General features: G+C 37.4%; 2 protein-coding genes across 3 annotated transcripts in view; one reads left to right on the forward strand and one right to left on the reverse strand.

Annotated features, from left to right (window-relative positions):
* Nucleotides 1-7,033, reverse strand: part of LOC113273010 — a 16,454-nt gene extending 9,421 nt beyond the window's left edge. The window contains exon 1 of the mRNA XM_026522786.1: nt 6,887-7,033. Within this exon, the coding sequence (XP_026378571.1) occupies nt 6,887-7,033 (147 nt within the window). The remainder of the gene's footprint in view (nt 1-6,886) is intronic.
* Nucleotides 7,034-20,948: 13,915 nt separating this feature from the next.
* On the forward strand, nt 20,949-24,614 carry LOC113274192 (mitochondrial inner membrane protease subunit 2-like). Of its 2 annotated transcripts, none has more exons than XM_026523658.1 (6): nt 20,949-21,063; nt 21,264-21,376; nt 23,197-23,411; nt 23,543-23,615; nt 23,827-23,992; nt 24,294-24,614. In XM_026523658.1, exons 3-6 carry the CDS (start codon nt 23,246-23,248, stop codon nt 24,399-24,401), a joined length of 513 nt encoding a protein of 170 aa, XP_026379443.1. In that variant the 5' UTR covers nt 20,949-21,063; nt 21,264-21,376; nt 23,197-23,245; the 3' UTR covers nt 24,402-24,614. The 2 variants fall into 2 exon arrangements, with proteins under 2 accessions (XP_026379443.1, XP_026379444.1); XM_026523659.1 differs by lacking the exon at nt 20,949-21,063 and adding an exon at nt 21,067-21,115.
* The last annotated feature ends 47,475 nt before the right edge of the window (nt 24,615-72,089 follow it).

Raw genomic sequence — 72,089 nt, forward strand, 5'->3', positions numbered from 1 at the left:
ATCTCTAATAAAATCCTCATCCTTTTGAATAGGTGAATAATTATTAAAATTATTTGGATTTGTACTAGAAACAACACTATCATTATAAAGCTCAACCGGAGTAACAAATTCCTGATCACTATGCCTACATATTTCATGTTCTTCATCAATACTATCCTCATCATAATCATCACTATAATAACATGAAAATGATCGAACCTTATCAAAACAAGTAGTGTTACCAATTCTAACCTCGTCATCTTGATTATGTGAATAAAAACTATCCTTATTTTCGAGGGTGGTATTGGGAAAACTACACTGGAAATTAAGACTATCTTGAGCAAGTTTTTCCACAATCCTATTTGTATTCTCAGTAAATTGCTTGAGGGTCTCTTTTAGAGATATCTTAGTTGACCGCTCTATGGACTCTTCTATCTTAGTTGACCGCTCTATGGACTCTTCTGGGAGAAGAATATTATAAGTATCTTTCATAAATAACTTCAGTGCTGACTCATTGAAACTCTTGAGAGACTCTTCTAGAGAAATAGAAGGATTGTTTTGCTCGTATGACCTGTGGGTATGTGGATAGTAATTGGGCTCAAAATGGTATGGACCATAACCTTCAAAGGTTCCGCGTTCCCAATCACTATTCACACTATGGTCATAAAAAGGATAATGTCTAAGCTGCTCAGTCGGATACTCATTGTATTGGCTTTTATAATACCAGTTCGACATCCTAACTGCAAGGAAATTCTAAACAAACACAAAGAAGGCTGACTCGACCACAACAAGCCTATTTTATCTAGCAAACAAAAAGCATGATGGCTCCACTTAGATTGTTTTCTAGACCAGCTTCTATTCCTTCGAAAAGGAATTCGTTACAATTTGAGCACACCCTTCTGGAATCAATCCGAGCTAATGTAAGTTGAATCGAGGCGAGGGAAGCTCAGTGGAGCTTTGATACCCAAAGCCTTACCGCTATCACAAGGCGGCGCAGTCACGCATTCAACTCACAGAAACCATCATGAACTTCGAAGTATGCTAAAAGAGTAACCAATATTTTTCGAACGACTTTCCTACTAAGCTCGTTACCCTATCAGTCTCGTTCTAGTAAAAATTTTAAGCTTAGGTTCGCGTTTGGTTTCGTTTTCCTAAAGCGGGCAAGAAGGGAGCGGTGATGAAATCTGAACCCTTATCTTGTAATGGTCAGGCCTTGCCCTTTACTAGGAATTTAAAAACAGTCCAAATTCGTCCGCAATCAATGAATCACCTTAAGGAATACAGTAACTCGCTTACAGGAGATTCGCGAGTGTTTCGATGGACTTACCTCCCGTACCAGACGGGGGATGAACCGTTGAAGTCGACTCGGGCCACGACTCCTATGTCATGTACGAACCCGAGGGTCCGAGACGATATTGTAATCGTCGTCCTTCCCTGCAAATAGTTTATATTTAATTTTTTTTATATAACACTTCCGTAGGGTTTAAAATAAATTGTCCAAAGTCCAGTCCAATGAAAAGAAATACAAAAAATAATAATAATAATTACAAAAAAAGAATGGAAAGTCTCTTAAAAAAATAAAAAAAAATAATTCTCTCTTTTTTCTTTATTTTATTGCTTTGTCTTTTTTCCTTCTCTTTTAGCTTTAAGCTTTGATTCCAAGGTCTTTAGTATCCAACTTCAAACCTGTAATACAAAGACACAACCAAAGAGACGTAAAAAGAACAAATGGAATAATAAAAAATAATAAAAACCTAAAAATTCTACCTAAGCACAAATCCGCGCCGGCGGCGCCAAAATTTGATTAATGATTTTTTGATTGTGACTGGAGTAAATAGGATTCGTTTCAGACTTGTGAAGGAAATGAAATTTTTAGATTTAATAAAAATATATATACAAAAATATTAACAATGGGCGAGAGGTACCGGGACTAAGAATTTGGCCGAATTCACTACACAGGGTTCATTCATATATTCTTTGACAATTTAAAACTCAATAAAATTAACATGGACTCTGATTTTGCCAAGATAGATTCTCAAAACATTGATTGTAAGTCCTAAGCATGATGTATCAAAACACCTAAGCTAAGCATACATCATCAAATTAAATAACAACCAATTAATTCAAATCACATTTCAATTTTAGATTAATGCAAAAGTCATAAAAAAGAATAAAATAAATTACCCCAAGGATGAAATTCAGCCTCCTCCGTCGTCCCAGTGTTGGGTTTTAGCTCCTCATGATGAAAACACGCCCCAAATAAATTTTTATAGCTCAAATGGTGTTTACAACGGAGAGAAAAGGAGAAAATGGTGTAAAACTGTAATCTGCGACGCACAAAAAGCATCACAGAATGAACGATAAAACACAAGTGTTGTTGTTGTTTAGACTGCACTGCGACCCACGTCTGTGGGTCTTAGACACTGTTGATAAGCGACTGTCCTTGCGAGTTTGTTCTTCGTGTTCTTGGTGTTCTTCATCATCAGCAGCAGCAGAAACAGAGTTTCATCAATTCTTGATTTATGCTTCTCTGGACCTCCTCTCGACCCCAAACTCTCGACACCCATTCTCTGTGATACCAGAAATCTATTTATACTCCTCAGCCTCATTTAATCACGCCATAACTCAAGATAATTCTCTCTTTACTCGGCTTAAATAGAAAATATTTTTTGGATATTTTCTTCCTTTAATTAGCTCTCCATGCGCTGAAATGATGTATAAACACTCCAAACATGATCTTACACATTGTAGAATTGATTCAACACTCTCCAAACACATGAGTACACGTCTAAATTTGATGTGATCGTGTGATATTCATTTCTTGAACGTGCTTCCTGATTTCTTGATTGCGATGATTCCAGCCAATTATGATCGATCCTAACACCCAAAATGTCTTCCTCTATCCATATCACAAATACCCATTGAAAATCAGAGGTTTAATCGAACTCTAACCCCTCCAAAAATCGATCGACCCAACTACCAGTGAGAAGAAAAAATTTTCTCGCCTTTTTCCAAAATTTGAATTATGAGAAGAAACGTGTCCTCCCCCTAATCCTGTACGGGTGTCCCTTTAGCAATTGGGGTGGAAATAGTAATTTTGGGGTGAAAATAGTAATTTTTCTGGGTTCCTCCGGTACATTTCTGAGACGCTTCCGGTGCATTTATGAGGTGCCTCCGATACATTATCCTGGGGTGTAAAACACTACTTTTCGAGCTCATTTCGCCGCAAAGGCTTATTTCTCTAAAAACATCTACAAAAACACAAAATAACACAATAAGTACTTAATCGAGTCTAACAATACAGAATATTGAGAACAGAATAGACACATAAATGCGTCTATCACTCTCTCTGATCTTGGAAGAATGTTTCAGAGGAACAATGAACATCCCAATGACTACGTGAAAATATTCATAGTCCAGGCCCTGGACTTTCATGATCCAAACGTCACGGAGCAACAACTTGTAGACTTGTGTATCAACGTCATGATCCCGGTCTACAGAGCTTTGTTGGAAAATCTTCGTTTCCATACCTTCTCAGAGCTTCATGAAGCGGCGAAGAGATCGACAACTACTGCCCCCGCTTTACTGGAAAGAACAAAAGCTACAAAGGCTGAAGAACCTCGAGACGCTCGAGGTAGTAGACGTATGATCAAAAAGCAGTACAACCTACAGTCTTCCACAAACGTTCTCGCAGAAGGGAGAAAACGAAAAGCCGAACCACCGCGTAAGCATACCTCAGCTCCTTCAAAAGCACAAAGAAAGGATAAGCAAGATGCACAAGACCCTGACCCGCGCATAGTGGCTCCTGATCAAGATGCACATAACTTTCCCCTTTCCATTGAAGAGGTGATCGAACTCCTGTATGCTTGGATCCAAGATGGTGCTATCAAGTTGGCATATGTTAAGAAAGAACCAACTGAAGAAGACATGGAAAGTCCTCGTTATTGCCGCTTCCACATGTTCGTCAATCATCCCACAAGTGACTGCAGAGTCTTAAAGCGCATATTAGAGAAAAGGTTGAATCGGGAGAGATTAATTTGGGGACTGAAGGAGTACACATAGATCCTCTCCCAGTTAGGAGTTTCTCTATGTCTGATCAACCAGTCAAAGAAGCAGTTCAGTCGTTGATCGAACATGTCTGCGAATTGCTCTATCTGTCGAAGGCGCAGAGGGGAGACATGTTCATGGCTCTGAACCACATAGTGTCTGGGAAACGTCTACCGATTCCAGAACTACCTTCTGAACCCCTAGCCACTGACAAGGAAATGTATGACTGGGGACTGCTCACCACAGTGCATATTAAAGGAAATGAATTCAAGAGAACATTTGTTGATGTTGGCACTGCCATCAACATCATTCCTTTGAAAACTCTCAGAGCCGCTGGCATTACTCGACAAGAAGCTACACATGCTCCCATATCAATCAGAGATCACGAAGGGACACTCAGAGATGCATACGGCCACATCACTCTCAAGGTCAGAGAAAATTCGGTCTGCACTGAGGCCAAGTTTTATATAATCGGGAATATCCCGGATATGACATGATTCTTGGGCGACCTTGGATTCACACCGGAAAAGTGACTCTAATGCCTTCGATTGAAGAAAGCTCCGACTCAGAAGAAATGGAAGATACTCCATCATTCGAGCATCTGGAGGAAGTTAAAGCCTTGGTGGAATTAGCACAGAAACCTGGAGAAAGTGCACACTCTTTCATCAAAAGGTTCCATACTCAGGAAAGTCTCATTCCTCTTCATGCGCCTATGATACCAATGTTTAATTATGTTGCTCTGGTTTGAGGACTTCTTCCCACTAACAACTTAGCCGTCGCAAAGAGATACGAGTGGATAGCTTCACCACGGAAATATTATACCAAATGGTTGAATACAGAGTTTTTTCAAGCTGAGCATTCTCTCAAACTAAGCATGACATACAGTACGCTGGATACTCCCCTCTGCGCGAGTGTCCATATGTGGCACAACCATGGAATTCCTCACACGAGGAATTTCGAATAAGCAGAAGATATTCAAGGCGCGTACGACCAAGCCTAACAAATTCAAGGAAGGAGATTTAGTTCTTAAGGAAACTAAGCGTGATCTCCATTCTGCAAGGAGCTCCAATTGGGAAGGACCTTTCATGGTTGCAAGATCCATGACTGGAGGCTACTACAAACTAATCAACACATATGGCAGGACCATGTCGGCGATCCATGAGAATTGGCTTGAGGAATTTGACGCCTGAAATCATTGGGTATCTGAGGTATTGGGCGTTTGAGCATTCATGACGTCTGAGATTTGGAATTTAGGATTTTCTTTCATTGTATTTCAATATCTCCAAAACGTTTGCAATACTTGCATTCAGTATTTGAATTCAACAAGTTATCAAAGTTCAATTCATTTTGCTTAAAGAAAATCTCTATCAAATCCAAAAGAAAATCCTCAATCATCTACCAATCCAAAACCAATCAATGTCAAAACCAAAATAAAATCTCACATCTCTCAGAAGTTCAAGAGGTTATGAAAAAGAAATCAAAGAAAATCAGCAAAGAAATATTTGCGCTCCTCTGCATCCTTCAAGATTTGCAAGGCCGCCTTCTCCATGTTCAGCTCCCCAGTCAGCTTAGCAATCTTGTCTTATTTTTCCATCACAACATCATTGGTAAAGGGTATGTTATTCTCACACGATTTCTTGATAGTATCTATTTTCTTACGAAGCCACTTCACGTTGAAACCAAGTCTTTCAGAATTCTCCAAGTTGAACTCCCAATCAAAGAGTACATCTGGAGTCATAGTATTTCTGGCCCTAGCGCATATATCACTTACAACACGCAAGATGACACTTACTTGCATTGTTAAAACATAAGCGCGTCCAGGGTCTCTGGTAACAATGATGTGACCAAACTTCCTTCATATCTTCTCGTATAGGAACGCTGAATCCACCAACTAGTTCATGATATGGGAGTGATGCATAAAATGGAGGATCAAAAGAAACTCCGGCATTTGGATATTCATGGACCACTATACGGTTCTCAATTACTGGAGCAACTTCTACGGTCATGGAAACAGTTTCTTCAGTCTCCTCTACTTGTGGCTCGGTTTCCTCTACTACTGGAGTAGCAACAATCGAGGTTTCCATAACTTCAATGACAACCGTATCATGGCATGGAAGTTCAGGGATGGTTATCTCTTCATCAATAACTCCAGGGCTGCTCGCGTTATCATTATTGATTTCAGTATCCTCAACTTCGGTATTTGGTACCTAATACGAAGATTACATGAGGTTAGAGCAATCTAGACATGGAAACAAAATAGGATCATAAACTACATCATATAAGCAGTCCAACATCATCAAGGTTCATCATTATGCACTCAAGAAGCGAGCAAATAGCGTGAAAGTCATAAAAACACGTTTTGCGGCAAGCTCATCTGAAGAGATTTCACTCTTCCCTGTATAAGATGACGAACTGGGAGCAATATACAAGGAATCTGAGGATGTTATATTCCATTCTCTTTGCATGGGTGTTCTCTACAACATATCAAAATTTCATAGCAATCCAATAAACGATCAAGGAGATATGGTCAAAACATTGGACAACGTACAGTCTGAAAAAGTTCTGAAAGTCTCCTGGAAGTTTAATGTTTCGCCTTTTTCAGGCCCTAAACATGCTCAAAACTTAAAAATATTCTTTGAAAAAGCTTGGAAATTCTCCGGGCTTGAAGATACATATGCAGACAGTGAAAATCCGACTTCAGATGAAGATTTTATGGCGTTTTTGCTAAAAGACGGAGTTCTAAATTTTCTGGCAACGTATTTCAGCAAAGTTTTTCGTATATGCACATGGATTCTCGTTCACTCATTCATAAATCAACAATTTCATGTTTCTATGGATAAAATGCAATGGAAATACTTACTTGGGTGGTCTTTGAAACGTTCAAAGGATCGGAATTGCCCGTGTCAACATCAAGAGTTTCATTACTTCCATTCGGTTTTGAACCTTGGGGATTTTCTTTATCTCTATCCTCAGAGGATGAACGAGCATCAACACTCTCCACTTCCATGGAAACATCCTCCTGGACATGTTCTCAAACAATTAGCATTTTATCTACGAAGCATCATATTTGGCTATGTGGAAGAGTACTCACGTCATTCTCTTCTTCAACACTCAAGTCAGAAACCGTCTGCCCAGCAGCAGAGAATTGAAGACCATCAATAGTTGATGGAGAAAAGTTCTGTAACCAAATAACGAATGTTGGTTTACGATCCTAGTAATACGGATAGGAAAAAGTCACGGCCGAAAAGTATTGACAACTAACCAAGGAAACAACTGGGGATTTTATGGTGTTAGGCAACAGCTTACAATTCTTGTTCCCGCCTTCTCCACCGTGAATGAATGTTTCTGCTTCTGAGAAGTTTACTTTGATTCGAGGTCTCATGGAACGACCGTCCTGCAAAAAGCAAATTGATGCGACAATCAAAAGCAATTATTTTAATCTTATGAAGAATATGCAAAAGATACATACTGGTGAACATCCTGGAGATGCCTTTCGCTTATCACTGCCAGAGATATGTTTCAATCTTGGTCGAGAAGCAATCATATCAGCAGAAGGAGGCACTTTCACTAAAGGTTGGCCACCCTTTACAAAATCGTGTAAACGCTCAAGATGCTGATCCCAGAAATCTATGTAACCTGGAGTTACATATGTAATTCGTTCAGAACAAGGAAACCAGTAAGAACCTCCTTCCACACGTGTGCGATCTAAACTGAAAAAGCGGGGGTCTAACAACACCACCCAATATTTCGCTTAGCAATCTGTATGGACAAACTCAAATATACTTTTAAGAGAATCAACAAGACCCAATCAATTAAAAGTACATCAACGAGTTTATATCTCTCTCTCTTGATTTAATTTCCTCAAACAGAAACTGCGAGTACTAATCAAATACAAGGAATAACTTGGATGGTACCAAAGACCAATATCCAAGGATCAATCAATGATAATCAACAACCAAAGGTTGGATTACTCTAATTGATGATCTAACACACAACCTGTATTATTTTAATTATAAAGATAAAACAATATAATGCGGAAACTGAAATAACACAGACACCAAAAATTTTATTAACGGGGAAACCGCAAATGCAGAAAAACCCCGGGACCTAGTCCAGATTGAACACACACTGTATTAATCCGCTACAGACACTAGCCTACTCCAAGTTAACTTCAGACTGAACTGTAGTTGAACCCCAATCAGTCTCCCATTGATCCAAGGTACAATTGTACTCCCTACGCCTCTGATCCCAGCAGGATACTGCGCACTTGATTCCCTTAGTTGATCTCACCCACAACTAAGAGTTGCTACGACCCAAAATCGCAGGCTTTGACAATAAACAAATCCATCTCACACAGACAAGTCTATCAAAGGATCAATCTGTCTCCCACATAAAAACCCTAAAGTTTTTGTTCCTTCTTTTGATAATAATCAAGGTGAACAAGAACCAATTGATAATTTGGTCTTATATTACCGAAGAACAACCTAGATAAATTAATCACCTCACAACAATCTTAATCGTATGGTAGCAAAAAAATATGTTATGGAATCACAAACAATGAGACGAAGATGTTTGTGACTACTTTTTATATCTTGCATATCGGAGATATTAATCTCAAGCCAATCAATCTGATTGTACTCGTACGATAGAAGATGCAAGATCAGATCACACAACTACGATAAAATTAGTATCAGTCTGGATTCACAATCCCAATGAAGTCTTTAAGTCGTTAACCTGGTTTTAGAAGAAGAAAACAAAGGTTAAAGGATAAACGACTCTAGCACGCAGACTAGTATCACATGTAAAGTGTGGGATTAGTTTTGCAGAGTTGTTAGGTGTCCCATCATATAGTCTTTCAAATCAGGGTTTCGTCTTGGTCACAGAGCAAACAAGATCCACCGTTAGATGAAAACCTGATTTAGATTAAAGTTATATTTCTCAACCGTTAGATCGAAAACATAGCTTGTTATACACAAATGAAATGCACGCTTCTAGGTTTGTTAACCGTACCCAAACGTGTACATTTTTGGTTCAACAATAGTTAACCAAAAGGTTAGCCATATGAGCATTTCATACCAACCATATTCTTCTTCACCATAACTAGTTCAAATGACTCAAATGAATTAGTTAGATAGTTGTTAAATTGCAAGGAAATCTTATGTACTACACAAGACACAATTGAAGCAAAGATGATTTGATTCACTCGAATCGGTTCATGAACTTTATAACCACGATTTGCAAATTACATTCTTTAGTCTTTATAAGTTTAAGTTCAGAAATCATCTTCAGATATATAACCTTCTTAAGTTCGCACACTTGGTTCGCGGATTTAAGCAACCGGGCAGAGTTTACAAACTCCACCAGAAAATCTCGGCAAAGACTTTCCGCCGGTTCGCGGACTGAGTTCGTGGACTAGTACTCACGTAACAAGTTTCTCAACTCCAGCATAATTTCTCGGGATGAGAAGTTCGGAAGTTCGCGCACTGAGTTCGGGGACTTGGCAACAAGCAATTCTTCCGGTTTCTCTTGATCAACAAAGTTCGCAAACTTTGGTTCAAGGGATAGGACTTATGCACATATGTGTTTCCACAACAATACTTATGTCCATCATTGGTTATGTAATCTAAACTCTCATTCCAACCGTTGAAACATTCTTAGAGGACGTTATATAGTTGTTACACCATTTTTCGTCAAAGCAATTTTCAAAGTGATTGAAACATATCATAACTTTCGTCACTAGGTAAAGATAAACATGTTCGAAGCGAAACGCTTAGTCGCTTACCAACACATATTTCGAGATATAGATAGGCGAGGTATAGTCGGCTCGAAATACCAAATGTGTATAATCTAAGTCTATATATATCATATGAATTTTTGTCTCAAGAAGTAGGAGATAGAGTAGATAGACTTTTGAGTGACAGATAAGTTCAAGTCTTCCCATACCTTTTTGTCGAGAAGTTCCACCGGTTCCTTGAGTAGTTCTTCTTCTTGTATGATGAATCGCCATGAAGTCCTTGAGATCAACTACACTTTCTATCCTAGTCCGAGACTTAGCTATAGTAGACTAGAAATCAAGACTTATAGTTTTGATCACTAACATTGACAAACATGCTTGAGATAGCAACGCATGCGAGTTCCACTGAGCAATGCTCTAACAATCTCCCCCTTTGTCAATTTTAGTGACAAAACTATCAATACATATGGAATACAAAAAAGGTAAAGAAAATTTAGTAGCTCCTATTCCACATGTCTAATCTTCAACATTCCTCGAAATCTTCGTCACTTCCAAGTACTCCAATGATCCCCAAGGTTGTAAGTTTATCATCACCGTTATTGAAGATCCGTAGCTATAACAATGAGAAAGCATCGGTCTCGATCATTGTTATACAATGTCATATTATTATTACACAGTGTCAAAGTCCAATTGTATCACAACTTCAACAATAATACTATGGTTATATGTATCACTACCCCTTAGTCAATACTCCATCTCACATGGAAACCACTCCCCCTTACATAATGATCCGAAAACCATATGTATTTTTAGTGTGAACTACATATTAATTCTCCCCTTTTTGTCAATAAAATTGGCAAAGTTACAAGAACGGGATCATAATGAAATTTCCGTAAGAGACATTTCATGACTAAAATAAAATATATACCACCTAATTTAGATGCAATCATATAGCCGAAGCTAATAGCATTCATCAAGGAGTTTAAAGATTCCACAACTGCACACCCCTCAAGATATGACCATTAAGCACAAGTTCAAAAGAACTCTCCCCCATTTGATGTCATTCCCAAGGGAACAACAAGAGCGACCTTAATTTCAAAAGAAAAGAAGGATTTTGATTGGACACCAAAAACCATGAGAAAGATTTTCTATATCCAAAAAATCAATCAAATTAATCACAAGTAAACCCATGATTAATTTAATCGGAATACACAATCAAATTAAACACAAAAATGATCAACTTAATTGATTATGCTCGACATAAGAGAACTTACGGAGCATACGAGTAACATAACCATTAGAAAATGAATAGGATAGTCGTTCATATACTCAACATAAGAGGATTCTTATGGAGTATGAAAATATTCAACTAGATTAATTACAAGAGAACCCATAATTAATCTAATTGGAATACACAACCAAACTAATTATAAAAGGAATCAATTTAATTGTCATTTGTTTTGCTCGACATAAAAAGACTTATGGAGCAATAACTAAATAACCAAACAAGATGATTAATTTAGTTCAAGAATGCTCAGCATAAAGTACCTTGCGGAACAACCAACAAAGCTAATCAAAAATTAATCAACTTGGTTGTATCGTGATCAATATAAGACACATTACGTAGCCTCACAGTATTACATAAAATATGGATCAGTGAAGATCAATACTGTGGAATACACAAGGATTCATTCTATCTTCCATCACTATTTGCATAACAATTTTTAATAGACATAATCCTTGAACACAAAATATTTTAACCTATCTTCCATTAAAGAATTGACAATATAGGCTTAATTTTTGTATATGTCAAACGTATATTCATCCTTAAAACAATACATGAATACCGATCATGAATGACTTTACTTTTGACAAAATATGGGACAACATAGTTCACGGACGTAAACACCAATATCCCATAACAAATTGCAATATAACAAATCATAAAGATTAAATACTACTGTTGATGGTGTTTTTTTAGCTTAGGGTTAAAATCATAAAACCTTACATCTGACATGACGTCACTACGACCACCACTAGCGCATGTGTCATGTTCCACGGCAGAACCCTTAGTATTGACCGACATCATCTTCGTACATACCAAACCCTAATTCTCACACCACCGTGCCAATGGCATACCATGCGAGCCACGTCTCCGCGCCAAGGCATGCCGACCATGCCAGCCGCACCACCGTGCCAATGGAAAACCATGCGAGCCACGTCTCCGCGCCAAGGCATGCCAACCATGCCAGCCGCACCACCGTGCCTATGGCAAACCATGCAAGCCACGTCTCCGCGCCAAGGCATGCCAACCATGCCATCCGCACCACCGTGCCAGCCACGTCTCCGCGCCAAGGCATGCCAACCATGCCATCCGCACCACCGTGCCATCCACGTCTCCGCGGCAAAGCATGCAAACCATGCCAGCCGCACCACCGTGCCAATGGCAAACCATGCCAGCCACGTCTCCGCGCCAAGGCATGCCAACCATGCCAGCCGCACCACCGTGCCAATGGAAAACCATGCCAGTCACGTCTCCGCGCCAAGGTATGCCAACCATGCCAGCCGCACCACCGTGCCAATGACATACCATTCCAGACACATCTCCGCACCAAGGCATGCCAACCATGCCAGCCGCACCACCGTGCCGATGGCATACCATGCCATCCACGTCTCCGCGCCAAGGCATGCCAAACATGCCGCATGTGCCAATGGCATGCCAGCCGCATCTCCACGCCGAGTCATGCGATGCCAGCCGTCCCAACATACCATGACGCTGGATGCCAAAAACGAAGGGTTGCAATAATCAACGGCTACCCTTCCATCTAAGGTGCAGATCTCAACCGTCCAAATTTGCCACCTAATGCATGAAAACTTCCGGCCCAAGGCCAAACATCACGGTTTGTACCAAACCCTAATTTTGGTCGCGCCTAAACTATGCCAAAGCCATGCCGGCCCTACAACATGCCGCTGCTGCCAAAACGGAGGGTTACAACAATCAACGGCTACCCTTCCATCTGAGATGCAGATCTCAACCGTCTAAGTTTGCCACCTAACGCATGGCAACTTCAGGCCCAACTCCAAACATCACGGTTTGTACCAAACCTAATTTTGGCCGTGCCTAAACTATGCCAAAGCCATGCCGGCCGTACCACATGTCGCTGGCTGCACGGAGGGTTGCAACAATCAACGGCTACCCTTCCATCTGAGATGCAGATCTCAACCGTCCAATTCTGCCACCTAACACATGGAAACTTGCGACCTAAATCCAAACATCACAGTTTATGCAAACCCTAATTTTTGTCGCTCTTAACACATGCCAAAGCCATGCCGACCCTACCACATTCCGCTGGCTTCCAAAACGGAGGGTTGCAACAATCAACGGCTACCCTTCCATCTGAGTTGCAGATCTCAACCGTCCAAGTTTGCCACCTAACGCATGGAAATTTGCGGCCCAAAGCCAAACATCACGGTTTATGCAAACCCTAATTTTGGTCGCGCCCAACACATGCTAAAGCCATGCCGGCCCTACCACATATCGCTGGCTGCCAAAACGGAGGGTTGCAACAATCAACGACTACCCTTCCATTTGAGATGCAGATCTCAACCTTCCAAGTTTGCCACCTGACGCATGGCAACTTGCGGCCCAAAGCCAAACATAACGGTTTATGCAAACCCTAATTTTGGTCGCGCCTAATACATGCCAAAGCCATGCCGGCTCTACCACATGACGCTGGCTGCCAAAACGGAGGGTTGCAACAATCAACGGCTACCCTTCCATCTGAGATGCAGATCTCAACCGTCCAAGTTTTCCACCTAACGCATGGCAACTTTCGGCCCAAAGCCAAACATCACGGTTTATGCAAACCCTAATTTTGGTCGCGCCTAACACATGCCAAAGCCTTGCCGGGCCTACCACATGACGCTGGCTGCCAAAACTAAGGGTGCACACGGTACGGTTCGGCTCGGTTCTTGCCGAGGCCGAGTACCTGTACCTCTCACCTGACGGTTCCAAAATTTTGGACCGGTCCCGGTACCGAGCACTTCGGTTCCGGTTCCATTCGACACAGGTCGGTACCGGTCGTTACCGGTTCCGGTTCCGGTTCCATTTCAGACAGAAATCAAAGCACCTGTTGTTTACCTGTTTTTCAATATCTCAAATTCTCATTCAAAGCAACAACTACTAAGTAGCAATATTACTAGCAAACCAAGCAAACAATGTCTTGAAAATCTTAAAAAAGATGTAGTAACGTGTGACTGAAAGAAAATAGAAACCAAAACATAAGATAAGTAGAACTGTAGAACCCTCCAAACTCCCTTATTCTTTCTTAATCTTGGATTCTTTCAAAAACTTCAGTCTACTGGAAATATCAGGATATTGTTGTCAATGGAGTATAAGATATGAACTGGTTAGTGGTAGTGGATAGCATACCTGTGTAGAAAATGAAACGAGAAAATTCGTGTAAACGAAATATCTAAATCCCACCAACAAATCTCAAGAACGTACTATTAGAGATAAAGGCTCAAGTATAAACTAAATTAGACTCGTGTATACCGAAAGAAATTCAGGCAACCAAAGTACTACAGTAGTAAGTAATATTTGCATAAAGAAACCCATGTACTGAAACAGTTCAACCTACCTAAGGGAAGCACTTATGAATCACAACTTGGTGGCATAAATCGATGTGTGCACTGGTATCCTCACAGTGGAAATTGGATTTCCTGAAAAGAAAACTACTAAAATTACAAGCCATTTGGAAACATTACAATTCTCATTCAATCTAGGGCTATTAAGAGTTCAGAAACAACCAATCTATGGCAATTAAGAGTTCAGATACCTCAATCGAGTACTCTAGTACTAATTAGATAGTCAGATGAGCTTCTGCTTCCAAAATCACACACTAACTGGTCGTTTTCTATCAAGATCGATAATTTTGTCAACATAAAACCAAAATTGAGTTGGTTAACAACAAAATTGTCAAAATTCCATAACCGATTTTGTAATTAAACTCGTAAATAAAACATAAAATCAACTAGTAAATAGGTAGAAATCGCAATTACCTTCGTGGTAGACCTGGTGGTGGTGATTAGAGATGAAATTGACTAGGGTTGAAATCCCTAAAACACAAATCAAACAAAAACACTATTATCCATCAACTGAAAATTTGTGTAATAGTGTCCCTGGGTTTACTTATGAAACCTATTATCCATCATAGCTAATAGTGTCCTATTTTTCAGTTTCATCTTCTCATACACAAATCAAACAAAAACACTATTATCCATCAAGATTCATGTGAAACAACAGCCACATAAGGTTTGGAAAAAAAAACAAGCAGCAACCAAATCAAAGTTTATGTTGTTGATAACATTTTAAACAGAAGTTACAGAATAGAAAATCCCTTCTGAAACCCTAATTAGTGAATGCAATCAACCCTAATGATTTTATTTTCTTTAAAGTTAAATCCAAAATTTAAATTTCAGAATAGTTCTTATTTTATCAGTTAAGATCCGTCTCTTCTTTTGAATCTATAAAGAAGAAGATGGGACAGAGAGAAGAAGAGATGTGGAAGACGAATATGAGGGAGAAAGGAGATGTTATACCTGAAGATAAATCCACTTGAAGGTATTCTACTGTTCTACAACCTTGAATCCTTGATGAAGAAAGCAACAACCTTGGTCCTTGATGAAGAAACGAAGGGTTAGGGTTAGTTAACAGAGAGTTCTCCTTCTCAGAGAGAGGAGACGAGAAAAAAAAAAAAGGAAGGGAAGTAGGAACTGAAACCCTAAGCCTAATACTTAGTTTATATAACCCTTTAATCTAACGGCTAATACTGATCCTTATCTCCCAAATCTAACGGTATATATTTTTCGGGACTTTCGGTCCGGTACGGCACGGTACCTGTATTGGACCGTGTACCTGTACCTCCAAGACCTCGGTTCCTATTTTTTGGACCGGTACCTGTACCTTGTACCTCGGTTCGGTCCAAAACCAGGTACGGTTCCACCGGTTCCGGTTCCGGTTCGGTCCGTCGGTCCGGCTCGGTTCCTGTGCACCCTTAGCCAAAACGGAGGATTGCAACAATCAACGACTACATTTCCATCTGAGATGCAGATCTCAACCGTCCAAGTTTGCCACCCAAGGCATGCCAACCATGCCAGCCGCACCACATGTGACAATGGAATGCCGAGCAACCTTTCCACGCCAAGGCATGCCAACCATGCCGCATATGCCAATGGCATGCCGTTCCAGCCACATCTCCGCGCCAAGACATGCCAACCATGCCGCATGTGCCAATGGCATGCCATGCCACATCTCCGCGCAAGGCATGCCAACCATGCCAGCCGCACCGCTGTGCATAAACCATGCCAGCCTTTCCTTCATGACGTTGGCTGCCAAAACGAAGGGTTGCAACAATCAACGGCCGCCCTTCCATCTAAGATGAAGATCTTAGCCGTACAAGGTCACCAGCTAACGCGTGGCAACTTTTGGCCCAGCACCAAGCCCTAATTTTGGCCGCGCCCAAACTATGCTAAAACCCTAGTTCTTGGCCGCGCCAAATCCTAGCTTGGCCACGCCTAACTATGTCAAAGCCATGCCGGCCATGCTTTCATGCCGCTGGCTACCAAACGAAGGGTTGCAATAATCAACGGCTACCCTTCTCCTCAAGATGCAAAATCTCGACCGTCGAGGGTCACCACCGAGCTGGCAAGTCTCCCGAGCTCAACTTGCCAAACAACAGCAACATGCTACGTGTTTTCCGCGAAAACACTCGAGACATCAACACATGTCACAAACTGGGGGATGCTCATTAGGGTATTGATTTGGCGGTTTACAGTGTGCGGCGTACATTACGCCCGTTACAAGAAAGTGTCATAAGGATGAGGCGGTTAGTAAATACAAGGAGTAACGGTGAAATGTTTCCTTCATTGTGGAAGCATCAATTCCAGGCATTACCCATTACCGTTTCCTTCCATTTACTCAAACCGTTTCCAATTCTTACGAGACCAGGGTACGTTTCGTTGCGACTTAGGTTTCACCTATTTCCACCAAACAACAAGTTTTGGTCAGGAGCATACAACACTCAGAAATCACTTGTTAGCTTTCCCATCTATTAGCTTTCACTTTCTGATACAAGTCAAACAACTACTCTTCTAGAATCAACTATTCTGGTCTCAACACTCTCTTCGCTTCCCTCCCCAAAACCAACCCTTCTCCTTCACTTTGTGACCGAAGCAAGTCTGGAACGGCCATTTCTTGGTTTAGGCCAGATTTGTACAGATTGATATCTCGAATCTAAAGTACTCCCTTGTAGTACATTGTTTAGGGTTTAGACTCGTTTCTCACCCACAACACACGAAATTACCGAAACCAGCAGAAACTATTTTCACCCTCAAACAATTGGCGACCACAGTGGGAGATTAATCTCTCGGTTACAATATGAACTTTCAATTTGTGATTTCATCTTTCAAACGCCGATCTTAAGATGGTGGAGCAAAAAAAATCCGCTCGGGAATCAATGGCTCAATTATCAACTATCACACGATAAGGAGTGACTGGGGACTTCTCGCGATCATGGCGGCGCTTCCTACAAAACTAGGACTTGCACCCGGGAGATCCAGTTCCGTTAGGAGATCCAAAAAACCAAGTAAGTCTTGTTAGGAAAAATACATGGTCTACTACTTCAAATCTTCACAGAGATGATAAAAACCGATAGCCATATTGTTCCCATGTTTCATTTCATGCTTTCTACTGTCGCATAACATTCACAATTCCATAGCTTTCCAAGGGTACTTATACTACTTACAGTCATAACCAAAACAACATTATTCTAAAACAATTCATTCCAAAAGAATAATCCAAAACCCTCTTAGATAACAGTTATCTACCAATTCAAATAAAACCATAAACCAGGCGCTTTGTTTTCCTTTCAAAAAAAAGGAGAGCCAACCCCTTTTATAGGCATAACACTTTTGGAATTTGAATAAGGAAAGGATTTACTATTTGAGCTACACACGGAAAGAGACAACTGGGGCCGCAAGAACAAGCCTCACGATGCCCAACAGTCCGCGCCGTGCCAAGCCAACACCGTGTCAAGCCAATAATCCACGCCACGCCAAGCCAGCGCCGTGCCAAGCCAACAGTACGCACCATGCGCAGCTAACAGTCCGCACCATGCGCAGCCAACAGTCCGCACCATACCAAATCCAAGCCAGCGCCCATTCCAAGCCGATCTAGTGCCAGCAGCTTGCATCCTTCCAGCGCTAACAGATTGCATCTTTCCAGCGCCAGCAGCTTGCATCCTTTCCAGCGCTAACAGCTTGCACTCTTCTAGCGCCATCTTCTCCGCTCCATAACCAGCCAAAGCAGCTCCATCCTCACCCTTCGAAACAACACAATGACTCCAGCACTCCGTGATCAAAACCGCGCCATCTCTGCACGATACACCTACGATCACCAGAACCAGAGCCGCTTCCGCCACCCCAACGTTTCTTCAAGTATGACAGCTTCAACCGTCACCAAAGACGCTGCTACTCCACCATCAGGGCAAGATACTGGAAGAGCCGGAAGAATCCTACCTCCTTTTACCACTGTTGATTTGAGAGAAAGACAAAAGGTTCTCGTAAGGCTCAAACATACGTGTTTATAACTCGAAAAGAGATATTTATTTCCTCAAGACACTGACGGAGCGGCCATCATAAGAGTCACGTCAACCCAAGAGGGAACTGACAAGGAATACTTTTAACATCCGGCACAGGCAATTCAGTAGGACGTGCGTTTATAGATGAAGGGGCTCGCGTTGCTCTTGAAAGCCCAATAGAAGGGAATCATCAATCCAATTTCATCACACGTAAAGATCAAGAACGACTTCTCCAAAATCGAGGCAAAGGAAATCGACAACCTTCCTGAATTCACAGAGACCCCCTTCCCGTCAGGAGATGCATGATTTCTGGGACTTCGCCCACAAAATCATGCAGTCTATGATGAAACAGTTATGTGGGATTCTATATTTCTCCAAGGCGTAGCGTCAAGACATATTTGCATCCCTCAACCGCACTGCATCAGGAAAGCAGCTGTTTCCAGCCAGGGAAGCCGTTCTCAAACCCAAACCTCTCTTGGAAAGCATGATCGATAGATGGAACTGGGGACTCCTAACCACTGTTCACTTGAGGAATGTCGAGTTTGAGAGAACGCTGAGTGACGCAGTCTCCGGCTTCAACATTGTAACCGTCAAGGCTCTGAGAGTTTCAAGGCATCGTTTTGACGTTCTCTCCAGAAGTGGCTCCGCTTCAACGTTCTCCAGCAGCGGCTCCGCTTCAGCGTTCGCTTCAGCAGCCGCTCCGCTTCAGCGTTATCTCCATAAGATGCTCCAGGATCTGAAGCAACATTTGGCTCCTTAAGTTTCATACGTCCTCTCCAAGATCCGAAGCCGCTTCAACACCACTCCTTCCTGCAAAGGGTCGTACCACCACACTCCCCATGTCAAGGATCATGATCGCAGCCAGCCAATCTTCGTAGTCATGGCCACCTTTTGATCCATCCCGCCAAAACTCGTGACTATGGACAGTTTGTTCGCTTATGCATCCAGCCAATCCTTTTACTTCCATGGATGCCCATACAATTCTAGCCAACCTACTTTGTTCCCACGACAATGTAGTCTCTTCTGATTACATCTGCTACCAAGAACTGTTGTCGCTCATTTTTTGATACCATCCAAAGCTTCACCGCAACAACAATCACTACAAAGGTAACCCGTACTCCTCCACATTTTAGTTTCACGTGGAAGAAGTAACAAAATCACCAGTATGAACGCACGATGGTGATGTCTTTATCATGGTCAACCCACTAGCCATACAAGATGGAAACATGTAGACCATACTTGGTGACTGAGGATCTACAAGGAATCCTTTCACTTTCAAAGCTCAGAAGACACACCATAACCACAACAAGGTCATCTACTCTTCAAGGGTGTAGCGCAAGAATATCATCACCTCTCTGTCTAGAAGACGCCTTCAACACTTTACGAGGCCGCGGCGGATCCCAAGCCTTCTAAAAGGAAAAACAACTTCATAAACTAAAGAAAAATGCGACTGGGGACTGCTCATCGCAGTCCATCCCGACGACCATCAAAGACTCATGAGATAACTCCAGAGACGCGGCTGAAACATTTTCTTGAAGAAACAAAGGGAGCCACGATAAACAACATAACTCTCTCATTCCTTCCTCTTCCCTATCCAGAATATTTCGTCTATGTGCATTCCAGCGTCACATCCAAAAGAGTACAATAAGCTTGTATCAAATCCCGTGGACATGGATTCAAGGCGATGCGATGAAAGTAGGCTACACATGGGGACTACCAGCATGAGAAGCTTTCACTCCCCTAAAGCCAAATATGCAATTCCTATCCTTTAAGAAAGCATAAAGCAAACAACTTCCGTATAACCAACTTGTAACCGTCAAGGCCATGTGCCTGGCACATGTCATCCAGCCCTGCTGCATGATAGCTCGGCCAACCAAATCCCTGCCATCATTGTTGAGCATCATTCCCTAAATGATGCAAGTGTGCTAATGCAAGTCTTGCTTGCATGCCTGCACGCCACATGCATACAGGTTTTATGACAAACTCATTTGGCATCTCTTGATGCTAATCTCGCATCATTGGTCATGTCCAAATCTCGTTTGGTATATGCCTTTGCCTAGCTGCAACTTTGAATGCACCACCGCATTTTTGGCCTATGCCATGTTGCCAATAATGCATAACTATGGCGCATTATTACTAGACCGCTTGACCAGCCGGTCATACCTAGTTACTTGAGCCTAGACTTTTTCTTGTAGGGCAAGTCTTATGGTGGAATCCAACCTATTCCAAGTGTGGAAAAACCATGGAATGTCAAGTCTAGTAGCTTCCAAGTTGGAGTCTTTCACAGAAAATCCAAGCAAGGTTTCATGGTTTCATAGAAGGGTTCGTGGAATCCATTTGAACGCCAATAAGAATAGCGTATTTTTTTTATCCGTAGATTTAAAATGAGTTGTTGAAATCTAACGGCTGAGGAAAAAACGCTATTAAGAATAGCGTTTTTTTAGGGCTATTAAGAATACGTTTTCACTATTCCACCACTACACTTGCACTTTCATTCACAATTCCAAATGCTGAGATGGCGTAGAAGACTTGCTCTAAAAGAGGTTTATAACCTTTTGGGTTTTAAGCCTTTTGAAAAAATATAAAGGCTGTATAATACAGCTCCTTCTGTAGATTTCCAAGGACATTTCTTCTCCTTCTTTACAAATTTCTAATTTTAATCAGGTATGGTCGTCTAAATTCGTCAGGGGAATCTTCTCCTCTCTTTTCCCCTTTCGTATGTATCCCAACAAAAATAAAACCATATATAGTTATGGTTATTTATAGAGATTGTTAGATTGTTAATGAACTCATATACAGGATTTTATATCTACATCATTGAATTTTTCAGTCCCTTTTTCTCATAATGTCTCTTTTTTATCTAGATTGTGTGGGAATCACAACCCCAAGTTGGAAGCTCAAAGAATTCCCTGCTCAATTGACAATTTATCTGGGTGAACTCAAGGTGGAAGCTCAAAGAATCCCCTGCTTAATCTCAGTAAGCATTCTGTTTTAATGAATCTCAGTTTGATAAATTGTCCAGTGAACCCAAAGTTGCTTCTTTCAACTTTCATTAATTTTAGTAGGTTAACTGTTTGATGAATTCTCTCGTTGAATTAGCAAAGAGCCTTATTTAATCTCTCTTGTACTTTCTTTCTTTTTGTTAATGATATTAAGCAAACGGATTCCCTCTTCAACAACAATGTTGATGGATAGTGATCTTTATTTTAAGTACCGTCACTGTTGCCTTGTTGATGTGATAAGTCATGTTGCCTTGTTAGTTGATCACAATATTGAAGGGGAGGAGAGCATGTTAGTCTGAGTTTATAAATCACAAAATAGCTTTCAACTTGAAGTCTTGAATGCATATTTGGTGAAGAAATCTCAGATTTGGTCCCTTAAGTATAGCTATTGCTGTTGGGTTCTCCAGCTTGTGAAATATCACAGAAAACCTTTATTCTTATAGTACTCAGTCTCTCCTTGCTTCTATTTCTTCTTGGCTGTAACTTTAAATGTAGACACACTGGTGCAGGTTCTAACATCCTAAGATGAGTTCACTTTGTATATGTGTTTCTCCTCTTTCTGTTGGGTTCTCCAGCTTGTGAAATATTGTTGGTTTGGCACACTTCTTTACTGTATATCTTTTGGTGCTGGTTCTGGTGCTGTCTAGCTCGCAGATCTTAGTTTGATGAGTTTTATCCACAAAGGAATGTAACGGTCTATGCTGATGCTTTTAAGAGTAAAGAAGTAAAAAATCAAATGACCGTAATGTTAAGTTTTTTCTATCTCAAAATGGTCAATGTAGGAAAACTGCTCTAGGTGTCAGTTTATTGTCACATGATGTTCCAGATTTGGTCACTAAGTAGCTATTTCTGTTTGGTTCTCAAACTTGTGAAATATCACAGAATACCTTGCTACAATATATTCTCATAGTACTCAGTTAAGGTTCTTCACTTCTCTTTGTTTCTTTAGGGAATAATTCGTGCACCATCATGATTCAAAGTTTAACATATTGACCCGATTCAGATTCGCGATAGATTCTGCTACTTATATATGAATTGCGATATATAGATGAATATGTTGAATAAAACTTTTGGATGATCCTTTCGGTCCCCACAAGTTTTTGAATCATCAACGAGTGTAGCTATTGTCGTTGGGTTCTCAAACTTGTGAACAAGTGCTTTAACATAGATATAAAGTTAGGCTCCAAATTTACCGTTCGATATCCTCTTAATATCTCTTTTTAGAAGCTTAATATTTGAGAACCCATTGTTAATATCTCTTAATATCACCCATTGTTACAGATGGTTATTTTCTTTTTTTGATTGACCAGGTCGAAGTAAGGATGGAGGGAGGTTTTGAAATGTTTGAGTTTCTTAGGGACAGAGTAGACATATCTTATCAATGCACATGCACCTTATAAAAATTGCTCGCTGACTTCTTTTAGCTTCTTCGTCGGTCCCACCACTGTGCGTGGTCATCTAGTTTATCCTTTGTTTCAACTTTAGATTGAACATTGAAGTAAGGCACACATTTTGTGATGCACAGCTAGTTTTTTTCTCCGTCTGAGTAGGATCGATAGGAAATACCTACATTAAACTTACTTATAGTCTTGATCGTCACACTAAACTAAAAAAAAAAAAACATCTGTATGGGTATTGCGATATTGCGTCAAAAATCGAAACTACAGGTTGTGGTTGACCACGTGCTCAAGCTGGAGAATTTCTTTTAATTTCGATGTTGAAAACTTGTGCATAACTTATGTGAGCAAAACTTGTAACATTTCTTTTTTTCTATTGTATCCGATGGTTTGTGCAGATGGTGTAATGTCCAATGCAAAGCTTTTGAGTTTGGGTAAAATTTGAATATGGGAGCTCTGAATTTTTTATGGGACACTGCGAAGAAGTCTTTTACTGCTGGATTGATTACGCTCACTGTTTCAGACCGATATGCTAGTATTGCCCCTATACGAGGTCTTTCAATGCATCCTACGTTCAACCCTAACAAGAGTACTTTTATGGGATCACCAGTGGGTGAGTTTCTACTGTTCCGAAGTCATTATCGTGCATCACTATATTCTTTTTTTTTTATCTTTTTCTTTTTCTGAAGCTTAGTTTTGAGGTGACATATGAATTAGTTTTTTAATTAGGGATTTTCATTGCAGATGATCGTGTGCTGATCGAAAAATTTTGTCTAGAGAAGTACAAAGTTTCACATGGTGATGTGATTGTTTTTCGGTAATCTATCCCCTCTTTTAACCTCAGCAGACCTTTAGAAACAAACAAACACAATGGCACGGAAAATTTCTCAAAATTTCCGATGTTTCATTGTGCACTTTATATGTTACCGGTATGAGTTACATCTGTAGTGGAAAGTAATTTTATTGGGTTTTGGCTTTCAAACATATGCAATGTTGAGTTCCATCAATATACGAAATATAATTTGCAGGTCTCCAATCAACTACAAGGAGAAACACATAAAAAGAGTAATTGCTTTGCCTGGTGATTGGATACAAATCCTCAATTCATACGATACAATAAGGATTCCTGATGGACATTGTTGGGTTGAGGGGGATAATTCTGCCTCAACTTTGGACTCGAGATCATTTGGCCCGGTAACATACTCTACCATCAAAAATGCTCACAAACTAACCTGCTAAACTTGTTATTTCAAAAATCCAACAGAATTTGTCTTTTTTTCTTGAAAACTAATTTGTCTATTTAACCTCCTCAAATGCTTATTGGTTACACTTTGAAGAATTCATTGTAGAGGCTTGCAGTATGATCTGTCAAATTAGTTTTGGTCACATCACAATATGTTTTTCAATATGAGATTATGAGTAATATAATAGAAGTGTTGGTTTTTATGTGAGTAAATTTGCTCCTAACTCAATGTCTGCTTGCTTTTTGCCGCAGATTCCATTAGGTTTAGTTCAAGGAAGGGCGACGCATATTGTTTGGCCTCCTCAAAGAGTTGGTAAAGTGGAGCAGAAAATGCCGGAAGGGAGACTACGACCATACTGATTCTTTTCATTTTTGTTCAAATTCTTGTCCGACCTAATTTGTAAAGAGTTGGTAAAATAGACCAGCTTGAGTGCCAAGATGCACAAAAACCTACCTTTGACATACTGTCAGATATAACCAGAGATGACTATGGCTATGGGAGTAAAATTTTTGAATAGCTAACTTGTTTTATTTTTTTCTTGTAAGAGAGCAAGTCAAAGAAATACTTTATGACGTTCCATGAACAGTGAAGTCCACGTTCTGCGGCACCCTGGGTGAAGAAAGTCTTCCTCCGGCAGTTTGTAAGCAGATCACTGAATCAGACAAGGAGTGTGTCTCTCTCGGTGAGGATCGAGGAGGTCCAAGTGCATGGCTGTCATCTGGATAATGTGGGAGCCTTAGTTGAAATTCTTTAGACTGAAAAAATAAAGTTAATAAAGCTCATACGTTGAACGGTAAGGAAATCCTCGATATCTATTGGCCGAAATAAGTCTTTTTTGAGTTTTGTGAAACGAGTACTTTAGTGAGGACACTAAAGAACGTGACTTAGTGCAATAAATGGTTGGTTAAAATTAATTAAGAGAACGTGACTTACACTGTTTAGAATTCTACGGAAATCCAAATCGCAAAAAAATCAATTTCAGAATCTACTAAAGGAAACCCAAAATAAAAATAGGAAACCAAATTTTTTTATGGGGGAACACATGTAGGCCGTGTCCGAGAGAAACATGGTAACAGCCTCAAAATTTTAATATATGGCTAAGCGAAGTACTCTTTCAATGTGAAGCAAAACAATCCAAAAAACATAAAAGGTCGTAAACCGGCACACTTCGCAACAATTTTCAATTTGTCATCAATATAGTACGAGGATATGTAGAGCCATCGAAGAGACATGGAGCTACAAATCAATACTGGCACAAAAGTAACATAATCGACACCAGTGATGAAAAAAGAGGAAAACTTAATCGTGCGTTGAAACTCACGCATAATCTGAAAACAATAACACCATCAAGTAGATTAAGTAGGCAGAAAATAATATATGATTTCTATATGTAGTAACTTAGCCTAACCGTTAATTATTTGACGAGAAGGTCTTTTGATTTAAGATTAATCATCCTTTTTTCTTTGTGAGGATTTATTTGAACTAAGGCTTGAATTGTATAAAAAGAGAAAAGGTGAATTTTATTTTCTGGGATGTCTGTTTGTGATTACTCATGAGCTACTTGCAAATTTTTGATCTCATGACGTTGATATATTTGGGAGATCTCACATCTTTCCGCAATGAACAGTTTAAGGGAAGACCATTCTGCTTATGGAGATTAAATTCCATTGTGAACGATTTCATGATCATACGTTTCCAAGTCTTTAGGGTGTTCAGATTGTGCGCAGTTTTGTCCATTCAAGTGCCGTGAAAGATAGGTTTCTGCTTCGACAACTTTAAGTTGTTCTTTTTGACCCACCAGTATGTATCAAGATTTGCACTTAACGCATTTTATTTTGTAACTTGGATATGGTTTGATTATGGTAGAACTTCTTGGTAAATTTTTTGGACTTCCACTTCTTTGCACCACGCTCATGGAAAACAAAATCGTTAGATCCTCGTAGCGTTATATACTCTAAGAACATTGACATTTCATGTGGGTCATATCGATTCTCTTCTTTAGTTCATTTGCCAGAAGATATATAGAGTATTTTTTAGAGTAGCGCTAGGGTGACCGTGGGAAATACGAGAAGAAATCCCGTGGCACTAATAGGGGGTGGGTCCCACCATTTCATTGGGCCCCACCCTCTATTAGTATCACGGAATTTTTTCCAGTATTTCCCACGGTCAATAATTCATTTTCGGTATTTTTATTTTTTTTTGGTGAGAATTTGTCAAGCTTACGGTCAATAAGATATTTCCTTAAGCTTATTTGCAAGGCGCACAAAATAGTATACCGTGCATAAACTAATTTGTCAAGCAGAGTGCATAAATGCGCACGATAGAGATAGAGATCATGAAAACCCTTTCCCGCATTGAACAGCGAGGAAATTCTTGCTTTTTATTGACCGAAATAGGTTTTTTTTTTAGTTTTGTGAAACGAGCGTTTTGGTGAAGACACTTGGCAACGTATGATTAGTTTAAAAAGAATAAGAAAATATAAAATAAAGGAAACCAATTTGGAATTCGCGAAGACACTTGGCAACATATGATTGGTTTAAAAATTAAAAACTCAAAAAGAAAATCTAACATGCCGTGTTTGGAATTTTATGGAAGTCCAAATTCAATTTGGAAATCGAGTATCTACCGTATAAGGACTCTTTTTTCCAAATTAATATATAAAGGGAAAAAAAATCTACATATTTTCTGCGAAAATAAAATGAAAAAATAAACATAGTCTCCACATATTTAATGTGTTTGCCCGCCGCACCAAATCAAAAATACATCGCCACGGGCCGGGGCGAAACCCCGCGCGCATCAAATCAAAAATGCATCTCCACGGGGCGGGGCAAAGCCCCGCACACATCAAATCAAAAATGCATCTCCATGGGACAAGACGAAACCTTGCTCACACCAAATAAAAAATGCATCCCCACGGGGCTGGGCGAGTCCCGTTCCCCCTAAGCTAGCAGCTGACTAATCCAAGAAATAAAGAGGCACTACGAATCTAATTCAAATACTTAAACATTCAATTAAGAAATTTGTATCAAAACTTATCCCAAAACTAACCCCGCTCAGAATATATATACATGAACTTCTCTCAAATGATACATATACAATAATCAATTGGTTTACAGATACAATAAACAACATAATAAACATAACAGAAGTTAACTAACTAACAGAGTCAACACTTGTGGCTTTCGCTTCGCAACTCTGATCTGTCTCTGAAAACTGAAAGTGGGAATAATTAAAATTTAACTTCTAAGTAATCATAAACAAGATTAAGAAAACAATAATGTTTTCCCCGACATTAAATAGTGACCAAGTCACTGAGATACATAAACACGAATATGGACAAGCTCTTTCTTCAAACAATGTATACTATGGTTGTGCAATTCCGAACTCGCAAATCCACACCTAATCGTAAATATGGATGTCGACAATTCCGAACTCGCAAACTGTCGACCAATATATCATAAAAGCTCTAGGTATAAATGTGAAAGAGCGTATCCTATATACCACACGTGGAAATTCTTATTTCCCATAACAATTCATATTGACCACAACACATTACAGGTCCTTTCCAAACCATGGAAAGATTAACAGAATCAACAGAATTATCGTAAAACAAGTTAAACATTGCATAGAACGCACAAACAGAAATACATGAGTTTGTTAAACATAAACTGTTGTAAAGGAAAACAATAATGGTTACATGTATTCCCACCTCTTTTGATGACAAGCCTCGCCTACCTCGAGATCCACGATCCACTGGTTCATCCTTGAATCGATCGTTGTTAATATAGACTAACTGTTAATCACACAAGAAGTCTAAGAAACTAAGAAAAATGGCTCACACAAAAATTACACAAGTCTTTCCAATGATTCTAGGCCCATTTAAGGTTCTCCATATTTTATTTATCTATCTTTAGCATAGCTAAGGTTTACTAATTGAATTGGGTTGGTTCTATAGTCTATTAGATAAGTCTTGTGAATATCTATAAGAACCCTGATTTTGGGCATACCAAAATCTTCTTAGGCATACAAAGCAATAGTCCTAACTTGGGTGACCTTATAAGGGGTACCCTATGGGGTGGTTCAATTACCTATATGCCCTTAAATCCTTTAAATTACTACTAATCTATCCCTAACCCTAATACAAAACCTATAATCAACTACACCTAAAATCAGTTTCATTCACCTTCTTCTTCTTCCTCTCCACAGCCGAACTCATTCACCCTTCCCTTTCTTTTTTTTTCATCGCGGAAATTTAATTGTCGATTCGTGAAACTTTAATCGACGATTAAACTCATCTATATAATGGGTCGTCGTAAGGCAGTATCTCGTTCAAATCGATCGATTGAACAACCTATTGATGAAGAAGAAGATTTAGAGAGTGAAGAACAAACTCAAAATCAACCACAAAATCAACCGGAAGAAGAGATTGAAGAAGAACCAACTCCGGAAATGAGAATAAGAAGGTTAGTTCTACAAACCCATCTCATATTTGATGTTTTTGATTGTTTTGGTCGATTTAATTCGTCAAAATCATGTGTTCTGCGGCGGTTACAGGGTATGGTTCGACGTAAAACAAATGTTAGATGTGCGTCGAGCTGTTCTTGGAACTGAACCCTGAAAGTGCATATGAACGGCTCGGCGTAGATCTGAAATCCGTTTTGAGCCGAACTTAGTGACACATAGACTTATATTTAGAATCGGCTTATTCGATGGTGTTAGTTTTGTGCCGAATATGTTTTGTGAATTTCAGAAATTTTGCATGTGCGTAGGATCGGCTTGTATGGTAGTATTAGTTTTGTGCCGAATAAATGTTGTTTGAATTTCAGAATTTTTGCATGTGCTTAGGATCGGCTTGTATGGTTGTATTAGTTTTGTGCCGAATAAATGTTGTTTGAATTTCAGAATTTTTGCATGTGCTTAGGATCGGCTTGTATGGTTGTATTAGTTTTGCGCCGAATAAACGTTTCAATTCATAAGTCTAGATTCGGCTTATTCGATAGTATTAGGGTTGCGCCGAATATCATTGTTAAAATTTCATAAATTTTACAAGTGTGTAGGATCGGCTTATTTATATGATATCATGTTGCGCCGAATACATGTTTGAGTTCATAATCATAGATTCGGCTTATTCGACGGTATCGGTTGTGAGCCGAATATATAGGATCGGCTTATAATTGTTTTGTGGTATGATCCGATCCACTCTCTGTGTAAGCTAATAAAAATTTCAAGACATGATTCATACTTGCGCCGAACTAGTCTTATAACTTTCATACTTGTGTCAGGACCAATGCCGCGGGTAGGGAGATGTTGAAAAAAATGAAGGCCAAACTTGGTTGCAAAACACCAATGACCGTGGAAGAACAAAAATACCTCATCAACAAGTGGGATGCAATCATCAACAAAGGACAAGGACCCGAGGAACCCGAACAAAGGCCTACCACTAAGAAGAGGGGTCGTGGTTAAATGCCCTTTTATGTTTCCAACTTCCTTTTAATGTTTTTCTTAAGTTTTAAGTACACTTTTATGGTGTTGCAAACACCTTTGCTTTTAGGTGCTCAACTTTGTTTTTAATGGTGCTGGGATTGGGTTATGGACACCTTCAATTTCATGTTTTAATGAATAGCTTAACAGTTATGCGCCGAATGTATAGAGTTCGGCTTATCCTCTAATGTTAGTTACGCGCCGAATCATTTGTCATTCAGGTTCGGCTTTTTCTATAATTTGAGTTATAAGCCGAGCCTTAAAAATCATTATTGGTTTAATCCAGTATATAGTTCGACTTAAATCTCACCAATATGGTGAGCCGAATCTGTAAAAAATTTCAAATTTTTTTAAAAATAGCCGTTACTTATCTCTTTTGGGTCCTCTCATCCTACCAATTTCATGTACGGTCCTTTTCTCCTTTATCTTAGTTTGTGAAGGATACATCTTAGCCTTCCCCTTGACATCCTCTTTACTATCCTTAGCTTGTGACGGACAATCATTATCAGTCACCTCTTTGTTACTTGTTTCCGATTTTTGAATACTCGGGCGACCTCGTTTTTTTGGAACTTTGACTTCTTCCTCCTTCATCAACTTCTCAATTTCTTTCTTTGCCTTTTCAAACCTTGCATCATGGTACTCAACGCCGGATGGATTCCTTTTATTAGCCAATAGTTCCTTGTTGGCTTGTCTAGTTTGAAAATTATTCATTTTCTTACTCTTCCTACCTTTCGGGTCACTCTTCTCCGGTTCCAAAATATTTTCTTGGGTGAAAGGATACATGACCGGCATCATGTTGTCTCATAGGAATTTCTTTTGAGGTCGGGACATATTCCTATACATCTCCGCCAATTTTTTCCCATTTGTCGTGTCCCATATCTCTAGATCATCCTCATCGTCTTCGGTTAGGAGAGGATCGAAGCTTAATTGTTTCCAAATCATTTCAAACCGATCTCATCGGCTTTGTTGTCCTTTAACTAGTACACAATTTATCTTCATCGCGTGTTCCTCAAGCCAATCCAGAACTTCTGGTTTAGTTTTCCATATCTACGTTCATTCCAAAACAAGTAATTTGTAAGAAAAACTTTGGAATATTCCGACAACATTAAGGTAAACAAAAGGTTCTTACATACCAAATCATTTTGGAAGTGATCCTTGGTATCCTCGTGAATTATGTCTACTGGATCAGGTTGATTTTCCATGGGTCCAAGCACGATCTACAAAGAATATCACAAGGTTAAACACTAGAAATGGAATATAATAACAAGGTTCGGCGCATTCGATAATCACATTATGTGCCGAACTATAAACATTTACAGGTTTCGGCTTATACAATATCCTCAATATGTGTCGAACCACGAACACTATTTTAACCCAAAAATCAACAAATTCATGTTCGGCTCAGACGATAATCATATTATGTGCCGAACCTTGAACATAAGAGGTTTCGGCTGATACGATATTCTCCATATGTGCCGAACCAGTAACAATATTTCAACCCAGAAATTAAAAAATTATGTTCGGCACATACGATTTTGGATATATAATCCGAATTAGTAATGATTCTATTCCGGGCTATTCAGGATGTTGTTCGGCTTACTATGAAACTTTCATATAAGCCGAACTAGTGTTTAGCAAAAGGGTTGGAATTGGAAATTATAGGCTCGGCGCATGCAGTAAACAGATTCAGTAAGCCGAACCGTTCATCAATTGGTAGATTCGGCTCATAGATGTGAGCCGAACCTCAACCTGTTTCGCCGAACCATGATTCAAAAAACCTAACTTTTGATAATTGAGAGCTATAGAAGTGAGATTAAGTATAGGATATAAGTGTACCTGTGTATTAGAAGCATTGGGTGCCTCATCAATGTCTTCATCATCAGGATTTGGCTCATAAAAATTATCATCTTGAGTTTGTGTTTGAGTTTGGGCTTGAGTTTGAGTTTGGGCTTAAAATCATTCTCATAATCTAAGAAATCAGCCATTGCTGGATCATTGTTGTAGTTGATATGTATTTTCCTAGTTTTTTTAGATGAATGATGACCCTCCTCATCCTCCATTGAATCAAGAATTAGAATTTTCTCACTTTCTCCTTCTCTTTCTCTCCTTCTTAACCAAACAAAAACTTTGATTTTTTTTTCCTCAAATTTTTCATCTAAACAACTCTTATAATTCTGAAAATTATTTTAATCACTAAACAAAATATTTAATCACTAATCAAGATTATTAACACTAATACGTAAAGAGCAGATTTGCCATTAAAAAAATTTGGGTTAAGGGGTTATCTGATTTTGCTATTTCACAACCTTTTTGTCTTCATTCAGTATGCCTTGGAAGATTTTGGTATGCCCAAAATTATAGTTCATCTATAACTTTCTAAAAGAACCCAAACACTAATTCAGACCACAAAGGTCCAATTCATCAACATAGGATAACTAGTCTTAAGCCCAAGTCCACTAGACCATCCCATTAACCTAAGGTCAATTCCATCTGAGTCAACCAACATTCACTAACGGTCAAAGGTCAACTAACGGTCAACTAACAGTCAACGTAAGTCATGGTTAAAGTCCATGGTCAATGTTCAAAGAAACCAACTCAGTCAAGGTTCACTGAGTCAGTACCGGGTCAACTCAGTCACTAAGACTGATTCAAATGAGTCAGCTAGACTGACTGGGATGTCTAATAGGCCACAAGCCTAAGCTAAACTTCTATTACAAATTTCATTTCAATAACAATCTATTCATTCTTTCTAAATGAACTTCAAAATCAATTACAAATACAAGTTACAACTATAAAATACCTGCAATTGCAGGTCCAAGCTTTCACTCTTTCTATCAAACTACTAGCTCAACTTCACCACATTCATCTAACTCTCATACAACACAGTCAACACTTTAACTTCTCTCTGGTAACACCTCTACATACTCTCTTTTATTTCACTTACCAGCACCAACGCTCAGTTCAACCCAGTCCAGAATAACACCACTTAATCACCATTATATCAGTTGAGTCTGTGTCAGTTCTATAACTTCAACTCTTCGTCTCGAGCAACATTCATTCAGTGACATCATCACTAGTCTTATAACTGTAACACTAGAACCATCACCATATTCAGTCAACTCTACCAGCACAACTGAATCTGCTGCTCCACCAGAAACAACTAATACCACCATCCATACACCATACTCTCAGTATTTCTTGTCCCTGAGATTTCAACTTCATCTCATCCATGCTCAATCTCAATCTCAACACTTCTGCAAATCCTAACTCATTTCCCACTTGAACCTGTACAATTCATACAACCTCCTAGCTCAATCATTCATTTAAACCTCAACTCAAAACACCCACACCAACACCAAATTGTCATCTTAAGAGCATTCCTAACATCATTCATCACTACCTGTATCTTCTCAGCTCATTTCCAACAATAACAACATCACCATCTACAACTGCAACATACAAAATCCCCATACCACCTGCATCATCACCCACACCAATTCATAACACCCACAATCAATATAAAAACAGACACCACCACCACTTCTAGCCATCATTCTTCATCTGATATTCCCTACTTTAACCTTATTCAACAACCCATAAACTCAAAACTAAAATGAACAACTAAACTAGATTTACTGAGATCGAACAATTACCTCAAAATAACCTTCCTCAAGTAACTGAATTCTAATTGTTCTTCACTTTAACTCGATTCAGCGACACATCACCAATCATCAACTCCTCAGCAACCCATAATCTTCATCAGCATCATCATCTCTGAGAAAAACTCTAGAATAATTCATAACTCCAAATTCGAGCTCAAAACATCAATTCCACTCCTCAATGAATCAAACCCATCCTTTAAATCAATCCCCTAACCAACAACTTCATCTGCTGGTTCTTATTTGAACTTCTTATAAAACCCTAACTCTTGATTCTATCACCAGAACGACCCTGCCGCTTCAATTAATCATCAACCCAGTTATTCTTCATCCACCAACAACTCAATTTACTTATCAATTCCATACAAATTTATATTTCAAACTCAAAACCCTAATTCTATATCTTTTCTGATTTAGTACTTCATCTTCTCTCCTCGTCCAGCCAAGAACCAAACCACCACCAACAAACAATCCCTAATGTTTTTCCTAAATCACCTGACCTCACAGCCTCAGAAGCCTCACATGAATTCACCAGAGGTGAAGAACAGAGAAAGAATAGCAGAAGAAGAAGAAGAAGAAGAAAAGAAACGGGAGAGAGAAGAAGAAGAAAGGGAATGAATAAGACTTTCTCGATCTGATTTGGGAGATAAGACCAAGAATTACGGACAGCCAGGTCGGTCAGAATGCAAAATGACTATTTTTCCCTTTTAACTAATCTTATAAAATCTTCTCCGTCGGATATCCGAATGACGCATTTGAGTAGTCCATCTGGCATAATTTTTCGAGACCTAACCGATGATATTAGTTTCGTATCTAGATCGTTGTTAGATTAGTTCCTAATAATTAACGTTCGTCTTAAACTAATCGAGTTATTATCGGCTAAATCGTCACTTGACCACTGCTAGACCAGTCAAATAGCGTTTATGAGCCTGAGGGTCCTTACATCCACGGGGCGGGGCGGGGCGGGGCGGGCCGAAGCCTTGCTCACACCAAATCAAAAATGCATCCCCACGGGGATGGGCGAGTCCAATGCCACGCAAACCAAATTAAAAGAAATAAAATGCCTGGTGCGTAGCACGGGCAGAAATCTAGTAAACCTGGAACCTGATACTTGATTGACAAAATAGATGCATCTAACAATCTATACTTGGACATGTTTCGACACCTAGAATATAATGTGTGTTTTCTGTTCACTAATGTTCGCGTTGAAACCTACAGTAGAAACTTTATAAATTAATGCTATCGGGACCATTAAAATTTATTAATTAAACGAGATATTAATTAACCGATAAATTAATAATTATTAATTTATATATTTATTAATATTTTATTAACTTATAGATAAATTTCATATTACAAGTTTAGAAAAAATTGATGCTTTCGTCATTGTAAATTTCGATCAACATATAACACAAGTTTAGACAATTTGGATGAACATACAGACAGTGGAATCATTCAAGACTTGCAAAATTTGATCGAGAAGTTGGGGTATCACAATTCAATGAATGTCGCAGATGTCCTAAATTATTCGAAAGAAAATGAAGTTACATAGTTGTTGACTGATGAAGTAATAATCAAGAGCGTTATGGGAATTGATAAAGATGTGGAAGAAGATGATGAAAGTTCTACAATAGATCCCCTTTAGGAAACGAGGCTATTAAAGCGGCAATCACATTGAATAATTTCTTGTTGAGCTATGAGAAAACAACACCAAACATTCTTACAATGATAAGAAAAATTAGAAATGAAATTCAATGCGATATTGATTTTAGCAATGAACAGAATACAATTAAATCATTTTTCAAAAAGTCTTCGTAAATCATTAATGTACTGCAATATATATATATATATGCATTATTAATTTGTTTTTCATATGGGATCTACATAGGTAAACAAAAATGTATTATTGTTATAAACTAATGTTCATTTACTAAGATGTCCTTCGTGTCTAAGATTAGGGTTTACACGTCTTGGGTACCAAGTCTTCTATCTATATAAATAGAGGCTTAAACTTTAAATTCTACACACATCTAATGAGAATTTTATCTCCTTCTTCTCCCAATTTTCGGTCTCCTTCTCTATTCTGCAACACGTTATCACGCACGTTTGCTCTAGCCGCATAAGATTAGAGGACTAATCACGCATCTGAGACCTCTTTTTGTTTAATTTTTTTGTTGTTTACTAAAATCTTCAATTATTTATTAATTATTTTGACTTTGGCTTTTCTACATGGAAAACCCTAGGTTTTTTACAAAGATGCTCACGTCTGTATGCGAGCGAAAGTGACCAACAATGCTCCTTCGAGACATTTGGACAGTGGAGGCATGAATGCATGTTTTGACGGCCAAGACACAATACGAGTTTGACTCTTTTGTCGTTTAATGATTTTTTTTTTAAATTTCGTATTACGTGATTGGAATTTTTTATTTTTCTTAACAATCAACTTTGCCAAATTAGTTATTTTCCTTTCTTCTCTTATCTTTTTATTGAGAGAAAAAAAGAAGTCTTCAAAAGATGATTTATAGTTTCTATTCCCCCGTTGAAACCATAATCACCAGAAATTGATGTTGTCGTACTTTAATTACTTTTATGGTAATTAATCACGTGCATGGTTGAAAAACTTATGGCCAATTGATTTTGATATCTTTGTCTTTTAGACAAAGATCATGTGATTTACATATGGTTTTTATTTCTTTTATAAGAAACAACCCGTCAACCTTGAAGTAGGTTTCCTATGCGATGACTAAAACGACAATATTTTTATTTTGTCGATACGAGTTTAATTAATCGTAGAGATCAATTTCTGTTAATTTTCTCCCTCGTTTTTATAGGATGAGAGAGAAAAAAAAAAGGCATATTCTCTAAACCAATAATGGATTTTTTTTTCTTCCAAAATCGACACCGACAATGATATCTTCATTTTTAACAGAAGAATCATGTATCCTAGAAGGATGAGATGTCGTTATCTTGTTATTCACAATTGCAAACACCAACGAAACGGGAGATTGCTACATTCCTGACGAATATTAAGCAATATTTATTTTTTCTTCCTAATACTAATCTCTCAAATTGACCGTTCAACTTGATGTTAAGATACGGTAGGACATAAAAGATCAATGGGTGCGCACCCGGCATGTTAGCCAATATTATTAGTCCTTGTAGTGACTATATTGATCTTAATTTAATTTTTCTTTTGATAAAGAAAGTCCATAATTTTATTCCGAAAAACTTAACTTTGGGAGATTTATTTGCGTATTCTATATGTTTTTGGCTACTACTAGCAAAACCCATGATGGATGGTAAAAGTATAATGACTATTCAAAGTATATGTCTTCAAATTATTATACGCATATGTCTTCGAATTAATCGGATAATACTTTACGAAACTTGTTTTCGTTTTATGAGATGAAATTATTTTCGCCACAATCAGGGGGAGACTATACACTACCAACAAAAATTGGTGTTAATTAACTTCAATGTTATATCAGTTTCTCTCCCATCATGACTAAATCAAAAAAGGCTGCTATTAACTAGGCGTAAAATATCTCATTTGCTTTTATATAAGCGTTTGCCTCTTTAAGAGGAAAATCCAGTCACATCTCTTAAAATAAGTAGCGCTCCATTAGAGGCTACTGGTAGTGCTGCAATTGAGTGTACCAAAACACCGTTCACATTCTCAAAATTAAATTAATGTCTCATCCCTTCATATGATGATGAGATCATAACGCCCGTGGGATCTGGTACCAGTAAATTTTGAATTTTGCAAAATATGCATATACTTGAGAATTGTGTGGGATCGTGGTAAATAAAAATTATTGTCGAATATTCATTTACAGTAGCTACTGAATAAAAAAATGGTGGTTTCAAACCCCGTTGCAAATAAATATCGACATATGTGATTATCCGTCATGCAATCCAAATTAGTTTGGATTAATTTCTCGATTGACACATTATTGGATCCAAAACTAAACACCTTAAACGTGCTAAAGCCTATTAATTATAGGTTGGTGTTAGTCATAATGTGTATTTATACGAGAAATTTTTTCATTATAAAAACGATTTAAGGGTTTTATTTTTGCTCAGACCCAAGGATTGGTTCAATAATATTATGTTTTTCCTAAATGATGCATTTGGCGTGGTAGTCTTGAATGACTCTTTGCATTCACACAAGATATGTGGTCGGAGAACAATATCGAATTTGTAATCCTTAGTGGATTAAAATCATATTTAGGCAGCCACCTGATTTTATTATGTCAGGTCGAACAATCCTCTATCTGTTTTTAGTAATTTGGTGCGAAACCAGAAATCCGGATTAATTAGTTGATGATATCATCTCTATATATAGGTCTTTTTAGGAGTCCTTAAAAACACAAATCCACGCTTTAGCTGCATATATTATATTTTTCTTCCTGAAATCTGCAGTTAGAATTATACTAGCTTAAACTCTTCTTTGAGATAGACTAAAGTTATTTGTTTGATGCTTTTCTACAATAAAACTCATATTTTTGGGTTAGCATCCATATTTTTGTCAACAATTGTACTCGTTTTCCTTCATTCAGGTTTTGTCCCATGTGGTTTTCCTAATAAGGTTTTCACGAGGCAACATCTCGTTGACATTTAACTTTTGTTTTCAAAATGTTGATATTGTGCTCTTTTTCCTTCGTTCAAATTTTTTCCCATCTGGTTTTATTGGCAAGGATTTAGTGAGGCAATTTAATTCAACATGATGGTCATCCAAGGGGGAGTTTTATCGATTTTGGTTGTTTAGTGGATGCCCACATTTAGTTAAACCAAATCAACTTAATCATCTCCTAAGAATTTGGATTTCCTTCTGACAAATACGATTTTTGTTCACGTATGATAAGGTATTCATATCTTGGCACTTCGTTGAAGAAACTACATCAACTATTTTTGCAAATCATTTCCGAGAATCTAGACACAAGCCGTCAATGTATTTAAGCAAGCATGAAGACTCGAGAAAACTACTATTAGAAGACTTCATCAAGTAGCAATTTTCTTCACGAAAGAACAAGAATCTTCTGCATTCAAGAACCCCGTTCGTCAAATTGGGAAGTCATGACTCAAGATTTGCAAGCCATCACCAAAAGTGCATTTACTGGACTTATCGCGTTGTACTCTTTTTCCTTCGTCAAGGTTTTTGTCCCACTGGGTTTTTCCTTGTCAAGGTTTTAACGAGACAACATATGCGTGTCTAACATGTCCAAGTCTTTACATGCTTATGCAATTTCAGGTTTTTCTCTTTTGATTTTTCCTGATATGTTTGTACTGACTTAGCCACAATGGTCATCAGGAGGAGTGTTATAAACTAATGTTCATTTACTAAGATGCCCTTCGTGTCTAAGATTAGAGTTTACACGTCTTGGGCACCAAGTCTTCTATCTATATAAATAGAGGCTTAAACTTTGTATTCTACACACATCTAATGAGAATTCTATCTCCTTCTTCTCCCTATTTTCTGTCTCCTTTTCTATTCTACAACAATTATCTTATAATTTTAACGAATTATTAATTTGACACGGTGTCCCCGACTCGGGACCGGCTAAAAATATTAATTAAGAATTTATTAAATAATTGAGTATTAATTAAAAGAGTTTCTACTATAGTGTATTAGTAGTATCAGGAAACGAAGACGACTTCTGGGAAGACCCACGTTAAACAAGGTTGAATTCGGGTTTACATCTATTACCTTGGGCATTCATGAAATCTTGGAAAATTGATCTCTAATAAACCTTTATTTGTTGCTATACCAGGGGCATTGGAACTAAACGAAAACAAAAATTATGTTTAGTTGATAATGCCGTCATATGAGATGGAAATTGACAAATTTGTTAAAATGTTAGTATTGAACAATCCCATTCCATACAGATGTCATTCTTGTTCTTAACATTATAGCTGGTTTCATCCTTTAGATGGTAAAGTTCTTAGCGCAGTGTAAGAATAAGATTGATTTTCTGCATTTCTCATCTGTTCCAAGAGATATACCTAAGAAGCCACTATTCAAGATATACCTACTTAGATATCCCGGGTTCAGTTTAGGCATAGTCATTTCGTCAACAGCTGGGTTCCAACTTACAGCCATTGCTCCACGAGACGAAACAACAACACATCAAGTCTTCGCAGCTTGGAGGAAAAGAAGTCGCAAAGAACGCTCATAGTAAAACAGATATCTTAATTCTCACCATTTCACTTAACTAGTCTGTCTCATACAGACGTAAATAGCAGTAGACAAGCAACTATAATGGTTTTGACTTTTAAGGAAAAAAAAAGTAACTAGAAAAGCATCAACAATAGAGCCTAAAGGTAAAATAGAAATGCGTAGACTTTAGACAAGTGAGAGAAGTCACAAGTAACAATAGAGTTCAGTAGCCAGCAATTGTAAGAAAAACAGCAGTGCACACCAGTGAGTTTATAGAAAGAGCAAAAACTCAACAGATAAATGTATTCCTTGATAAACCCTAATACATCTTAATTCTTCTATTATCTATTCAAAATTTGAAACACTAACATCAACTTAAGTATCTGGCAGAAGTATTGTTGGCATTGGCTGTAGAGGAAATGGGTAGCGGACACGGTAGCTAGTATCAGAGAGTTTATAGCGATTACCTGAACTGTTAGCCAAGAAAGAAGGCTCAGAGAGCACTTCATGCCTTCTAGTTTGAATATTGTAAGCCCAAACAGTGAAATGGGAACTGAGAATAATAATGTTTTTGTCTACCGGATTGAAACCTAAAACCTTGACATCCATGATAGCCTCATCTTCTCCTTTCATAGTCATTTTGCATCTCTTCTCCTTCCCAGTCTTCAAACTCACATACATATAATTTGCGAAACATTTCTGCTACTAGATCATGCAAGTCAAGATCCTTGTGCAACAACTGCCAGCCCTCCTCGAGCACCCAAACACTTAAAACTCTTCTGGCTTTTCATATTTCTCGCGCAACAGAGAAAACCCTCTGACCCCCCAAGACAACAAGGGCTCTTGTTACCATAAGAATATTCACTCTCCAACTCCTGGCAAGGGAAGTTGATCAACCTGCTTTGTTGGACATCAGTTTCAACATCACTGTTGTTGTTCAGATTGTACACTAGTATTCTACCTTTCCCTTCGGTCCAATATAAAACTCCATTTGCGATAACTACATAATTGTGAAAGTAAGAGTCGTACCAGACGACATCTCCGGGGCATGTCACTTCATAGACATTCCACTTACCCATATCAGAAGAAAAGATTTGAACATTGAATTTGTTCGAATTTGCTTCAAATTTCGGTATACGCACAACCTTGTAACAACTATTGGAGTCACAAGTGAAACCCCACAACACAGCTGGTGGGTTCTGGAGATGGAGGAAGGGAAACCCGTTTTTGGGTAAGTGGATTACACACATAATATCTCACTGTATTATCATAACCTGTAGATAAAACCAACCCATTACTCGAATCCAACAGGTATATCTTTTTGACATCTGGATTTGGATTTAAGAACTCAAAAGTGAACCCATGTTCATAACCAGACATAAATCGTGAACCTAATGATTTTGGATATGAAAGTAAGAATGTCATGTTGATATCTAGGGTTTCATAATTATGAAATACGACCCATGGGAGAGACTTATTATAACGATTGAATTGAATCCACTTAGTTATGAATTGAGGGTTTGAAAGAAGAGAAGACCATACCTTTGAAACGCACTTGAGTTTAAAGATTGAACAGAGAGGAAGAAAAACAAATATTTCAAGCCAGAGATCCTCACTTAAACTTGTTTTGGGGTTTTTAGAACGAGAAGAAGAAGAACCTAAAACCATCTTGATACAGTGGATTGAAAACTAGCACAATAACTTTAACTGGGGTTTCATATGGCACGCTTAAATACTAGCGAACGGACGCGAGGTTACAGGATCTCTGATTCGCGAGTCAAGCCAACAAAGAAAAAATTGTCCCACTAATTATGCATGCCCACCTTATTCTGCCGTTACAATCTCAAGCATTACTCCCACCTCCTCCTGTCAACACCCACTATCTACCCTCCTCTCTTTCGGTTGCACGACTTGGAATGCTATTTTCTTATATATACCACCCATACCTTATACCGGGGAGGGCAGGTAACAGGGCCGGCCCTGAGATTTCGCTGCCCCGAAGCCAAGGAAAACTTGTTATCCCATCCCGAAATCCCTCATGCTGTTACCAGTAATCCAGACAAATATATACCTGTCAAATTTTACATATTTTAAACAACTTTAAACTTATATATACATATACATCATGTTGCCAAATGTTTGCTCAGAAAACTTAATATACTTCTCAAATTTTTACACATATTAAACAAAAAATGGTTCATAAAGCACTGTAATAGCATAAGCTCATCAGACTAGACAGTAACTCGGACCATCATATTTATATACAAAGTCGACTCTTCTTACATTTCTTAACACGAGATTGCAAACTACAGCTTTACAATCAACTTGCATTAGCAAATCTCTTCACTAATTACAGCTTTAAATACCATAACACAAAGGTTGTATAGCACGAAGTTGTTATACCATCATTCTCTAACTGTTGGGTTGATTCCTAATCAGAAACTTGTCAAGAGAACCTGCAAGAGATTCATTCAGTAGATTCCAACATCTTTTCTCCTTTCTTCCTCTATTTTGACATCCAGAAGCTTGTTTTCTATTCTTATCCATATCTGCAATTAATCAAATACATACACTAACCAACAAGCCTGCCCAGCAAACAGAACCAGTAAACAATTTTACTTAAAAAGCATAACCCTAAACTCTACAATGAAAAAACTCTTTAGATGATACATATGCATGATCATTCTACAAAACTGGAAAACATGAATTTGATCATTCTACAATCAAACTTCATGAATTTGATTAAATTTTACACACTAATCATGATCATTTCCCCCCTAAAAATCCAATTTTGCAATACTAATTAAAAATCAAAATATCAGATAAAAATTAGATGATCGAATATAGTTGATAATTTATATTTTGTATATTCGTAAACTTCAATTCTCTCATCGTAAAGAGTGGTGGCTGTTAAAAGTGTTTTAAGACAGCAAGCAAACAGGACGGAAAGAGTTTTCGAGACAACGATGAAGAAAGATTGTTGTTTCTAACTTATTAGACATTAACCAGTAAACCATTAAAGTAATTTTTTAGTTATAGTATGCCCCTTCTTATTTTAGGAATAAGACCTCCATTTTATTTTTAATTATGATACATACCTTCATTCTCTGTGTATAACACAAACCCCCCCAGAAATTTTGTTGCCCCTTGTGTTGTGCTGCCCCGAAGTCAACCTTCGTTGACTTTGCCTCAGGACCGACCCTGGCAGCTAAAAGCCTATGAAATGGACAGAAAAAATATAACCTCTCCAAACAATTTATAAAATTTCATGTTTGACTCTTTGAGCAAGAACCCTGTTTTAGGGCATATTGGAAAATTTCAGGGCATATCAAGTAATGCCAAAATAGAATCATTAAATAGTAAATCCAAAAGTCCCTTAACCAAAAATTTTAGTAATGGCAAAACTGCCCTTTTAGGATTCGCGTTAATACTAATGATTAGTTATATTAAATCTTGATTAGTAATTAATATTAATGATTAAGTATAATAAGTTATAAACGTTGTTGATAAATTCGAGGGAAGAAAAAAATGTTAGGTTTTTTTGAGAAGGAGAAAGGGAAGTGACTGATTCAAGTAATCAAAATGGATGAGGAGGAAGAATCTTCATCTAGAAAAGCTAAGAAATTTCACATCAACTACAACAATGATCCGGAGGTGACTGATTTTCTAGATTATGAGAATGATTTTACCCAAACTCAAACTCATAATGATGATTTTTATGAGCCAAATCTAGAAGATGAATACATCGATGATGAACTCAATGCTAATAATACACAAGTATACTTCTCGATTATGTTTAATTTCATTTTTGTCGGTTGAAATCATCAAAATTTGATTTTTTTTCATCAAATTCGGCGAACCAGAGATAGGTTCGGCTTGAAATTATCAGCCGAACCTAACTGGCATACTACAAAAGATGAACAGTTCGTCTTACTCGAAATAGAATAGTTATTGGACGAGCTTATATTTTGTAACTTCCGGCCTACTTACTAGTTAAATGTTCGGCTAATACAAAATTTTCATTATAAGCCGAACCTTCTCCTAAGAGTTTTGAAAAAATGAAGTTAAAGGTTCGGTTTTTATTCTGAATATCATATCAGTCGAACCATATATCTTTCCAAGTTCGGCTCATATTAAAAAAATCATATTAGCCGAACATGTTTCTGATTTTACAAAAAACACTTAAGTTCTTACACATTTAGGGGTCCGGATTTTTATTACGTATGTTTTATATTGTGCATCATTTCTTAGGATTAATCAACCAAAAGAAGTGGAAATGACTATAAAAGTGTTAAGAAAGTGAGGTCTACTAATGGAGAATACCAAGGTCCAAATTCAAATCTTTAAAATCAAGGAGATTTTATCTTCATCTTCAAGAGAATGGAAATACAAAGACAACGCAAAAAGAATGAGGTCATTCCGACATCGGACAAAAAGTTATGACCAAAACAAGATCGAAAGACTTGAATCTGCAGAGGGAAGTTCGGCTGATAACTCATCAGCACGAGCCAGCCGAACCTAAAGCCTACAAATCAATATTTTCGAAGTGTTTACAGAGATATGTTCGGCTTGAAAGTGATCTAATGGGGTTAGCCGAACCTGACAACCACCTGGGGTAAATTTCACTTCTTAGGTTCGGCAAGAAAAGGTCGGGAAGGTATTACCCGAACCTGACACTGTATTAACTATCTGGGAAGTTCGACTATAGTTTATGAATGAATTATCATCCGAACTGTTCATAAGCACTTTCAGAACGAAGAACAATGAACAGTTCGGCCCATAATTCATCTCCCTAATCAGCCGAACTTCGTTCTGTAACCACAAAAAACTCTCGTTTTTCTGAATTAATCATATTCTATCAATAAAAAACGATAAAATAAGAGAGGGTTTACAGAAAATACATTATAATCATCATTTTAGGAGTTGATTCTTCATTCCGTTGAATTTCTGCGTCCGATCCTTCAACTTCTTCGTGTCCTTCAATTGGCGGATTCGAAGAGGATTTAGGATGACTACCCACTGCAGGTTTCTTTATACAAGTTATTTTTGTAGTTGTACATGTTTGATCAACGATCAACTTTTCACCAATCGACGATCAAATTTTTTGTCGATGGTTTCGTAAGAGGGGATCAGGTAGAGAAGAAGAGAAGATGTTTAAGTTTAAAACTGATTTTGAGTTTTGGTTTTTAAATTAAAGATAAGGGTAATTTAATAATATAAACCGTTTAAGGGTATATAGGTCATTGCATACCCATTAGACACCCTTTATAAACACACCCTAGTTAGGAAAATAAATTTGTATACCTCGAAATTTTTATGTATGCCCTAAAACATGGTTCTTGAGCAAAGCGATAGACATTCGAATCTGACATGCGTTGATTTAGGTGAAAACTACAGTCACACCCATTTTTCGGATTTCTCCCACCGTAAAACCCACCAACAAAAAACTTCAGGCGCGCAACCATTTCCTCGGTGAAAATTTCTCCCACACCCAGAATTTTTAAAATTGTTTCTAAATTTCAAGGGCATCATGTTCCTACGGGAAATGGTTCCTAATTTCTGGCAACGTTCACAAGTCACACAGTAACTGTGGGAGTCTTTAAACAACGAAGGCCAATAGAATCCACACTGCAATATCTTAGCAGCAGTTTCCCTAGCACTAAAGTGACCCCCACAAGCATGATCATGACAAAAGGAAATAATACTGGACTGGTCACTCTCAGGTATACATCTCCTAATAATCTGGCCTGGACAATATTTAAACAAATAAGGATCATCCCAGAAGAAGTGCTTAACCTCAGCTAAAAACCTAGAACGATCTTGTTTACCACAATGTTGGGGCATTCGACCAGTAACAAGATAGTTCACTATATTCGCATACCAAGGTAATTGGGTAACAAAGAACAATTGTTCATCAGGAAAGCTATCCCTTATAGGAAGGGAATCATCATGGGAACTAACAACTAGCCTACACAAGTGGTCTGCTACAACATTTTCGGCACCCTTTTTGTCTCTAATGTCTGGAGAAAACTCTTGCAACAAAAGGATCCACCTAATCAATCTAGGTTTTGTATCCTTCTTAGACAAAAGATATTTCAAAGCAGCATGATCAGTATATATGATGATCTTAGAACCTAAGAGATAGGGTCTAAACTTGTCTAAGGCAAACACAATGGCTAACAGTTCCTTCTCAGTAGTGGTATAGTTCAACTGGGCATCATTCAGAGTTTTGCTAGCATTGTAAATCACATGAAGTAATTTGTTTTCTCGCTGACCTAGCACTACACCAATGGCATAATCTGAAGCATCACACATGATCTCAAAGGGTAGGTTCCAGTTGGGTGCCTGGACTATGGGGGCGGTAGTGAGTAAATTCTTAAGCTTCTCAAAAACCTCTAAACAAGCATCATCAAAGACAAACTTAACATCTTTTGCAAGCAAATTGCAAAGAGGTCTAGAAATTAAGCTAAAATCCTTAATGAATAGACGATAAAAACCTGCATGCTCTAAGAATGACCTAATATCTCTTACGATTTTTGGGACCTGTAAAGTTTTAATAAGGTCAACTTTGGCTTTATCTACCTCTATACCCTTAGAAGATACGATATGCCCTAAAACAATTCCTGAACGAACCATGAAGTGACATTTCTCCCAATTAAGCACTAAATTCTTTTCCTTACACCTAGCCAACACTAGTGACAAATGATGCAAGCACTCATTGAAAGACGAACCAAACACTGAAAAATCATCCATAAAGACCTCTAAGAACCGTTCTACCATCTCATAAAATATGCTCATCATGCAACGCTGAAAAGTCGCAGGGGCATTACAAAGCCCAAAAGGCATGCGTCTATACGCAAAGGTACCAAAGGGACAGGTAAAAGTGGTTTTCTCCTGGTCTTCTGGGAAAATAACGATCTGATTATATCCAGAATAGCCATCTAAAAAGCACTAGTGACTATGTCCAGCTAATCTCTCTAGCATCTGGTCGATTAAGGGAAGGGGAAAGTGGTCCTTCCTAGTGACCTTGTTCAATTTCCTATAGTCAATACAAACACGCCAACCCGTGGTCACTCGGGTCGGGATTAACTCATTGTTATCATTCTGGACTACAGTAATACCAGATTTCTTGGGAACAACCTGAACGGGGTTGACCCACTTATTGTCTGAAATGGGGTAGATAATGTCTACATCTAACAACTTAAGGACCTCGTTTCGAACTACCTCTTTCATATTAGGGTTTAGTCGACGATGTATCTCCCTAGAAGGTTTGGTATCACTCTCTAAATAGATCTGATGCATACAAACAGTGGGACTTATACCCTTACTGTCAGCTATGGTCCACCCTAAAGCTTCCTTGTTGTTTTGAAGGACGGTTACTAGCCTACTTTCCTGGTCACTATCCAAGACGGAAGAAATAATTACAGGTAAAGTCTCAGACGGGCCTAAAAACCTATATTTCAGGAAATCTGGCAATGGTTTTAGGTCCAACTTAGGAGGCTCTTCTAACGAAGGAACTAGGGTAGACTCAGAAACTGGTAGTGGTTCGACTTTAGGTTTCCATCCATTATTAGTATCTAACGAAGGGGTTGAATATAACAAATCATTCACCTCATTAATCACATTATCATCATCAAAATCAATCCCAAAGTGAGCTAGGCATTTCTCTAATGGATATTCTAACAAAGTGTTTGGTAATGACTCCTCGACTAATGTTCCTATCATGTTCACCTCTTCTATGTTCGAGTCATCTAGTTCGGAGGGTAGCTTACTAATACTAAAAATGTTCAGCTCAATAGTCATATTACCAAAAGACAATTTCATAATACCATTTCGATAGTTAATGATCGCATTGGATGTAGCTAAAAACGGGCGACCTAAAATTACCGGTATCTGGTTCTCTGGGTCAGGGACAGGTTGGGTATCTAGGATAATAAAATCCACTGGATAAATAAACTTGTCAACCTCTATGAGAACATCCTCGATCACACCACGAGGAATTTTAACGGACCTATCAACTAACTGAAGTGTCATCTGGGTAGGTTTCATCTCACCAAGTCTTAGCTTAAGGTACACATGATATGGTAGTAAGTTCACACTAGCTCCTAAGTCAAGCAACGCTTTCTTAACCTATTGTGCAAGAAATGGTAGGGGACCCTGGGTATTTATACTTAGGAGTAGTGGTATTCTGAATAATAGAACTCACGTGACTAGCTAGAAAGGCTTTCTTCTGGACATTAAGCTTTCGCTTTCGCGTACACATATCCTTGAGAAACTTGGCATAAGAGGGAATCTGCTTAATTGCATCTAGTAGTGGAAGGTTGATAGTTACCTACTTAAAAACCTCCAATATATCATTACAATTGGACTCCCTCTTAGTTGGAACTAGAAGCTGTGGGAATGGGGCTCTAGGGACAAAGGCGGGCTCAATATGACCCTCATTGGTCTCTTTAGAGACTCTATCAGTCTCCTCAGTTTCTGGTTCAGAAGGATGAACTGCAGCATGTTCACTATCAGGCATGAAAACCTTGTTGTCTATCTCTCTACCACTCCTAAGGGTTTTAATAGCATTCACATGATCAGATGGTCTTTCACCTATTTCATTAATTCCTCTAGGGTTGGGTTGAGTCTGACTAGGAAACTTACCTCTTTCTCTTAAAGACTCATTTATCTGACTAACCTGGGTTTTCAACTCGGAAATAGCCTGAGAGTTAGCCTGACATATTCTCTTATTTTCTTCTAAACCTTGAGCAACAGATTGCTGAAACTGCACAGTGTTACGAGTTAACAAAGCAAGAGACTCTTATAAACTCATAATCTTCTTATCCGAAGGGTTCTGAAACAGTGCCGGAGCTGAAGGATTCTTAGTATAGCCAAAACCTGGGGGAACCTGAGCATTACTAGACTGACCTTGATTCTGTCCCTTGGACCAAGAAAGGTTTGGATGGTTTCTCCATCCAGGGTTATAGGTTTCTGAATATGGGTCAAACTTCTGTCGGTTATCAAACCTAGTGTTGTTATAAAGAGCATTGGCTTGCTCTTCAATAGCATGTCCTTCCCAAAAAGGCTCATTTCTTCCACTACTACCACTAGAATGACCTAATTCTAAGGCTTCTAACCTTTTGGCTATAGCTGCTATTTTGGCATCTGACTCATGAGATCCTTCTACCCTATTAATATTTCCTCTACTTAGAAGAATTGTTTTATGGGGTTCCCTACTATTTTCCCATTGTTGGGTCTTATCGACGATTTCATTCAAAAATGTCATCGCTTCATCAACAGTTTTATTCTCAAACCCACCTGTGCATAAGGACTCAACCATGGTTGTTGTTGAATAATCTAAACCCTCGTAGAGGATCTGAACTAACCTAACCTTCTCCAAACCATGATGAGGACATTGATATATCAAGTCATTGAACCTTTCTAAGTACCTATATAAAGATTCTCCCTCTTGTTGGGCAAAAGTACATATTTGTGTCCTAATAGACGATGTTTTATGCCTTGGGAAGAACTTATGTATAAAGGCAGAAGTAAGTTGGTCATAGGTTTCAATTGACTCAGAGTCCAAACTATACAGCCAAGATTTGGCTTTATCTTTTAAGGAAAGGGGGAATAACCTAAGTTTCAACGCATCATCACTTAGGTTTTTAATTTTCAGAGTACTACAAACTTCCTCAAATTCCCTAACATGAAAATAGGGGTTCTCATTCTCCTTCCCTAAAAACATTGGGAGCATCTGTAAAGTCCCAGGTTTCAGTTCATAATTTGCCTCGGTTTTAGCTAACTTGATACAAGACGGACGAGAGGTCCTAGTTGGGTTTAGCAAAGCTTTCAAAGTTGCCATTTCTGGCACTACCAAAGGACTAGGAGTACTAGGGATACTTTCCTCACGAAGAGACAGATTCTCAAAACTGAAGTTTCCAAAAACGGGGCTCTCAAAAGAAGAGTCTTCGAGCTCCCCGCCTTCACAAGAAGAACTACTAGGTTTGTCACTAATAAAACGACCTAGAGTGTTTCTTTTCCAAGCCCGTTTAAAAACTTCGGGCATACACTAGAAAAACAAAATAAAAAAGAAAAGCCCTAAAAATGAAGGGATGTTTTATGAAAACACAAACAAGGCTGACTCCACCACAGCAAACCTACTGATTTCTAGCAAACAAAAAGCATGATGGCTCCACTTAGATTGTTTCTAGACCAGCTTCTAATCCTTCGAACTGGAATTCGTTACAATTTAAGCAAACCCCTCTGGAATCAATCTGAGTTAAAGTAAGTTGAATAGAGGCGAGGGAAGCTCGGTGGAGCTTTGATACCCAAGGCCTCACCGGTATTACAAGGCGCCGCAGTCACGCATTCAACTTAAAGTAACCTTCAAGAACTTCGAAGTATGCTTAAAAGAGTAACCAATATCTTTCGAATGACTTTCATGTTAAGCTCGTTACCCTATCGGTCTCGTTCTAGTCAAAATTTTAGGCTTAGGTTCGCGTTTGGTGTCGTTTTTCTAAGGCGGGCAGGAAGAGAACGGTGATGAAGTCCGAACCCTTATCTTGTATGGCCAGTCCTTTCCCTTTACTAGGAAATTAAAGAAGCCGTTTTCAAGTCCTCAACATATATGCATACGAAGGAAGACAGTAACTCGCTGACAGGGGATTCACGAGTGTTTCGACGAACTTACCTCCCGTACCAGACGAGGGATGAACTTTTGTAGTCGACTCGGGCCACGACTCCTATGTCATGTACGAACCCGAGGGGCCGAGGTGATATCTTAATCACCGTCCTTCTCTGCAAACAGTTTATATATAAACCACCCTTCCGTAGGGTTTAAAAAATAATGTCCCAAAATTTAAAGTCCAAAGTCCAAAAAATATAAAGTGCAAAAGAAAAAGAAAGTCTAAAAAAAAAAGAAAATCTAAAAACTCTAGCCTAAAGACAACTCCGCGTCGGTGGCGCCAAAAATTTGATGTATTTTCAAAGTTGTTGTAGTAATAAATAATAGAGTTCGTTCAAGACTTGTGAAGGTTGTGCTTTTAGATTTAAATTTTAAAACTAAAGAAAATAAAGCAAATTAAAACTGATCATATTAGAGAGATCGGGGTTCAGGATTTCACCATTCACCAAAATTCATGTAATTTAATGTTAATTTTTATCATGCAATTCTAGACAGTATAACTCCAATCAAAAGAAATTGTGATTCTAATCATTGCCTAAATTAGATTTTCAAAACATCAATTGTTAATAGCAAGAATGAAGTATCAAAATCCCTAAACTAAGCATACTTCATCAATAGAAAACACAACTAATTAATAAAAATCATTACTCAATTTTCATTCGGTGCAAATAATCATAAAAGAATTGCATAAATAAATTTTACCACATAACTTTTGGAAGAATGGCTTCCTCCATCGCCCCGGAAGATTGGGTTTAGCTCATCATGTTGGAAACACACTCAAAATATGTATTCATGGCTCAAAAAGTGTTTACAAGAAGAGAAAATAGTGAAACAGGAAATCTGCAACAACACATGCGCGTTGCAGACCGATTGTTTCAACTCTCAACTGTTATGATGAAGATAACCGTTACAAATATGAAGATAAATGTTGCAGAAGAGGATGAAGAAATTGTTACAATGAAGATAAATGTTGCATAAGAGGATGAAGCAACTGTTACAATGAAGATAAATGTTGCAAACCAGTTGAAGAAACTGTGACAAGCATTTGAAGAAACCGTTACGACGGATGAAGAAACCGTCGATGTTTCCCTGTTCTTCACGAGCAGCAGCAACAGAGTTCTGAAAACTCTTGATTCACGCTTCCTGAGCTCTCCTCTCGACCCCAAACTCTCCCCTACCCTTCTATGTGATCCCAGGAACTTATTTATACATCATTGCGACATTGAATCTCCCAAAATCTCTTTATTTAATCCCATTATTTCTTTTATTCTCGAAAATATATTGTTTCCAAAAATCGTTTTCCTACGCGTCTGCAGCTGTATTTCTTTCCTTCTATACCTTCTTCACGCTCCAGAATATCGATCAACTCTTCCAAACACGTGCAGTACACGTTTAAATTCCTCACAACTCGTGCAAGCTCATGTTTTTCCTCCAACTCCCTGTTTGGATTAAACCAAGTTATCCAGCCAAATTTGATCGAAATAAACACCCATACTAGCTCTGTTAGGACATATCACAACTACCCATGAAGTTTCAGCGATTGAATCACACAAAAACTCCTCCAAACATTCGATCGAAATTTTCCACTGAAGTGAAATGTTTTCCCGCCAAAATTGGTTTTGAATTTGAGAAGAAGATGTCCTCCCCCTAATCCTGTACGGGTTTCCCTTTAGCACTTGCCTTATGGGGTGCAAATAGTAATTTTTGGGCGTAAATAGTAATTTTTCTGGGGTTTCTCCGGCACATTTTTGGGGTGCTTCCGGTGCATTTCTGGGGTGCCTTTAGTACTATATCCTGGGGTGTAAAACATCACTTTTCGAGCCAATTTTTGCTGCAAGAGCTTATTTCTCTATAAATACCTACAAAGACATAAAATAACAAAATAAATACAAAATCGAGCACTAGCAATACATACAATTGAGACATATTAGACACATAAATGCGTCTATCAGGGTTGAGATGTTATTCAACAATTGAAATGGATTTAGATGGTTTGGTTGGTTTAATGGTTGCAGCTGATCATATGGAAGGTGAAAGTGGTATTGTGAGGTTAATCGAGCAATTGAAATCTTTCTGATAAATCAATAGTCAACAGAAATACCCAACATTCTAATTACAAGAGAGGAAACTGAATCACATCCAGATGTGATTTTTGATATAAAGAGAACAAAATTAGGTTAATTGGCAATGGGGGTTTCATTTTCATACCTTGGTGATTATAGATAAAAGAAGAGCGACGGGTAATTATCGGAGGTCGAGAAGGAGATGAAGGATTGAGAATCCAAATTTCAGGAAGATCAGGTCCAAGGATTCGCAGAGAGTTATTGAGAAGAGTAGTTGAAAGAGAGTTTGTTGAATATGAATATGAATACAAAATCCTCGGCTTCAAAAATCTTCTTCCATAGATTTCTACTGCCATTATGCATCATCATCATCATAATTTCTCTTTGTTTTGAGTTCACAGATTCTAAACCCTCAGTAACTAGGTTTATGGAGGAGGAGGAGATGCAACATTGAGGACCTGGAATGCAACGTACAGAAACTCTTTTTGGGTCCGTCGGTAGATCCACTTGATATTTGACTTTATCCCTTTGTTGGACAAATGCCATCCAGGACCATATCTCTACTATGCAAGTCAAGCCTAGGGTCGGGAAGATTTGTCTCCAAGCTGTTGTGTGTCAAATTTTATTCGTTCTCGCATTAGATTACATGAATCCTAGTTAAATGTTTAGATTATTACTAAAATTTAGTGATAGTGAACTACTAATGACAAATTTGTCTTGTCATGTTAATCCTAATATGTTATGCATTTATAAAATAACTATATAATATGTTATGCATTTATAAAAATGGATGCATAACCTATTATGTTTCTACAAAATTTGTTGCATAACTTGTTATGCAGTCCAGAAAACGGTTGCATAACACGTTATGCAGCAACTTTTTTGTCACTATTAAAACCAACAAAAACAAAGACTGCATAATTTTTCATGCACCTACAATAATATCTGCATAAAATGTTATGCAGTCATGAAAATAGATGCATAACCTGTTAAACAACCGAAAATACGGCTGCATAGTGCATTATGCATCGAGAAAATTGTTGCACAATCTTTTATGCATCGAGAAAATAGATGCATAATGCATTATGCATCTATTTTTTATGTACGCACTAATAAAATGGATGCATAACTTGTTATAGATGCATAACTTTGTTATGCAGTGGAGAAAATGGTTGCATAATTCGTTATGCGTCTGCAGAATGTGTTATGCATCTTTTTTGGTGGCTGTATAATGGTTATGCATCAAGTTTTCGAAATTTTTGCCTAAAATGATGATCACCTCCGATTTTTTCGTGATTTTTTTTTTGATATTCTTGTTTGTACTCGCTGCGTAGCTCTCTTTAAAAGATTTCCTACGATATAAAATTTGTAAAATTCCAAGACGCGGTTTTTTAGATATGTTTTATCCAAGTTTGCTTTATAATCATACCCCTTAAAAAATAGTATGCATAACGAGTTATATAGCGATTCTTATAATAATTTCGGATAATTTTAGGTGTCACGGTACCTAAATTAATTGTGGGCCTGACAATGAGAATATTATTTCTTTTGGATTTGCGCCTAAGTTTCTCTTGATTTAGGCCAAAGGCCCAGACCTATGTCAACAATCTAAACCTACTTCAACCTGATCCTTCTAGCCAGATAAAGCCAAAGAAGAAGAGCATGAATTTCATTCACTTTTGACTCCAACGCTCTCTAAGCTAGGAGATGCATCACTAGCGAGGTTATTCTATTATTCTATACAAACAGACTTAACTTGGTGATTCTGAGCATCACCATAGAGCTCAGCAAGCCATATTACTCAATGACTTTCGCGGACAAATCTCTTGGACAATCTTAATAAGAACATAATCCTTTCAAATGAGGCACCCACTGCCTATGTTCCATGAAGCAAGAATGATGTACTTTTCTTCAAACTTGGAACTAATTTTACTATCCATGCACATCTGGATACTCTTGTCTTTCCCCTTCTCCAAAATTAGCTTTAGTATCTATAATGATTTGCAGTCGACAAGAACATCCGCTTGTGGTAATGATCGAATGCAGGTATTTATACACCCTTTTCCAAGCATATCAATCCCACTTTCATAAACCAGGTGCAATCACACTCCTTGTGCTTATCTAGCATCAACGAAGAATACTTTGCAAACGCAAGACCGTGGTGTATCGGTTTTTCCCTAACTTATTTTTTCTTCTTCAACCTTTTCATAAGTTTTATGCTAGACAAGAACTGACCATACAATTCTTCTTTCACATTGCCAGGAAAATGCTGGTTCACAACCAGACTTTGCATTACCACCAAGGTACATGCATTATAGAGAGATAACTTTAATCTTCCATCAAAATGGCTATGATGAGACACCTTCACTTCTATCGTATATACAGGTTCTCCATATTCTTTTCCACTGCAAAGGCCAACGTCATCTTTGTATTCAGGAATTTTTGCAAAATTCCCATTACAACTTGTAATGTACTCGCTACTGACAACACTACGAATATATGCATTCCTAATGTATAATCCTCGCATACTTGTGAGAAACATGGACTTAAACTTCTGACTTGCACCATAGAAGTCAGCATACTTCTGAGTTTTGTCATGCAATCACTTGAATACACGGTTTTCAATGATTCTTGCGTGTTTGTCTAACACTTTGGGTAGGAATTTTGACACCTTTGTCATAAACTTTCATGGCTTGTTGCTACTTCAAGCTTCAAAGTCCATTCCAATTGATCTTTCCACGCAAGACCAACTTCTTATATTCTCCATACTAATGAAACCCAAACAATTCACCTCTGAATTTGACAAACAAATGACACCAACTTAAATAAAAGAGAGAAAAATCAGGAACTGTATCCCCAAACCTGGCTCTGATACCTGCTGTCACATGCCCATTTAATCACCTAAACTTTTCATGGGACATGACCGGTAATACTCTATGGTTCAGTGAATAAACTTCACCCATAAGTACTTTTTTTTTATAAACAAGGAACCTTTTCATTAACGGAAATTTGAGGTTACAATGAGTTTAAGATCGAAAATAAGAGAATACAAAATAAAAGAACGTAGCGTAAAAGTACAATACCGAGAAATCTGACAAGAGAAAGAGAATGATTACCGGAGTAAGACAAATACAAGTATGAAAAAGATCCGATTAAATCGGAGGAAGAATGGTTTTTCTCAAAAGTAAATCCCAACCATTTAGTTTGTTTTTCTTCTTTAGAAAAATATGCTCCCAAAATAGGAGCGATTTGCTCAAATCTGTTGTAACTAGTGATGAAGCTTCCTTCGTCAAAGAAATCACCGATGAATATGAAGATTTCGTCGTTGGAGAGCATCACTATCGATCTTAGGACCCAACCCAATAACCAATAACCGCCATTAAAGCGAAGATAAACCTCAAAAGAGTAGATAAAACCATTATAATGGTGTAGATAAGTAGAAAACATAATAAAAGTTACGCTAAAACTATTAACTAACCTAGAAAACACGAAATATTGAAGAAATCTGCTCAGATCCGATCCAAAATGGACCAGGTCTGAGCAGAGAAGGGTTGTTCTTGACAGTTTTGTTGAAGAAGAATAAATAGTGACAGAAAGGAGAGAAAAAGGAAGTATTTTTCATCCACAAGTACTCAGCCTTGCATACTTGCATCAAAGTATGCATCTCATTCACTCTTAAGGCAACACACAATGGAAGTTTTTTCTTCTTTCTCTCTAAATCTTCATGCCCTCATAAGCATAAGAGGTTTTCCATGCATCAAAACAATTGATTAACTCACAAATCAGAAACATCATAAACACAAATAATACTGCAATAAACCCATTTAATTGCACTAAAGAAAGATTGCAAATCCTGGCCATCACATGGACCAAAACAGGCCATTCACCCTCTTGGAGAATGCCTAACACTCTCTAAAAATTAGTGGTTCTTCTCTCAATTGAACAACACCTCCTAGACTATTTATACTACTAGGATCAGGCCAAAAGTTCCATGCAACTGCTTGCACATCCTGCAGACATCCACATGTCCACAGGTATTTTTCCAACCGCCAATCTGCTTTTCAACTGCCACCTTTTGTGTTGTCTTGTAGATTTAAGCCACACTTGTCTTGAACGGTTAGGGACACTCTATTAAGGTTATAAACTTACTTTATAACCGTTCCAACTTGTCTCACATCATTGGCATACTCGCAAAGCCAATAAAGATCACTTGAGCCATACTTTTGTGCCACTTCTGCACTTAAACGCATTAGGCCTTGTTCTGAACTTTCTATAACACTCTAGCTAAGCCAAATACATGCCAACATGATTTCCAACTAATGACAATACGTGACATATGCTCATATGCGGTATTCTTTCTTTACTTAGCCAATTGTTCGACAATAGTGATGCATGCTCTTGCATCACTAGCTTGTTCGCACTGTCTAAGCTTTGGCCAGCCTTGGAATAATGCATATGCGAACTCTTGGCATATTCTACACTCTTGCACCATCCTTGAGTTTGGAACAATTCAATTACCTGGATATGCATCAACGCCAACATCGCATGTTGCATTTGTCAACTTGGCCAGCCTTGTCTTCCTCAATGAAGCTTTATTATATCGGCCAATAAACTACATTACTTGGTCGCTGACTCTACAGTGTCGCACCACCTTGGCACTTCACTGGCCTTGCAGGTCTTGCTATCTTAAAACTTGACAGTCTATGTAGTAACGCGCAACCTTTGCGCATTGCTGACTTGACCGGATAAGCTGCAACGCGCAATCATTGTGCATCACTAGCCTGGCCGATCATAGATCTCCCCCACCTAGTCTGTTCAACGTCCTTGTTGAACACAACCAAGTATACTTGATATACTGGTCTTAATCTTCGCTGCATGCACATTCAAAACCCTTTCTGAAATTCAGCAATCTTTGCTGAATTTTGCAAAATGCCCTTAGCCAACTTTCATGCTTTAGCATTAGCATCACTTAGCTCACTGCCTTGACGTTGATCCTACTAACTTGAATTTTTGTTGTTGCGTCGCGACCGCTTTCAACCCTATTGCAAATCATACATCAACACCCAAGTGAAAACTGAAATTCCTCTTGCCAATTCTCCGAACTAGGCTTGAATTTTACTTGAATCATTTGCGCCTAAGTATATGCAAGTAATGATTCGCTCCAAATGATCACACTGATCATTTCCATAGTCTTATCCCTCCATTTTCCTACTTTAGTTGCACCATGCAACCTAACAGGACTTATACAAGACTCGGCCTTACGCTTCAATCATGTTGCGCCTTCGTCAAACATGTCATGCCTTAAGGTATGCAAGTTATGTTTCGATACCACTCTGGTATGCACCACAACCTATAGTATTTGCTGCACTTTTCCAACATCAGAACTTATACAAGATTTGGCCTCCAAATCATATTGCAAACTTTACTTTATCGGACTTGCACCATTTGTATGCCAAAAAACCATCACCTTGTTGTTCTTTGCTTGCACTATCACAAAACCTTGATTGAAATGAATGACTTTGGTATAGTCATGACCAATCATCTCGATTCTATCTCCATTATCGTATGCAAATATACCCAAACAACCACTACTCAATCGACACCATTTCAACTACAACACCTCTTGTAGTACAGCTCCACCAATTCAATTAAATCTCCTACCTTTTATGTGACTCTCAATCTCCAACCTTTTCTTCATCTAACGACCACCAATGCCTGTAATTTTTTCCTTCCTTTGACATGCATTTCGGTGATTAAAATCAGTCAACACCCATTGAGTTTTCCCATAATCTGATTTCTGAAGAAGAACTTGAAATCCTCCATATGCTTTCATTTAACACCTCTTCAATTTCACTCATCAGTCATAATTTAAACCCTATCGATAATCAATCAATTTATCCTTCGTATCAACTTCTTCTTCAATTCATTGCAAGAAATCAATTATCTCGAACACCAACAGATAGATAAGGACGATGCCAAAGAATCAGTTACTGTAGTTATGAAATTCCTCATTTTATCCCTGAACTTCTTATCACCACTGGTTTCTCGATCTTGCACCATAAAAATGGTTTTAGAACTCTTTTCTGTCTGACTATTTGGCTTTAGCTACAACCGTTGGATTATATTAGGATATGAGGGTATTTTGAGTTTTAACGCGTGTATATTTTAATCCACCTGTACAAAGCTGGTGACTCACCTAACTGGCCTTGGACGGAATATGTAATGAAATGAGGTTTTTCTAATTTAATCTCAGTAGGGGAGGTAACTCAAATTAGCGATCTTGCCAGGGGAGGTAACGCAAATTACCCCGAAACTTATTGTTCACGAACTATTTTTGTTGAAATTAATCTTTGAAATATCGCCCAAGTAATATAGTTCACGAACTGTCTTGGGTATGCATACATAGCATGTATGCACTGATGAAGATAGCAATTTTCGTTTTAAAAAATTTCATGGTTGGGTCTTTTTGTCTTTTTGCGTGGGATCCTTAGGGTTTCTTCTTCTATAATTGGATTAATGGTGGATATTCTTTGAAGAAAAAACTTAGATGTTTGTTCGGTGATGAGCACGAAAGTGCGAAGCATTTTCACTCATAAATACATTAGCTGGGACTCATTTTATCACTAATAAACTTGTTTGTAGGTGTTTTTATGAAATAAGCTCTTATGGATAAAGTTGCTCGAAAAGTGGTTTTTGTACCCCGGAGGACACATGTTATTCGGACTCTCAGTTTTGGATAAGGGGTACCCAATTACTAAGGGGCATCCTAAGAAGATTTGTCGTGGGAGTATATTCTGCATTGATTGGAGGAGTTATATGGAAGGAAATGGAAAGAAGATATTCTGTTTTGATTTGTTTTTATCTTGATGATAGTTCAACAGCTCATATACACGTATTAGAAAAGGGAAGGAGAATAAAATCTCCATGATTTGGCAGAGAAGTCAAAAGAAGATATTTTCGGGTTTAAGTGATTTGATTCTCTGAGTTATAGTAGGAAGTTACGTAGGATATTCTTTTAATATTTGCGGATGTCTAATGGGGGTTTTTGGGATGAATCAAACAACTTAGAATCGCGTGATAATAATGGAAAATATTTATGTGGAGAATAATGGAGTAAAGAGAGAATATTTCCGCATTGAACAAGAGATATTGGGTGCTCCTGAGACTATATAATGAGTTTACTGGAGTCATAGATGGGTATCGAGAGTTGGGAGAGTTTGTAACGCCTATTTAGCGGTTTATGTTATTTTTCTCCTTTTCTTCATTGTAAACACCATTTGAGCTATGTAAAAAATATTTTGAGAGTGTCTACATCATGAGTAGCTAAACCCCAACACTGGGACGACGGAGGAAGCCGAATTTCATACATGGGTAAAATTATTTTATTTTCTATATGACTTTTGCACTAATTAAAATAGAATTATAATTTTGATTAATTAGTTGTCATTTCATTCGATGGGTCATGATTTCTTAGATGTTTTGATGTCCCATACTTAGGATTTACAACTAATATTTTGAGAATCTATCTTAGCAAAAATAAGAGTCCATGTTTTTTTATTTATTGAGCTAGAATTTTTGAAGAATAAATAATTGAACTTGATGATATGAATTCGGTGAAATCCTAGTCCCAGTAACTCTCGCTTTTATTTATCATTTTCATTAAATCTTTAAATTTAATCTTCACAAGTCTTAGAGTTCGAATCTTTATTACTACAACAACAATCAAAAATCACATCATTTTGGCGCCGCCGACGCGGATTTGTTTTTACATTAATTTTTAGGTTTATTTTTATTTATTTTGTAAAGTATTTTTATTTCATTTTAGATTATTTTTTTTCCTTTTTATGCGTTTCTTTTTGTATTTGTTTTCAGGGACTTTTTGAGGATGATGACTTCTTTTGAGGAGACGTCACCTAAGATGACGCTGGCAGAATATAAGCGTAGAAAATCAAATTATCAGGAAACCTCATCTGATATGACGCTTGCTGAATATAAGCGTAGGCAACAGTACGGAGTTTCTACTCCACATGTGGTAAGTGAAGAATCACCTTTAACAATATATGAGAAGTATTACAAATATACACCGCCTAGTTTGGAACAAAGATTGAGAGTTCTTGAATGTCAAAGATTATATGTTGATGATGATGAATCTTGCAGTGACTCTCTGTTCCAAACAGAACATATAGATGACCATGTGGATGATTGTGTGGATGATTTGCCTAATTCCATAGATGAATCCATCCCACAAGATAATTCACCCAACTTAGAGGTTGTTTCTAGATCCCTAGACTTCCAAAAGTTGCCTAATTTAGGGTTTGAATTGTGTGCTTCTAAAGTGTTGTTGGATTACTTTGCATCTAAGTACCCAGAGGACTTGCCTATTCCTGATATCGTACATGAGCCAATTGAAAATTTTCCAGTCCCAATAATATCCCCATATTATTTTCTTTACACACTTCCTTGTGTTGTAAAAACTTGGTTTGGAGGTAAGTCTCTGTTTTTGATAGTTTCAGTGTCTCCGCATCGTGATAACATAAGTGTGAAGCTGTCATTTGTAAATGTTGTATTTTGGGTTGATCCCCAAATTTTCAGGTTGTTCGTTTATGGGGATCCTTTTTGTATATTCCAGTAGGTGTATTTTATTTATTTTTAATATTTTTTGCATTTCCCATCTTAATATTTGCGTTGGATGACTCAATTCCATTGAGTACAATGTAATGTTTAAGTGTGGGGGAGAGGTTAACTTTTTACTTTATTTTTTCAGGAAATTCCTTGCACATCATGACCAGCTGTGTAGTGGGTCTGCTCCTTTTTCTTGCATGTTATGACCAGCTGTGTAGCGGGTCTTTTCTTTTTTCTTGCATTATATGACCAGTTGTGTAGCGGGTCTAAAAAAATATATATATAAAAAAAATATATGACCAGCTGTGTAGCGGGTCTCTTTCTCTTTATCTTATTATATGACCAGCTGTGTAGTGGGTCTAAAAAAAAGACCAGCTGTGTAGCAGGCCTCTCTTTCTCTCTTATTATAAGACCAGATATGTAGCGAGTCTCTCTTTTTCTCTTATTATATGACCAGCTGTGTAGCGGGTCAGTTTTCTGTTTTGATCGAGGACTAGCAAAATGTAAGTGTGTGGGAATTTGATGAGCACGAGAGTGCGAAGCATTTTCACCCATAAATACATTAGCTGGGACTCATTTTATCACTAATAAACTATTTTGTAGGTGTTTTTATGAAATAAGCTCTTATGGATAAAGTTGCTCGAAAAGTGGTTTTTGTACCCCAGAGGACACATGTTATTCGGACTCTCAGTTTTGGATAAGGGGTACCCAATTACTAAGGGGCATCCTAAGAAGATTTGTCGTGGGAGTATATTCTGCATTGATTGAAGGAGTTATATGGAAGGAAATGGAAAGAAGATATTCTGTTTTGATTTGTTTTTATCCCGATGATAGTTCAACAGCTCATATACATGTAACAGAAAAGGGAAGGAGAATAAAATCTCCATGATTTGGCAGAGAAGTCAAAAGAAGATATTTTCGGGTTTAAGTGATTTGATTCTCTGAGTTATAGTAGGAAGTTACGTAGGATATTCTTTTAATATTTACGTATGTCGAATGGGGGGTTTTGGGATGAATCAAACAACTTAGAATCGCGTGATAATAATGAAAAATATTCGTGTGGAGAATAATGGAGTAAAGAGAGAATATTTCCGCATTGAACAAGAGATATTGGGTGCTGCTGAGACTATATAATGAGTTTACTGGAGTCATAGATGGGTATCGAGAGTTGGGAGAGTTTGTAACGCCTATTTAGCGGTTTATGTTATTTTTCTCCTTTTCTTCATTGTAATCACCATTTGAGCTATATAAAAAATATTTTGAGAGTGTTTACATCATGAGTAGCTAAACCCCAACACTGGGACGACGGAGGGAGACGAATTTCATACATGGGTAAAATTATTTTATTTTCTATATGACTTTTGCACTAATTAAAATAGAATTATGATTTTGATTAATTAGTTGTCATTTCATTTGATGGGTCATGCTTTCTTAGATGTTTTGATGTCCCATACTTAGGATTTACAACTAATATTTTGATACTCTATCTTAGCAAAAATAAGAGTCCATGTTTTTTATTTATTGAGCTAGAATTGTTGAAGAATAAATAATTGAACTTGATGATATGAATTCGGTGAAATCCTAGTCCCAGTAACTCTCGCTTTTATTTATCATTTTCATTAAATCTTTAAATTTAATATTCACAAGTCTTAGAGTTCGAATCTTTATTACTACAACAACAATCAAAAATCATATCATTCGGCGAATCCAAGATCTTCTTCACAAGGGTCGATTTTTCGTCAAGTTCTAAGCTTATTTGATAAATTACTCTGTTAATGTTGTTTCTCTTCCTAGACAATTGGAGTTTTCTTTAAATTTAGAGTCCTAATTCTTTCTTTCAGGTATTGGTTTCAATTGTTTGGTTGTTATTTTCCAATATTCTAGTCGTGGTCCTGTAATTTTCATGGCTAGGAACTGACAAGGATGGCATCATCGATGTGGACGGCGAAAAATAGCAGAACAATGGTTGTTGTCATGGTCTGGCCATCCTAGGGATGTTGATCTTTGGGTTTTGGTAATTGGTAATGATAATGGGTTGTGGGTTTGAGTTTGTTTTATTCATAGTTATTAGTTGCAATATTTGTCAATTCAGATGGGCTTTTGTGGATGTTATCTGCTTATGAAAATTATAATTGGGCTATTACATAACAATCATGTAATTTACAAATTTTTGTTTAAAAGCACTTCAATAGGCAATTTTACATTAAAATTGTAATACACCTTATCAACAAATTATTTTTGTAACCTGTTATAGGGGCGGTATGGTTTATTAGAGGGGCGGCGGTGTGATAGTAATGTCCCTCAAGTTGGTTAGAGGATGTCCTATAGGTGTAAATTAACTAGATTACCCTTCCCATTTTTTAACCTAAATCAAAGCTAAGTTGAAAAATTGTTTTCTTTCTTCTTCTCTTCTCCTCCTCCCATCAACCGTAACCTCCATTAAAACTCAAAATTTCATCGTCTTCGATTAATCGACGATTCGAAAATTAATCAAGTGTAGTGTAATGACTTATATGGGGTATGTTTTGAAAACCCAATTACGATTTGGTTTATTTTGTTCGATTTAAGTTTAATTTTTATCAAAAATTAGGGTTTTAGATAAAAATTGAAATTGAAATTTCTGGGTTTATGTGAGTTACGGTTGATTTTAACTCAATTACTAACTGTAACTGGATATTTTGATGTTATTACGGTTGGTAATAGTTCAATTACCAACAGTATGTTCTTATATCTGAGAATTTTCTTGAGTTACGGTTGGTATCGAGCATTTGGTTACCAACCGTAACTGAGTTACGGTTGGTATCGAGCATTTAGTTACCAATCGTAACTGGTTTTACGATTGGGTTTTCTTCAAATTTAACCAGTTACGGTTGGTAGTTCATCTTTTACGAACCGTAACTTCGATTTACGGTTGGTTATGAGCAAAATTCCAACCGTAATTAGCTCTGAAAATGTAAAAAAATTTGATTTTTTTAGGTACTTTAGATAACTTGGAGCAACAAAAAGCTAGTTGGGACTAATTTAGAAGTATACCCGATCATTTTCAGGTCCTGGTTCTTCAATTTGTTGGTTAATTTCTTCAATTGATTGAGATTGACCTTCTCCTCTAAACTTTTTTTTTTACTCTAAAAATCTGATTTTGGTTTTGATTTTGAGTTAATATAAGTGAAATTAATCATTAACACTAAACTTGATTATCATCACTAAACTAGGTTATCAATTATGAGAGTTAATTTATCATTTCCAGAATTTTTTTATAAGGGACACCTTGAATGATCATGTAATGATCCTTTTTGTTCTATTAAAATGCCGTCCCTCTAATAAACCATGCCACCCCTATAACGGGTTATCTATTTTTACCGAGCAAAAATAAAAATGCTTCGTTCCGAAGGGATGCATGTTTCTTTACTCCAAAAAGCTCAAGTTATTGGTGCTGAAACGAGCTGCCTCGCCATGCTCTGTGAAACTGAGTGCATGTATTTCAGCACTATGCCAAAACTTGATGCATCTGCCTCAACTAACTAACCATCTTACAATCTCCGGATATTAAAGTTCTAAGATCTTAATTAATAATGAATATCACTTGTTCGTCGATACTAGATCAGGGAACCCTACGTATGTTGAAATAATTGCAAAACACTGACTTTGATTTCCTCCCGATCGATTGCAAAACAAAGACAATACATTTTACATTATTTTGCTTTAATTGGGAGCAATTTATTCCCCTCACCTGTCATCAAAGCTCACCTTTCCATATCAAACCCAACCTCGGCCCTCTTGTCCTACCCCCATCAACCTCATGCATCCCTCATCCTCTTAACGATTGAAATCCCCGTATGGTTTGTGGTCTTTTCATTTGATATCTCAGGGTCAAAAAATCCAGCCCCAGCCCCATGATGCGCAAGTTTTCCCTAACCATTTAAGTTTAACGTCAACTAAGTGATGACCCTTACCTTCCCCCTGAGTGCGTCTCATATTTTGTTTAGTTGAATACTTTCCCTTTGCATAAAGAGTCACAATCTCTTGCATATTGACGTGAGAAAGGTGTTAGTCGGTGACTCGGTGTTACACGGGCATCGGATTGGATTCCTGTCGCTTAGACTACAGTTTGCTTCTTTTTTTGCGTTTAACTACAAGAGCTAGATCTTCATTCTAGATAGCATATTCATAAAGTTACCGAGTACTATGAAGAGAAAAATACTAATGCCACCAGAAAAACTGTTAAAGTGTATGTATATCAAGCCAAAAATTCCTAACAAGCATACAATATACAAAAAGACTATAATGACTTCATGAAAATTGCGCATATTCGTGACAATAGTATAAGTTGGTTGTATCCCCAAGTACTATGAGCAAGTATGTAGAAACGGATTACACTTAATCATGAAAAAGGAGAAGACTTCGTGATTGATAAGAGACGAAAACATTTCACATGAAACTCCAAGTAGAAAAGAAATCCCACTTTTATGATAGGATAGAATATATTTTCCAACTCCTTCGTTTAGTCGTCTCCAAGTACGTAAGCTAGCTAGCTAGCCGATTATTGTTCTAACATTCCAACCACTAAATGGCATCACTGGCAGCACCAAGAATGACCAATGCCAAATAAAGGTACATAAGGATTAAGTAGGTAACATAGAAATCTTGATCAATACGGCTGACTTTTTATCATTTTATTGAAGTTCTACCGTAAAACCATGGAACTTATAAGCCTAATTCCAAGGTTAGGTCACTTGATTGCCTTTTCCATCTACACAAAATTGGTTAAAAAGATCAAAATCAACAATTTTTGGGTGAAAAAGACATGTAAAATTTGATATTGTTTAAATGGACGAGAATGTAAAAATAGTCAAAATGTAAACAGTTTCATCCTATCCATGTTGAAATAATTTTTCTTATTTTTAATTTACATCAGGATGCATCCAATTTCATCCTCGTTTTTTTTTTTAAGTTGAAGTTAAGATGAATCCAGTTTCATTCTTGTTATTTTTTTTTAGTGTCCATTTCACCCATACTAATTTTTACTCGTCCATTAGAACCATGTTTTAAAAATATTTGGACAAATGATCCATTTTCCGTCCCGTCTAACTGTCCTAAAGGAAACATGCATTCTCTCAATCTTTCCATGCTAGTTTTGTATCTCCTTGGCTTTCCGCATATTTTGTTTCTTGTTTTCTTTGCCCGTGGAATCCACTAATTATTCGTTAAAAACTTCAAAAAGATTGTAACCTACAAATTTATTCAGTCGGTGGTCCGTCCACCGAATCTTATAGATGAAAAAATAAATGTTTGTTTAATGAAATAATTGCGAAACAAGACTAAAATAGATGAAGTTTTGCTTTAAATGAGAGCAATTGATTCCCCAGCCTTCATTATTGATGACCTTTTCATATAGACTTCCAAGAGCTCACCAATTTCACAGTACACATCGGCAAGTAAGAGGAAAAAAGAAATTGTCTGTGGGATAGGGTTGTCATGGTCATGGAGTTGGTCAAACAGATTTTGGGACATAGTCAAGATTTGTCGACTTCCTTAGAATAGATTGGTGGACACTAAAATCATAGCTGTACTAATTATTACGATCATTTTGCCTTTAAAATTGAGGTCATTTGTTGAACTTTTGTGTTTAATTTAAATTTTTCCATTAGTTGAGAATCAAAGTTTATGTATCCTTTATGTGCTCTCTAAATTAGTTTTTGTTATCCTCTTCAAGTTTAGCCCACCACTAAGTGATCTCTTTGCATTGATTTATTCACTAATTAGTTGTGCATTTTGTACCAAACAATCTCAATTAATTTTTGTTTTTATTGGCAGAAACAGTATGAATTATTGTTAGTTGCTAAATATGCTCTGCATCCTATCATTTTTTGCTAAACTTTATGGTTCTCCTAATAAAATATTATTAGAACCATTTCTTTTCCTCAGCTGCCTACTTGTCAACGACATATCATCATACCATAGGGTACTTTTTAGAGAATTAAGAAGGAGCTATCTATGCAGTCGGTAGAAAACACATCCTCTCAAGTAGGGCGAACTTTGTGTTTCCAGAGAGCAAATTCTTTCTTTTGAAACTTTGGAAAACTTTGATCAAAATATCTAATTTATTCAGAATTTCTTTTGGGCGTAATAGGATTCCTTTAGTAAATAGATGAGATTCATTGGTATAGCTAGTACCTAGTATTTCCTTCGTTTCCAAAAAAACAGTTACTATCACCTTTCAAATTGGTTTATTTTCTAGATTAAAATAAAAAAAGTGATTGTAACTCTTATCCAGAAATGGACATAGTATTTTCCAGGTATTAACATTTGAGGTTTATTAGTAAATAAGTAGTACTTTTTTTAAGCAATAACTAGTAGTATTTAGTAAGTATTTCTCTTTCTGCCCTTTTTCTCTTTCCTCATATAAAAAAAGAGGAGAAACCTTAACCTCATTCTTGCTCAGAATTTCCAGTTTTACTGAGGTTTGGTGGGTTGTAAGTACCTTTTTTATTTATTCTTATTTAAATCTAGGTTACTAATTATTTGTTGTACTTAGTGTCTCGCTTTACGATTCAAGCCTTCCGTGTTTGTGGGATTCTAGCTTTCCCTGTTTGTGGGATTCTTTTTATTATTGAAGTTATGTTCGTGGTTCGTTGATTTGGGTTAAGTACTTTGGAGATTGACAAGTTTTTTACTTGATTACCCTCTGCAAGTAGACAAGATATTGGGAAAATTACTCTTATTTAACATTTACAAGAGCATCCCTTAGAAAATCATTCAAAATGGTTGAATTTGATTCCCAACACCATTTCTTTACTCTATTCATCATACAAGAATTTGGTATGATTTTCGTAGTATCTGGATTTTTCTCTTTTCGATTTATTTGTTTATTGTATCTTTCATTTTAATAGCTTATTGAGTTTCTTGTTATTTGTTGTACTTTCTCTTGGAAGTCATCGTGTAAAAGATTTTTAATATGAATTAATTGGTTAGTTTTATATATATATATGTATGTCTATATACTTGATTGAGTATTCAAATCTGCGAAACATCAAGGCATCCATCATTCACAATGTCCTCATTGGACAGTCTGGAATAATAAGATATCCAGAAAAATAAATTTATTTCTTTGGCTTGATGTTCATGATATAATTATAACCATAAATAAATTTGTTGATTGGCGTTTCAATTTTGTCAAAAAATACTTATTATATGTGAATACTGAGGAGAATGTCATACTTTATTTTTTGAATATTTTTTTACGAAAATAATATGGTCCTCTCTTCTTCCATCTTATGGCCGATGTCTGTATTCACTCTGATGCAAGTATAACAATCATTGAAAGCTGCTGAAGATAATAAAAAAAGTGTGGTCTTTTGGTTCCTACTCTTTGGTCCATACGGAATGAAAGGAATTTACGCATGTTTGAAGAGAAAGATGAAAGCATTAATCTGGTTATTTTAAGTGTAAGAGCTTCACTCCTATCTTGGGATTCAATATTTAAATCTATTTTGATATGGATTACCAATAATTTATTTTCAACTGGCGTGTAATTTTTACTTGAATTGTTTTCTGGATTCTTACTCCTTGTAAGTTGGCTTTTGTACATTCTCCTTCTTTCTAATAAAATATTTTATTTATCAAAAATAAAATAAAATTAAGAGACATCTTGTCAAAAAGAATGGAGAGTCGGTTTGGTTTAACTATGCAGGTCTATATATCACGACTCGCTCTTAGAACATATACAATGGTTTTTTAGGAACGCGCAACTAGGAGTTGCATGATAAAATAAAATAGAGTTATTGTATACATAGTAAAACCACCAACACTTTATCATACATTTTATATAATAGCAAAGCTTCCTCACTTAATAAGGGATTAATAAATTCAATGAGTAGAATTGGATCAATGATATTTAACTTATAGATTAGAAATAGGTTTAGTTGATTAGATTTTAGATATCACGTTAGTTGCAGAGACAAGAAGAAGAACAAGTTGGGTGGGGAAGAAAACAAGGAAAATAATGAATCAATGCAGTCGTATAAAACTTTAATTCTACAAATAACCAGGTACATACTTAAGGAGCTTGAATTCCATATTGGTTGCTTAAAATCGTGAAAAGTAGGTAAAAATAAAACATTTACATACCTTTTCTGTCTCCTAGGATAAGCAAAAGCGAGTAAATTATCATGTTGATTCTCCACAATTAGCAAGGATCTTGAATTAGAATCTTGTTGGTTGTTATTATCCCCCATAAATGTTTAACTAGTGTTGAAAGGGAAATGAAGAACACCTTTCATACTTTGTTGATGAAAACATGTCCAGTGAAATGTTGTTGACAACGGAATTTAAACAATGTGTTTGAAGTACTATAATGGGCATAGTGTACATTTTTTACCCTTGTCTATCGTTTGGTATTTTAGAATATAAATCCAACTTCAACGTGAACAATACATATTGTAAAGTGAATTTTACGACTGTGGATATCATCTCATGTAGGCATGGTGTGTACTTTCGACCTTACCAGCTATTATATAACTTTCGTATTATTTTAACTAACAACGTGATGTTGAAAAAACAAGTTTTAAAGATTATAGTAAAGTGAGTAATTCTAGTAACTACTTTGAAGTAGGCAAATTTTTTTCCGGAAAGAAAACCGTATTTACATTAATTTTGCTAACAATTCGCAATTAGAATATTTTGTAAATAATTAAAATTTTATAAAGCCAAAATGAAATAAATAGGAAATCAAGCGAGGCAAATTAAAAAATTAAACATATCATATGAAAAATATAATGCTACAAATATTCAGGTACACGTTTATGGAGCGTGAACCCTATGTTGGTTGTTTAAAATCATGAAAATTATGTAAAAATAAAATATTTATATACCTTTAGCATATCCTTGAATAGGTAATAGCAAATAAATTACCCTATTGATTCTCCACAATAAGTAAGAAAGTTGAATTAAAACCTTATAGAAAGTTGTTATCCCCCATAAATACTTGACTAGTGTTAGAAGGGAAACAATTACCGAATATTGGGGTATTACAATGCCACCACCTCAAATTGAAGACGTCCTCGGCTCCGGAATATACACAAGCCCAGATCTCCAACGTTCCCTGCCCCTCATGAGACAAGCACTAGGACTAGCCCCATCCGGCGTACTTTCTTACCATCCGCAGGTGACAAGTTGTCGGCTTTGATACCATTTCTAATGACCCGACCCTCCACCGATATTGTTCCCACTTAGCCAATACGGTTATCCGACAGTGTGGAGTTTCTAACAGGCACATCTGCGGAAATCCAACAACAACTTCCCAGGAGGTCATCCATCCATGGATTATTCCAGTCCGAGCACGCTCAAATGTAAAGTTTTCTGCAACTCTAGAGCCAATTATGCTGAAAAGGCTTCGGTGTTGGGAAAGGAGAAACAATTACATATATTCCATTCGACCAAGCACTGACGAATATCAAGGTATTACATTGCCGACCGGTTGGTATTTTTTAAACATAAAACCAACTTTAACGTGAAAAATTCAACGAGAAAATAGTGAATTTACGAATATAAAGATCATATCATGGGCATGGTGAGTGCCTTCGGCCTTGCCGACTGTTATATTAATTTCTTATTATTTTATCTAACAACGTGATGTTGAAATTTTTTTAGAGATTATAGTAAAGTGAATAATTCCAGTGACAACTTTGAAGTAGCCAAATCTTCATCTCGCATATAAAACCATATTTGCTTTAATTTTTATAACTATTCACAATTGGAAGATTTTGAAAATAATTAAGATATTATAAATCCAAAGTGAGGAAAATGGGAAATCGAACGAAGCAAATAAAATATGTCATAAAAATTTAATGCTACAAATAATCAGGTACACGTTTAAGGATTGTAAATCCCATGTTGGTTGCTTAAAACCGTGAAAAGTAGGTAAAAATAAAATATTTATATACCTTCCGCATATCCAAGAATACGCAAGAGCGAATAAATTACCCTGAATATTCTCCAAAATTAGTGAGGAAGTTGAGTTAAAGCCTTGTCGATTTTTATTATCCCCACAAATATTTGACTAGTGTTGGAAAGGAAATGAAGAACATGTTAGAGCATAGCTCAGTTGAACCCACCAAGCGTTGGTATGTAAAGTTTGGTTGTCATATTTTAGTGAGTCAATACTCATCTAAGAGTCGCTTGATTATGTATTAGAGACAACTTTGTTTAGGTTAGACTAAAAAGTCTAGGAATGTTGAGACATACAAGTATTACTCGAAGACCTGAAGAATGTAAAGAAGCAACGAGCTACAACGACAACATCATCCTTCCTCTTGAGGTTAGTAATATTGAATTGAACTGTTTCATTCTTTACGTATCTTTCAAGTCGTGCTATATTGAAAACATAACTGCGAAGATGTGTATGGATATATTACTCTAGTAGTGATACATGATCGTATGATTATGTGAATGGGTTAAGGTGAAGATTTCATCCTAGGAAACAATGTTTTACATTTGTTTAAAGGAAGTACATTCATGAACTTGTTTTATGAATCGAAAGGAAAACCGCTAGGCTTATTGGTACGGCTATTCATTGCAAATCTTTGGGTTACCAATATGTGTGAGATGGTAGAACCGGTCGTAACTTTGTTATGTATCTTGGTAAAACTAATCACAATGCCTGACTTATGATTTAGTATAACTAGTTTTGATTAATTAGTGTAACCGATCGTAAGTAATCACCTAAGATGGTATGATCTATATTTGTAATTGGTGTGACCGATCACAGAGATGTTGTGTAATCCATCCTTGTAATTGGTGTAACCGGTCCTGGTAATTGGTGTAACTGATCCTAGTGACTGGTGTGACTGATCACAATCAATACCATGTGTATATGGTAACCGGTCCTGGTAATTGATGTAACCGATCCTGGTAACTGATGTAACCGGTCCTGGTAACTTGTGTGACCGATCACAAGTACTTCCATATTAGGGTATAACCGATCCCTGTGATTGCTAGAACCGATTGAACCCATGAATGTGATTTGATATATGATCAATCACATAGTTATCTTGGAATACATATGAACCAATTCTAAACTTGTTTGGAAGTGTGGTGTAATCGATTCCAAGATTGTAAATATGAAGACGATTTAAAAAGAAGAGATGTCAACATTCTTCGAACACGTACAATAACTCTTATCTTTTATTGTTCAAAGATATTCCTTAGTACTCAAGGAGATCCTGTTCCGAAACAAATGAAGCATCTTTTAATTAAGGTTATTAGTTTTATATGCTTTAATTACCAGCAATTAAATGCATATCTCTAGAGAATAAAAATTAGTAATGTGCATTTACTAATTGGAGATTTTCTATTGAGAGATTTCAGGAAATATTGGACAAAGCATTTACTGGAATTATGAA

This window comes from Papaver somniferum, chromosome 4, assembly GCF_003573695.1.
Source record: "Papaver somniferum cultivar HN1 chromosome 4, ASM357369v1, whole genome shotgun sequence".
Lineage (NCBI taxonomy): Eukaryota > Viridiplantae > Streptophyta > Magnoliopsida > Ranunculales > Papaveraceae > Papaver > Papaver somniferum.

Excerpts from the sequence above, each read along its gene's own strand:
- LOC113274192 (XM_026523658.1), top strand. The coding sequence starts at position 23,246 with ATGGGAGCTCTGAATTTTTTATGGGACACTGCGAAGAAGTCTTTTACT. Across the intron at positions 23,616-23,826 it reads GGTGATGTGATTGTTTTTCG|GTCTCCAATCAACTACAAGG; the intron begins GTAATCTATCCC and ends TATAATTTGCAG. Across the intron at positions 23,993-24,293 it reads ACTCGAGATCATTTGGCCCG|ATTCCATTAGGTTTAGTTCA; the intron begins GTAACATACTCT and ends TTTTTGCCGCAG.